Raw genomic sequence first — 72,089 nt, 5'->3', positions numbered from 1 at the left:
CGATATGGGCTATAGCCCACGGTCCAAAATGATGAGAAACGAGGCTAAATTATTTTTTCAAAATTTCAAAAAACATGGGCTATAACCCATCGTTTTTGTCATTTCGTCATTTTTTTCAAATCTTCAAAAATGATGAAAAACGGCGCGCTATAGTATGCCGTACGATATGGGCTATAGCCCACGGTCCAAAATGATGAGAAACGAGGCTAAATTATTTTTTCAAAATTTCAAAAAACATGGGCTATAACCCATCGTTTTTGTCATTTCGTCATTTTTTTCAAATCTTCAAAAATGATGAAAAACGGCGCGCTATAGTATGCCGTACGATATGGGCTATAGCCCACGGTCCAAAATGATGAGAAACGAGGCTAAATTATTTTTTCAAAATTTCAAAAAACATGGGCTATAACCCATCGTTTTTGTCATTTCGTCATTTTTTTCAAATCTTCAAAAATGATGAAAAACGGCGCGCTATAGTATGCCGTACGATATGGGCTATAGCCCACGGTCCAAAATGATGAGAAACGAGGCTAAATTATTTTTTCAAAATTTCAAAAAACATGGGCTATAACCCATCGTTTTTGTCATTTCGTCATTTTTTTCAAATCTTCAAAAATGATGAAAAACGGCGCGCTATAGTATGCCGTACGATATGGGCTATAGCCCACGGTCCAAAATGATGAGAAACGAGGCTAAATTATTTTTTCAAAATTTCAAAAAACATGGGCTATAACCCATCGTTTTTGTCATTTCGTCATTTTTTTTAAATCTTCAAAAATGATGAAAAACGGCGCGCTATAGTATTTCGTACGATATGGGCTATAGCCCACGGTCCAAAATGATGAGAAACGAGGCTAAATTATTTTTTCAAAATTTCAAAAAACATGGGCTATAACCCATCGTTTTTGTCATTTCGTCATTTTTTTCAAATCTTCAAAAATGATGAAAAACGGCGCGCTATAGTATGCCGTACGATATGGGCTATAGCCCACGGTCCAAAATGATGAGAAACGAGGCTAAATTATTTTTTCAAAATTTCAAAAAACATGGGCTATAACCCATCGTTTTTGTCATTTCGTCATTTTTTTCAAATCTTCAAAAATGATGAAAAACGGCACGCTATAGTATGCCGTACGATATGGGCGCCCACGGTCCAAAATGATGAGAAACGAGGCTAAATTATTTTTTCAAAATTTCAAAAAACATGGGCTATAACCCATCGTTTTTGTCATTTCGTCATTTTTTTCAAATCTTCAAAAATGATGAAAAACGGCGCGCTATAGTATGCCGTACGATATGGGCTATAGCCCACGGTCCAAAATGATAAGAAACGAGGCTAAATTATTTTTTCAAAATTTCAAAAAACATGGGCTATAACCCATCGTTTTTGTCATTTCGTCATTTTTTTCAAATCTTCAAAAATGATGAAAAACGGCGCGCTATAGTATGCCGTACGATATGGGCTATAGCCCACGGTCCAAAATGATGAGAAACGAGGCTAAATTATTTTTTCAAAATTTCAAAAAACATGGGCTATAACCCATCGTTTTTGTCATTTCGTCGTTTTTTTCAAATCTTCAAAAATGATGAAAAACGGCGCGCTATAGTATGCCGTACGATATGGGCTATAGCCCACGGTCCAAAATGATGAGAAACGAGGCTAAATTATTTTTTCAAAATTTCAAAAAACATGGGCTATAACCCATCGTTTTTGTCATTTCGTCATTTTTTTCAAATCTTCAAAAATGATGAAAAACGGCGCGCTATAGTATGGCGTACGATATGGGCTATAGCCCACGGTCCAAAATGATGAGAAACGAGGCTAAATTATTTTTTCAAAATTTCAAAAAACATGGGCTATAACCCATCGTTTTTGTCATTTTGTCATTTTTTTCAAATCTTCAAAAATGATGAAAAACGGCGCGCTATAGTATGCCGTACGATATGGGCTATAGCCCACGGTCCAAAATGATGAGAAACGAGGCTAAATTATTTTTTCAAAATTTCAAAAAACATGGGCTATAACCCATCGTTTTTGTCATTTCGTCATTTTTTTCAAATCTTCAAAAATGATGAAAAACGGCGCGCTATAGTATGCCGTACGATATGGGCTATAGCCCACGGTCCAAAATGATGAGAAACGAGGCTAAATTATTTTTTCAAAATTTCAAAAAACATGGGCTATAACCCATCGTTTTTGTCATTTCGTCATTTTTTTCAAATCTTCAAAAATGATGAAAAACGGCGCGCTATAGTATGCCGTACGATATGGGCTATAGCCCACGGTCCAAAATGATGAGAAACGAGGCTAAATTATTTTTTCAAAATTTCAAAAAACATGGGCTATAACCCATCGTTTTTGTCATTTTGTCATTTTTTTCAAATCTTCAAAAATGATGAAAAACGGCGCGCTATAGTATGCCGTACGATATGGGCTATAGCCCACGGTCCAAAATGATGAGAAACGAGGCTAAATTATTTTTTCAAAATTTCAAAAAACATGGGCTATAACCCATCGTTTTTGTCATTTCGTCATTTTTTTCAAATCTTCAAAAATGATGAAAAACGGCGCGCTATAGTATGCCGTACGATATGGGCTATAGCCCACGGTCCAAAATGATGAGAAACGAGGCTAAATTATTTTTTCAAAATTTCAAAAAACATGGGCTATAACCCATCGTTTTTGTCATTTCGTCATTTTTTTCAAATCTTCAAAAATGATGAAAAACGGCGCGCTATAGTATGCCGTACGATATGGGCTATAGCCCACGGTCCAAAATGATGAGAAACGAGGCTAAATTATTTTTTCAAAATTTCAAAAAACATGGGCTATAACCCATCGTTTTTGTCATTTCGTCATTTTTTTCAAATCTTCAAAAATGATGAAAAACGGCGCGCTATAGTATGCCGTACGATATGGGCTATAGCCCACGGTCCAAAATGATGAGAAACGAGGCTAAATTATTTTTTCAAAATTTCAAAAAACATGGGCTATAACCCATCGTTTTTGTCATTTCGTCATTTTTTTCAAATCTTCAAAAATGATGAAAAACGGCGCGCTATAGTATGCCGTACGATATGCGCTATAGCCCACGGTCCAAAATGATGAGAAACGAGGCTAAATTATTTTTTCAAAATTTCAAAAAACATGGGCTATAACCCATCGTTTTTGTCATTTCGTCATTTTTTTTAAATCTTCAAAAATGATGAAAAACGGCGCGCTATAGTATGCCGTACGATATGGGCTATAGCCCACGGTCCAAAATGATGAGAAACGAGGCTAAATTATTTTTTCAAAATTTCAAAAAACATGGGCTATAACCCATCGTTTTTGTCATTTCGTCATTTTTTTCAAATCTTCAAAAATGATGAAAAACGGCGCGCTATAGTATGCCGTACGATATGGGCTATAGCCCACGGTCCAAAATGATGAGAAACGAGGCTAAATTATTTTTTCAAAATTTCAAAAAACATGGGCTATAACCCATCGTTTTTGTCATTTCGTCATTTTTTTCAAATCTTCAAAAATGATGAAAAACGGCGCGCTATAGTATGCCGTACGATATGGGCTATAGCCCACGGTCCAAAATGATGAGAAACGAGGCTAAATTATTTTTTCAAAATTTCAAAAAACATGGGCTATAACCCATCGTTTTTGTCATTTCGTCATTTTTTTCAAATCTTCAAAAATGATGAAAAACGGCGCGCTATAGTATGCCGTACGATATGGGCTATAGCCCACGGTCCAAAATGATGAGAAACGAGGCTAAATTATTTTTTCAAAATTTCAAAAAACATGGGCTATAACCCATCGTTTTTGTCATTTCGTCATTTTTTTCAAATCTTCAAAAATGATGAAAAACGGCGCGCTATAGTATGCCGTACGATATGGGCTATAGCCCACGGTCCAAAATGATGAGAAACGAGGCTAAATTATTTTTTCAAAATTTCAAAAAACATGGGCTATAACCCATCGTTTTTGTCATTTCGTCATTTTTTTCAAATCTTCAAAAATTATGAAAAACGGCGCGCTATAGTATGCCGTACGATATGCGCTATAGCCCACGGTCCAAAATGATGAGAAACGAGGCTAAATTATTTTTTCAAAATTTCAAAAAACATGGGCTATAACCCATCGTTTTTGTCATTTCGTCATTTTTTTTAAATCTTCAAAAATGATGAAAAACGGCGCGCTATAGTATGCCGTACGATATGGGCTATAGCCCACGGTCCAAAATGATGAGAAACGAGGCTAAATTATTTTTTCAAAATTTCAAAAAACATGGGCTATAACCCATCGTTTTTGTCATTTCGTCATTTTTTTCAAATCTTCAAAAATTATGAAAAACGGCGCGCTATAGTATGCCGTACGATATGGGCTATAGCCCACGGTCCAAAATTATGAGAAACGAGGCTAAATTATTTTTTCAAAATTTCAAAAAACATGGGCTATAACCCATCGTTTTTGTCATTTCGTCATTTTTTTCAAATCTTCAAAAATGATGAAAAACGGCGCGCTATAGTATGCCGTACGATATGGGCTATAGCCCACGGTCCAAAATGATGAGAAACGAGGCTAAATTATTTTTTCAAAATTTCAAAAAACATGGGCTATAACCCATCGTTTTTGTCATTTCGTCATTTTTTTCAAATCTTCAAAAATGATGAAAAACGGCGCGCTATAGTATGCCGTACGATATGGGCTATAGCCCACGGTCCAAAATGATGAGAAACGAGGCTAAATTATTTTTTCAAAATTTCAAAAAACATGGGCTATAACCCATCGTTTTTGTCATTTCGTCATTTTTTTCAAATCTTCAAAAATGATGAAAAACGGCGCGCTATAGTATGCCGTACGATATGGGCTATAGCCCACGGTCCAAAATGATGAGAAACGAGGCTAAATTATTTTTTCAAAATTTCAAAAAACATGGGCTATAACCCATCGTTTTTGTCATTTCGTCATTTTTTTCAAATCTTCAAAAATGATGAAAAACGGCGCGCTATAGTATGCCGTACGATATGGGCTATAGCCCACGGTCCAAAATGATGAGAAACGAGGCTAAATTATTTTTTCAAAATTTCAAAAAACATGGGCTATAACCCATCGTTTTTGTCATTTCGTCATTTTTTTCAAATCTTCAAAAATGATGAAAAACGGCGCGCTATAGTATGCCGTACGATATGGGCTATAGCCCACGGTCCAAAATGATGAGAAACGAGGCTAAATTATTTTTTCAAAATTTCAAAAAACATGGGCTATAACCCATCGTTTTTGTCATTTTGTCATTTTTTTCAAATCTTCAAAAATGATGAAAAACGGCGCGCTATAGTATGCCGTACGATATGGGCTATAGCCCACGGTCCAAAATGATGAGAAACGAGGCTAAATTATTTTTTCAAAATTTCAAAAAACATGGGCTATAACCCATCGTTTTTGTCATTTCGTCATTTTTTTCAAATCTTCAAAAATGATGAAAAACGGCGCGCTATAGTATGCCGTACGATATGGGCTATAGCCCACGGTCCAAAATGATGAGAAACGAGGCTAAATTATTTTTTCAAAATTTCAAAAAACATGGGCTATAACCCATCGTTTTTGTCATTTCGTCATTTTTTTCAAATCTTCAAAAATGATGAAAAACGGCGCGCTATAGTATGCCGTACGATATGGGCTATAGCCCACGGTCCAAAATGATGAGAAACGAGGCTAAATTATTTTTTCAAAATTTAAAAAAACATGGGCTATAACCCATCGTTTTTGTCATTTCGTCATTTTTTTCAAATCTTCAAAAATGATGAAAAACGGCGCGCTATAGTATGCCGTACGATATGGGCTATAGCCCACGGTCCAAAATGATGAGAAACGAGGCTAAATTATTTTTTCAAAATTTCAAAAAACATGGGCTATAACCCATCGTTTTTGTCATTTCGTCATTTTTTTCAAATCTTCAAAAATGATGAAAAACGGCGCTATAGTATGCCGTACGATATGCGCTATAGCCCACGGTCCAAAATGGTGAGAAACGAGGCTAAATTATTTTTTCAAAATTTCAAAAAACATGGGCTATAACCCATCGTTTTTGTCATTTCGTCATTTTTTTCAAATCTTCAAAAATGATGAAAAACGGCGCGCTATAGTATGCCGTACGATATGGGCTATAGCCCACGGTCCAAAATGATGAGAAACGAGGCTAAATTATTTTTTCAAAATTTCAAAAAACATGGGCTATAACCCATCGTTTTTGTCATTTCGTCATTTTTTTCAAATCTTCAAAAATGATGAAAAACGGCGCGCTATAGTATGCCGTACGATATGGGCTATAGCCCACGGTCCAAAATGATGAGAAACGAGGCTAAATTATTTTTTCAAAATTTCAAAAAACATGGGCTATAACCCATCGTTTTTGTCATTTCGTCATTTTTTTCAAATCTTCAAAAATGATGAAAAACGGCGCGCTATAGTATGCCGTACGATATGGGCTATAGCCCACGGTCCAAAATGATGAGAAACGAGGCTAAATTATTTTTTCAAAATTTCAAAAAACATGGGCTATAACCCATCGTTTTTGTCATTTCGTCATTTTTTTCAAATCTTCAAAAATGATGAAAAACGGCGCGCTATAGTATGCCGTACGATATGGGCTATAGCCCACGGTCCAAAATGATGAGAAACGAGGCTAAATTATTTTTTCAAAATTTCAAAAAACATGGGCTATAACCCATCGTTTTTGTCATTTTGTCATTTTTTTCAAATCTTCAAAAATGATGAAAAACGGCGCGCTATAGTATGCCGTACGATATGGGCTATAGCCCACGGTCCAAAATGATGAGAAACGAGGCTAACTTTTTATTTCAAAATTTCAAAAAACATGGGCTATAACCCATCGTTTTTGTCATTTCGTCATTTTTTTCAAATAATTTTGGATTTATTTCAAATGTATTAACTTTATGCCAAAAGTGTCAAATAATGTTTTAGGAGCTGTTTCTCAACAACCAAAAGTGTCAAATAATGGTTAGAAGCTGTTTTTCAACAGCCAAGAGTGTCAAATAATGTTTTAGGAGCTGTTTCTCAACAACCAAAAGTGTAAAATAATGTTTTATGAGCTGTTTCTCAACAACCAAAGTGTCAAATAATGGTTAGAAGCTGTTTTTCAACAACCAAAAGTGTCAAATAATGTTTTAGGAGCTGTTTCTCAACAACCAAAAGTGTAAAATAATGTTTTAGGAGCCGTTTCTCAACAACCAAAGTGTCAAATAATGGTTAGAAGCTGTTTTTCAACAACCAAAAGTGTCAAATAATGTTTTAGGAGCTGTTTCTCAACAACCAAAAGTGTAAAATAATGTTTTAGGAGCTGTTTCTCAACAACCAAAGTGTCAAATAATGGTCTAACCATTATTTGACACTTTGGTTGTTGAGAAACAGCTCCTAAAACATTATTTTACACTTTTGGTTATTGAGAAACAGCTCATAAAACATTATTTGACACTTTTGGTTGTTGAAAAACAGCTTCTAACCATTATTTGACACTTTGGTTGTTGAGAAACAGCTCCTAAAACATTATTTTACACTTTTGGTTATTGAGAAACAGCTCCTAAAACATTATTTGACACTTTTGGTTGTTGAAAAACAGCTTCTAACCATTATTTGACACTTTTGGTTGTTGAAAAACAGCTTCTAACCATTATTTGACACTTTGGTTGTTGAGAAACAGCTCCTAAAACATTATTTTACACTTTTGGTTATTGAGAAACAGCTCCTAAAACATTATTTGACACTTTTGGTTGTTGAAAAACAGCTTCTAACCATTATTTGACACTTTGGTTGTTGAGAAACAGCTCATAAAACATTATTTTACACTTTTGGTTGTTGAGAAACAGCTCCTAAAACATTATTTGACACTTTTGGTTGTTGAAAAACAGCTTCTAACCATTATTTGACACTTTGGTTGTTGAGAAACAGCTCCTAAAACATTATTTTACACTTTTGGTTATTGAGAAACAGCTCATAAAACATTATTTGACACTTTTGGTTGTTGAAAAACAGCTTCTAACCATTATTTGACACTTTGGTTGTTGAGAAACAGCTCCCAAAACATTATTTTACACTTTTGGTTATTGAGAAACAGCTCCTAAAACATTATTTGACACTTTTGGTTGTTGAAAAACAGCTTCTAACCATTATTTGACACTTTGGTTGTTGAGAAACAGCTCATAAAACATTATTTTACACTTTTGGTTGTTGAGAAACAGCTCCTAAAACATTATTTGACACTTTTGGTTGTTGAAAAACAGCTTCTAACCATTATTTGACACTTTGGTTGTTGAGAAACAGCTCCTAAAACATTATTTTACACTTTTGGTTGTTGAGAAACAGCTCCTAAAACATTATTTGACACTTTTGGTTGTTGAAAAACAGCTTCTAACCATTATTTGACACTTTGGTTGTTGAGAAACAGCTCCTAAAACATTATTTTACACTTTTGGTTGTTGAGAAACAGCTCCTAAAACATTATTTGACACTTTTGGTTGTTGAAAAACAGCTTCTAACCATTATTTGACACTTTGGTTGTTGAGAAACAGCTCCTAAAACATTATTTTACACTTTTGGTTGTTGAGAAACAGCTCCTAAAACATTATTTGACACTTTTGGTTGTTGAAAAACAGCTTCTAACCATTATTTGACACTTTGGTTGTTGAGAAACAGCTCCTAAAACATTATTTTACACTTTTGGTTGTTGAGAAACAGCTCCTAAAACATTATTTGACACTTTTGGTTGTTGAAAAACAGCTTCTAACCATTATTTGACACTTTGGTTGTTGAGAAACAGCTCCTAAAACATTATTTTACACTTTTGGTTGTTGAGAAACAGCTCCTAAAACATTATTTGACACTTTTGGTTGTTGAAAAACAGCTTCTAACCATTATTTGACACTTTGGTTGTTGAGAAACAGCTCCTAAAACATTATTTTACACTTTTGGTTGTTGAGAAACAGCTCCTAAAACATTATTTGACACTTTTGGTTGTTGAAAAACAGCTTCTAACCATTATTTGACACTTTGGTTGTTGAGAAACAGCTCATAAAACATTATTTTACACTTTTGGTTGTTGAGAAACAGCTCCTAAAACATTATTTGACACTCTTGGCTGTTGAAAAACAGCTTCTAACCATTATTTGACACTTTTGGTTGTTGAGAAACAGCTCCTAAAACATTATTTGACACTTTTGGCATAAAGTTAATACATTTGAAATAAATCCAAAATGTCATAATCGTACCCGAGGAACAGATTCATAGTGGTGATATGGAAACATATTGTTCGAATAGTGTGATAATTTCAAGTGAATTGAACTATGGTTAAATTAAACTACTAGTCGTTTGGCTGGGGACCTCTTGGAACACCCGTAAGGACATTTAGAGGTTCCTGGACCACACTTTGAAAACCACCAAGTCTCACCACTCTACTACTCGGGCACACGTTATCCCCCCAGCACGCACACAGAGACTAAACATATGAATGGACAGACATGATTTGCATAGATGGTGAGGATGAATAGTGAGAGAGAATATGAAAAGCTGACTAAAGCAGCCGTACCAGAAGGTAAAACTTGTGAACACATGAACATTGAATACATTTTACGATGATGACATTTTGGATTTATTTCATCTTAAACCAAAACATCTTTTCATGTCACTATACAGTGCCTATTTAAACGGGGGTCTGTACAATAACCTCTGGTGTGATTTACCTGCTTCGTGCTGCCCGTGTCTTTCTCAGCCAACTCGGTGACAATCTTCATAAGCTCCGTGTCCGATAGATCTACGGTCAACTCTGGCCGCTTGAACCTCTAAATGCATCATTCAGAACATACGGTTAACATGTAGAAATCCAACCATTTTCATAAAACGTTACAGCATATGAATTAGAACGTTTTCATCACTCACCACCACGTAGTTTGATCGGTGTTGGGTGCCAAACCTGTGGTGCTTGCTTCCTGCCTCGATCTCGCACAGCTGACAATAGAAGATTGAGATCCTTTTCTTGTACATGACGCACACCAGGAGGTCCACAAGCAAGCACACAGTGTTCTGATTAGTGTAATGCAGTGGTTTTCAACCTTTTTCATATCAAGTTCCATTATTCATTTGGCATTTGAGGCACGGATCACCTTTTGATAAGATTTACCATAATCAGACCCAAAACTAAATAATATTTTCTTGTTGTTGGATAAGATTTTGTCTACAATTCCAAATTCCATGCTGTATTGGTTTCATTTTACACTCTCAAAAGTTAAAGATCTATAAGGGTCCATATGGTTACAGTGTTGTTTTAGGCAGCAAATTTCTATTTTAGTTTAGTCATAGTCTTTGGACTGAAACTTCATTTAGTTTTAGTCACATTTTAGTCACCTGGAAATGTCTTCGTGTTAGTCTAGTTTTAGTCGACTAAATGTCATAAGATTTTAGTTGACTAAATCTACAGGTGATTTAGTCGACTGAAATGTGTTTTGGTGGGCCTTGATGCCGTCGTAATGAGTGTTTTTACACTTGCTGAAAATAGCCGATCTACAAGCTCACAACGCATCGCAACGTGACGCGTTGTGAGCTTGTAGATCAGCTATTTTCAGCATGCAACCAAGAGTAAAATGACTTATAGAGGATCTCAGGGCTGATCCCACACGTAGATGCAGGAGACACGGCTGCGGCCAGTGTCAGAAGCAGCAGAAGTAGTATCATCATTATTTGACCTCGCATAGGTCTGTATATGGTCACTCTTGGAGATATCTTTGGTAGTTTGACAGGTAGTCAAGGTCGAGTGGATTTTGGTGGCAGTCAGATGTCTCCGTATAGGTTTGAGGTTGGTGGTTTCGAACGTTTTGGAGGCGACTTCATTTTTGGGGGCAGCTGCATCACAGGCAGGGGGAAGCCTTACCTGAAGCGCTCAGATTTAAAAGCAGTAGGATTTGGGACCACAACTGGGCATAGCTCCGCCCTAATGAAATAGCTCCGCCCCCTAATTGCTACTCCAGAGGCAAATATTATGCTTTTACTCCACTACATTTATTATTATTTTTAAATCTCTGAAATTACAAATAAAAATAAACTAATAAGACCATTGCTGCGTCTAAAACAACCAACTATACCAAAGATTATCAAACATTAGCCAAATTGGTAATTACATCAGAAAGGCAAAGATTTTGTAAATAGCCGATCTACAAACTCACAACAGCTCGCAGTGCAAGGTATTGCCACTGCCACTTTAATATTATTTACTATAGTCCTACTAGACCCCAGGAAATTACATCTGGCCACAGAAGATCACAGGATCAACTGAATGTGAAGGAGGATACTGGGGGGATGTCAGTTTGTCACATTCAACAGATCCCGTGATCTTTTGTGGCCAGATGTAGTCTAAAATTGCTAAAACGAAAGAAAGCAGCAAATAAAAGAAAATGTACGCTCATCTTTTACTTTCTCTAATAACCTAAAACATGAACCTTGGTTGGAAAAAATCGGATAAGCGGTTGAAGATGGATGGATGTATTCTGCAGAATGTCCCTTTACAAGTTTTCAAATGTGAGCTTGTAGATCTGCTATTTTTGAAATGGTTGAAATGTATACAGGGCTGAAGTGGTTAACCCATTCAGGACCGGAACCCCTTTTGATGTTTTAAGCATTATGTTACACTTTAGCTATTGAAAAATAGCAGATCTACAAGCTCATAGCGCGGCACCGATCTGCTATTTTTCAATAGCAGGTGGGGGGGATTGTCACTGGAAAGAAAATTCAGATGGGGGTTGGCGGCCAATTACATATAATTTTGGGGGTCCTTGAGATGAAAATGTTTGAGAACAACTGACATAGAAACATGAGGTTTTCAGAAAACTGTCTAAAGGATTTCGAAGGCATTTGTAGAATCGTCCTCAGGTCTAAATGGTTAATGTATGTTTTGTAATAAATGTAAAAATTATCTGCAAAGTAACTAGAAACTAATGTTTTCAAATAAGTGTAGTGGAGGTCTGAGATGTAGTGGTTAGTAGAAGTTAAAAATATTGGGGAAAAACTAGTGCAAATGCCTCAAAATTTAAAGGGATGACCGAAAGTACTCAAATTCCCTCGAAAACGTTTTTTAACATTGCAATAACATTGTAACACTGTAATAACATCATTGAAACGCTGTAATAACCTCATTGTAACATCATTGTAACACTGTAATAAATTGTAACATTGTAACAACACACTCACCAGTCTGCCGGGTCCACATGCCGGGGAGAGGCAGGGAGCCAAATCTGTACCTCTCCCCCAAGCTGTTCTGAGGAGGGTTCCAGACAAGAGCACCAGGCATCGTTCTCCTTTAAAAACAAACAAGAAAAGTATAAGAAAAGAAAAAAATCAGACCTGTCTGCACTGTACTGGCCCTCCTCCCTGGCCTGTGTGTCTGTGTATTGACTGTATGCAACAGTGACACTTGACGTAGCGTGGTGAACAAACGCTATAACGCTATTTCCGTGCTCGGACGGACCCTGGGGAACAGCTACACACAGCCGTCTATAGGAGTGGTTGCACCACTCAAAAGTCACACCCGTTTGAAGTGAGAGGCGCTAATCATCCTCATCGTACATCATTATGGGAATTGTAGTCCAGGAAGGAAGTGAGCGCAGTGTCGATGACAGAGGCTCACGGCTAAAATCTAACACCACATAAACACAAGGACCCCCAGGAAAGTGTTCTAAATCTTCTAATCGTCATTAACATATATCCATGTTAATATTCACCAAAACCAGAGCAGAATTCCCACCACGGGACTCAGGCAATCAATCAATACAGTTGCAACCACTATATTAATGTAAAGTATTTCATACAACTTAAGTTAAAACAAATTGTGAACTATCCCTTCAAGACAAATCCCTGATTAAAACACCTTAGACATGTTATTTATTATGAGCTACTTTCTTTCAAGAATTTCTGTGCAGGTGATTATTTTTTACAAAGTGTTGGAAGCGCTCGTTGAAGTCACTGAACAGCCCCAGCGCACCACCCTTTTGAATTTGCACATAATGCAGGAGGCAGCAGGACGGCCAGTTAACATCGAGTGCTTCCAAACTCCAACAATTGGAAAGAAAGTGCAGTACAGTACACTACAGTACAGTACACTACAGTACAGTGATTACTGTACTGTACTGTACTGTACTGTACTGTACTGTACTGTACTGTACTGTACTGTACTGTACTGTACTGTACTGTACTGTACTGTACTGTACAAGCCCTGCTCACTGGCCTGTTTAGATTTATCATCATCGTGAGAACGATGGCTTCCATTTTCACATTGCAACTTTTCAGGACTAGAAAGCCTGCAGTTTCTATTAGCTTGTATTGCCCATCGATGATGTCACTGGAGGACAGTTTCTGAACTGCCCACAGCCCTCCTATGAGACACAGACCGAGTAGAAAAGGATTGCACCATTTTTTTCATGATTATTAGTGAGGACCTATTATATGAAGATAGGTTGAAAAGTGGTGAAGTGGTCCTTTAAGTGTTGCAAATTGTGGCTAAATGACTCTTAATCATAAAGGAATTTGTACTGTACTGTACTGTACTAGCCCTCCACCCTGGCCTGTGTGTGTGTGTGTGTGTGTGTGTGTGTGTGTGTGTGTGTGTGTGTGTGTGTGTGTGTGTGTGTGTGTGTGTGTGTGTGTGTGCGTTAGGCTGTGCAACAGTGACACCTGCTGGTGAACAAACGCTATATATTTCCGTGCTCGGACACCGGGCGACACACAAAGCTGTCTATAGGAGTGGTTGCACCAATCAAAAAGACAAAACACCATACGAACATGAACACCCCCCTATAGTGCTTTGGCACCTTCCCAATCAACACTGCAGATGAAAGGCCGGTGACACACACATCATTTAGCTTCAGCACAGTGTAAACACTGCAGATGAGAGGCTGGTGAGACACACATCATTTAGCTTCAGCACAGTGTCAACAATGCAGATGAGAGGCCGGTGACCCAGACATCATTTAGCTTCAGTACAGTGTCAACACTGCAGATGAGAGGCTGGTGACACACACATAATTTAGCTTCAGCACAGCGTCAATAAATTAACACATTGAAACCCTTTTAGTTCTTGTATTATTACTTAAACATGGTCCAGATGTTGTTCACCAGGAAACATGATGCAACATAGCCGCAATTTGCAACTCTAGATTTTTTTACAATGGGCTGAATCTAGCTCTGATCCATAGCCTTCTACTGCTTCTACGATTCTGCCCTGCAGTAAGGCTATGGGACTTTCAGTTTTAAATCTCAAATCGAAATCAGACCAGCCTCTCCTCTTTGGCGTAAATAAAAAGAACGTTTTTGCTACTCACCAAAACAAAGGCGGGTTGTGTCAATAGAAAGACTACTTTCCTTAGTGGAAGCACTCCGAGCCCCCCACCACACTTAAAAACATTACTTTTTGGCCAAAAAGGGATTTTTTTTCACCGGAGGAAAAATATTCTCTATGAGGCAGTTCTCTGGGCAATATCAGTAGAGGGCGCAGCGGAGTAACTAAAAATGTTTTTAGCAGCTGCAGTCCAAGCTTGAATTATCCTCTTTCAATCTGCCGAGCTTGTTTTTCATAAAAATCCCCCGTAGACATGTTATGAGCTACTTTCTGTCCAAAATATTCCAAGAGTCAAATTCCGAGCCGCCATTTTGTAATTTTGCAACGTGCCGTAAAACAAGACGTGAGGGGGAGCGCTTGTTTAATACACTGACACGAAACAAGACAGGAACGCCCCAAAACGTCACATCCGGGACATTTACCCTGGGCAGAATTTTCTATGGCTGCCAATGCAACTTTTTCCAATCCTTAATCACATACGAAGACAAACATCTATGCCGATAAATAATATCTAACCTGCGGAGGTAACGTGCCTTGTCTACGGGCATCAGATCTTTCAACCTATGTCATTGCAAATATGTTTGATAATCGCTACTCCTGCACAATATTGTTTTGGAAATGTATAGAAATAGCACATCTACAAGCTCACCAGACAAAAACACACACACACACACACACACACACACACACACACACACACACACACACACACTAAAGTAAACCAAAAATAGCCTCTGAGATAGAGTAGAAAAGTAAAATGTATTGAATTCTGAAATACTCCAGTATAAATAAAAGCTTCATATCACATCACACAAAACAACAATGCTTCTATAACTCAGTGGTTCCCAAAGTGGGGTGCGGGGACCCCCAGGGGTCCTCGAGGCAGTTCCAGGGGGTCCCCAGCTAAATTATCGTTTGGAACCAAATGGACCCTAATGTATACATTTATACTCTCAGAATTAAATAAACATTGATTTAAAAATATAAATTGGGGGTATCAGAAATAGAAATGCCATTAAATGGGGGTCCGTAGACTAATGCATGTCAAACTGGGGGTCCTTGAAATTATAAACGGGTTGAGAATCACTGCTAGAGCTGTACAAATCTTCTCTTATGGGGGTCCCTGGCATATCTCTTCAAATGGGGGTCCGCGGGGCTGATTAGTGTCAATTTGTGGGTCATGACAAAGTTTGGGAACCACTTAACTAACTATTTGCTGCTACATCAAAGTGAAATTATCAACTCCTTTAATGGTAATTAAGCAGCTAAAATAAGCCAGCCCACCAGTGGTCCTTGAGGGTGGTTCCAGGTGGTCCGCATGCAGATATGAGTTTAACCAAATGGACCCTTATTAGATCTGTAACTCAACAGATCTAACGCTAAATGTCATCAAACGGTGGTCCGTGGCTCAAATGGGTCCGAGAGGCTAAATATCATCAAATGGTGGTCCGTGGCTCAAATGCCCAATAAATAAATAAATGGGCCTAGGCTAGATATTAAAAAGGTTGAAAACCACTGAGCTGAGCTGAGCTGAGCTACACTTGCAAACACTCACGTGAGTTTGATGAGGTCTACTTCCGTTTGATCAGCTTGTTGTAGAAGCTGTTTTTCGTTTAGTTTTTCACAGCCTGGTAAAAAACACTGTCGACTCTCATTAACTCCATGTTCATGTCAACGAAAGTTACATTCTGAGGTGTTTAATATTAAAACAAACGGCTTGTTTAGTTGTTGTAACAAACACTAGCAGCGTGTGTGTCAGTGACTGTGTGTGGTGGTGGTGTGACTAAGAGGTGGCGCGCACGACCTGATGACTTAAATACATGCACGTGCGTTATTTTGGATCCCACCGCAGCTCAACCCCAGATCCCCCCCCCACTGCTCCAAGCCCCAATGCAAAGGCACGCACGCACGCACACACACACACACACACACACACACACACACACACACACACACACACACAAACACACACAGTCTATTTCAAATTTATTATTTTTTGTATTGACTGACTGTTATCTGGCTGCATTGAAGTATAGGCCTATATGACTCAACTTTTAAACGTTTGATATTGTTTATAATAGTTTTAAAATGTTATAGTGATATATATCTATAGGCATACATTTATGTTTGCTGGTTTCAAATTGAACCACTTGAGTCCACCACTGTTCAAAACCAACCGATAGGTCCAACAGACAGACAGATATATAGATATATATTGTATACATTATATAATTTGTGGGTCCTTGACAAGAACCCACAAATTATATAATATGAAAAGGTTTGTCAAGAACTACTGCATCCATAATAATCCTCAAACACATGCAGTGTCTGCTGGTGAACACTAGATGGGAGCAAAACGTCGGTTTCCCAGTCTGTCCATGACAAACTACTTTAAACATGTAGTTTCACCTCTCTCTCTCTCTCTCTCGAAGTGTATATTTGTATGTCTCTAAATGTTATGATGAATTGAACAAGGTAAACAAGTCTAGTGCTTTATTGGTCGTCCACTCACAGTTTGTATTGAGTTGTGCTTGAAATGTTCTGTAATTCTGCAAACTGTTAATAAATACTTCAATCAATATCAATCACAGGCCACCAACACGTACAGTATGAATGAGTACGAATGAGTCAATGAGTTGTCGTTGGATAAAGATGTTGTCTACAATTCCATGCTGTGATGATGTCTCTAAATGGGTAAATTTCATGTAAATTAAGTAATGCAGAACAATGAATTATACCTCTTGAGAGCTGTCATGAACAGACTTAACCATGACAAATATGGGAGACGACACACAGGAGTAAATGCCAAAAAACATGTATTTATTTGAAACTAATCAAACAACGTAGCAGACCTATAAGTTCAAAGTATACTTTATGGTTAAAGTGGGGTGTGTGTGCGAGTCATCAGTTGGATCAGTAGTGTAGTGCATCTGTGGATGTGTGAAAGTGTAGTGTATGTGCAAGTGCAGTAACTTAGGTCAAAACTAAGGTCGCATTCTCACCTAATACTTCGGTAGACTCGAATGCGTATGGGCGGAGAAATGGGATTCTTGCATATTTAATTGGCTACGGTTTGCCTTCACACTGTCATGATCCGCAGCAATTGGAAATGCAGCAGGGGGGACCTTTATCAATGTAAAAAAAGTTCCTACTCCCCACTAGTCCCCACACAGTGACAGCCATTGACAGACAGAATATTCTGTAGGCTATAATACTATTACACTGCACTGCAGTGTTTGTGTTTTCTTAAGCAATTGATTAATGTAGGCTACTCGTCCTCATTTCGATCAGGGCTTCAGTCTCCACTCTCCTCATTCGACCACGTCTATCCACGGTAACGGGACATCTTTGCACTGCGTAAAATATGCCTTCTCCGTCTCCAACTGTGTTCAGCTCCTCACCCGCCACATTGTTTGCTTCATTTCCTTTATTTGCTGCGGATTGCATTCACACCTGCACCGAATCGTAGTCAAGCGCGATTGGAAGCGAAGCGAAACCCCCGTTGGCCGTTTTTGCTCGGAGTAAAATGCGGTTCTTTGCTGCGCATTAGGATTCGAAAGAGCCTTCACACCTGCCAAACGAAGCGCACTTTCTGAAAATGCGCAGCAGGATTCGTTTTAATCGCAGCAAAGCTCTCTGGTGAGAATGCGACCTAACTCAAAGGAGTAAAAAACAGGCAGGAGAGAGAGAGGGGAAATGGCTTTGACCAGCCTGCTTAAATACTCCTGAGCCAAATTGGAGTCAGGTGTGCCTCCTCATCTAGGCACACACCTGCAGGCTGGTCCCCTCCTCCTGCACATGAACAGAGAACAGCATTAACACCAGACACAAACAGGATGGGTCATCACAGAGCCTAAAATGAGACCAAATGGTTACCAGCTCTCCATCCTTTAGAAGAACGTACCAAATGGAACCAAATGAACCCGTTGGGGGGGGGGGGAGGGGAGGGACCACTTGGGACCGCCTCAAGGCCCACTGGTGGTCCCTGGACCACTGGTTGAACACCACTGAGCATACATGTATACAGCCACACCTTTAAAGCAGCCCACAGGTTAACCCATATAGGCCTGACGTCAAAATAAAATAAATGTTTTGACAGTTTTCTGAAAAACCTTATGTTTCTGTATCAGTGGTGCTCAATATTTCATGTCAAGGACCCCAAAAATTATATTTAATATGCCTCCGCCCCCCCCATCTGAAAATATGTAGTTTCAGGGACCTCCCCAGAAGCAAAGATTTGAGTTAAAATGTTCACTCTGTAATAATATATATTCAAATATTTGAGGCGCATTTTCACGATTTTTCAAAAATAGCAGACCTACAAGTTCATAGTGCGGCACTCGGTGCCACGTTATGAGCTTGTAGATCTGCTAATTTTCAATAGCTAAAGTATAACATAATGCTTTAAAACACCAAAAGGGGTTCCCGCCCAAAATGGGTTTTAACATGTTATTGTATTTTGTATGTCCAATTCACGCACTGTGACCTTGTAGATCTGTTATGTTGATGTGTTTTTATACTTCAAGGGTGCAGTATTTAGTTTAGACAGTTTTTGGTTTAGACTAGTCATTGGTTAGACCAGTCCTTAGTCCTACAACTACAACCTACCTCAAACCCTCACCCTAAACCTAACCTCCCACGGGGCAGCACACCTAGACCTAACCTTAACCCATGTCTAACCAATGACTAGTCTAAACTAAGTATGCACCCCCATTTCAATGGAACATTCTGCATAACGTCGTCTACTTTTCCTTTTGGTAGACTTTAAGTAGGCCTATATTTGGGGGCACGGTGGCACATGCAGTCGGTAGTGCTGTCGCCTCACAGCTAGAACTAGAAGGTCCTTGGTTCGATTCCCGCTGGAGAAGCTGTGGGCACTGGGGGTGTGTTCTCTCCTCCGCACCGTCAGTGCCCATACCCGAGGGCAGGGTTGGCGAAAGGGCCTTTCTGTGTGGAGTTTGCATGTTCTCCCCGTGTCCCCTAGGGTAGGTACCCTCACATGTTCTCCCCATGTCCCCATTGAGCCCCATTGTAAATTTCTCGAATTTGAAAGGACTATATTTCTAAAACTATGAAACATTTCAAAGATTCCTTTTCAGGCAAACAGACCACCGTAAGATGAACCTAAATAGGTTTGAATGGGGTTTCTAGGTGTAAGTATATGTATAGGACTAGTAGCATGCCAAAGTTTGTGCTATTGCCATTGAGAATGCATTGGGCGTTTAAGTTAAATAACTAACATGTAACAGCTAACATCTATGGGGAAAAAGAGGAAGAATTGTTCACTCAAGTTCTACATGAAATTACAAATAATATTTATTGGACGAATGTTTTGACCGTATAGTCTTCATCAGGGTCTCACCAACACATTAATGCATACAAGCGAAATGGCAACAATTGTGAGGGGAAAATAACAGAAAAGCCTAATCAGAAATTGCTGTTGTTTTGTAGAAGCATAAAATGCCCACATTATCTCCAGCAACAGGGTTGTAGCTACTTTAGATTTATGAAAATAACCCTGCCTCTCAACGCAATGGCAGCTTGTAGATGTTTTCACTGAATGTTTGCCTATCACGACACTCCCAGAATGGGGCTAGTGTTCATGTGTTCAAAATAATTTAGAAAATGCACTTTATACGTCTGGCCTCAACCTATCTAGCATACCTCTATGTTATAGGCCTACAGATAATGAAAATGAGAAACACCCTTGAAGCCCAACTACCGCCCTCTTAGCTTTAGACATGTTAATAATGTCACATCTCTCTCAGATCGCTAGTACATTTTAAGAGCTACTGTCTGTAGCTGGGCACTTTTAAGAGAGGAGGTCCTGAGCAAGAAAGCTGTAATTTTAGAGCCTGCAAATACTTTGCAGGAAATGATTGTGGTAACCCAAGGAAATGACATTGACTCTCCACTGCTCTTCTAACTATATATATACATACAGTGAGAACCAAGTTCTCCTTCTTTCATCCACTTGAGGCATAGCACAGCATTGCCTTTGCAATGACCTTTCTGTTTCAATTCTCTCAACAGACTTTTTGATAGCCACTGGACAGCTCCAGTTGTATATCACTTTACATTTCCATCCCACAGCTCATTGTTTCCCATTGTGACTAGACAGCATCTCAGAGAAAACTGCTCCGGCGGGATGTGAGATAAAAAATAAAAAGTAATTCAAGCCTCAAACTTAACGTCTTTGCAGCACCATAACCATTTAAGCGTGACACCATCATATGCCAAAAATAACCAATCTACAAGCTCACAAAACCTTTTTCGCAAATGTTCAACATAACGACATGCCCAAAGTAGGGATACTACTAGTGTTATGTTGGGGTTATGGTGACACAGACAGCTGTTTGGTGAGCTGCCCTTTATTGTGACAGAGAATAAGTTTCCACTGCTTTTCTGCCCCCCAGTCAAGGACTATCTACACCAGACTGAAAAAGAGGTGCAATAGGGCCTGCGTTTGCCAAGCCTAAAATAGCTCATTGATTCATCATGCCCTCCCGAGGTCTCAAGCATCAACTCCAGCCAAGAGACATTTCTCTCACTTGTTCTGGAGCCACAAGAAGGAAACCTAAGATTGTCAGCCAGTTAGAATCTGAGAATGACATCTTTCTCATGATTTATGGCATCTATCTATCCCACAAGCCAGGGTTAAACGAGACCCCTTTTAAAAGTCATTCCATGGCAGATTCCTTTCCTCTCTCATCTCCCAGGAAAGCACCAGTTGTGGAATGCAATGGATAATAAAAAGCAGTTAAGATTGCTTGTAAGTGCCAGTCCGTGTGTTCTTTAGAGGATTTTAATGAGATTTTTGTCTCCACCAGGCCGAATGCATGGGGGGAGAGTATGTTTTTCGTCTCCACCAGGCCGAAGGCATGGGGGGAAGAGTATGTTTTGCACTCAGTCCGTGTGTCCTTCCGTCCATCCGTCCTTCCGTCCGTCCGTTACCAGCTAATCTCCGGCACCGTTGGCCCGATCCATGCCAAACTTTGCACACACACTCCCTGGATGGCAACCACAAACCTCTGCCCCAAATATTCCTCAACGGCCTGTTATAGCGCCACCATGAGGCTGATTTAGGCAAAACACATTTCTGTAGATTACTCGTACACATTTTATCCATACATCACACAATTCAGTATACACTATCTCCATAGTCATGTGATCAACACGGAGCGGCACCATTTCCCATCTTCCATCCTGATTGGCTAAGATTGGCTTCCAAAGCTCACACGATTGGTCCGTTTGAAAAAATGAGGCCGATTTCTGTAAAACACATTGCTTATGTTAGTCGCTCTGTAGTCATGTGATCAAGACGAGTCTGTTGGATTTCTCAGATTCTACACTGATTGGCTTGCACACTATCTCTATAGTCATGTGTTCAAGACGGATCTGTCCGATATATCATTTTCCATTCTAATTGGCTTTCAACATTTGCAGGATTGGCCCGTTTTGAACAAAAAGCCTCAAATCATCCAATTGCCATCTAAGGCAAGAAGAAATGGCACCCTTTTCACATTGGCCTATTATAGCACCACCAGGAGGCCACAACTTGACCTGCCCTGGTGGAGACCTGTGCCGATCTAGTTTGATTTGGAGCTGAAGGGGTGGATGCCTCTCCATGGAATGGGGCATCAGTCTTTCGTACTGTCTATCTATAGAATGGCTGCTCCACAGGGAAAGACTATATTTCTTCAGATTATAGAGAGGAGGAAGTCGTGAAACAGAAGGTGAGGGAAAAAAGCGGTTTCCTATAACTCCTCTACACAGTAAATAAAATAAAATAAACCCTCAACCGTCTTTGTTTTCTGTCATAAAAGTTGCCAAGTCGGGGTGCATACTTAGTTTAGACTAGTCATTGGTTAGACATAAGGTTGGTGAGGGGTGTGTTAAAACGACCGGATTAAGGTTGGTGAGGGGTGCGTTAAGGGTTGGGAGAGGGTTAAGGTTAGGTTTAGGTGTGCTGCCCCGTGGGAGGTTAGGGTGAGGGTTTGAGATAGGTTGTAGGACTAATAACTGGTTAAATGGTTTATCAATTTGCTACACAACGCTACAGAATGTTATTTTATGCCAATAGGGTAACTTTTAAGAAACGGTTGTCATATCAAGAGCTGGAGAACATGTGTAAAAAAGTGTTCTGTTTTCATATCAGATGTTCCAGTGGCCCAGTGAAGGGTTGTACTTTGGAACCGTTACCTTTCCACCAACCCCATTCGGTTTACAGAAAAACCCTATTAGCCTCATCTTTCATCTGCCTCTCTGATGAGGTTCACCTAACAATCGTCAGGCATGACCTAGCCTCGATACCCAGGCTTTCATTTCGTCTGCGCGGAAAATGAAAGCCTGGATTTGCGCATGGGCTGCACTGGTCTAAAAGTGGGATCGCTCCAAAAACGTGTGCCGACTCTGTGGAAATAACTTTGACAGTCTGTTAGAATAGTATACTCCAGCAACCACGTGGTTTCTGCTTCTGGTCGACACAGTAACAGTGCTGCACTGGGGGGGGGGGGGGGGGAGAGACCGAGGCTGACGGACAGATCGGTGAACCAATCAGGGTGCACGTTTTTCTGAGCCGCGGCCCTCCCATCTGTGCCAGAAATGTCTAGCGTTAGCTCAGGCTAGGCATGACCTGACCTGAAATTGAAAATTTTGAAATTATATCGATAAATGTACTTTGTGTCCATCCAGGGGTCTACTTGACAATTCCAAGGACATACTGTACCCATTCCTCTGACATCTAAAGCAGCATTCTGTGTGTTGGCACACACACACCACAGCTTGATAGCACAATAGAGTGCCGCAGTCCCGCCCCCTCTCAGAAAAACGAGTGGCCCAGGAAATGAAACCCCAATGCATTCTCCCATCGGCACTTCTAATATAATTTATTTAAAGACGGTTACGCCGCGGACAAAGCCAATTTCCTGGGCCACTCGAGGGGGCGGGACTGCGGCGCTCTATAGGCAGTTACTGTACATCAGGTCTGGTCAGTTTAAAAAGTAACCACTGTTCATTCTGTAATTCATCTTAATTTCCAGAGATTTCGGTCTTAGTTCTGGTCCAAGTTTAATTTTACTTAAAGGACAACTTCACCACTAAACGGGGGTCGCTGTTTTTCCGTTATTTGCCGATGGGATTCTCAGATTGCTTTTCAACCTACCCTATGTTCATATAATTGGTCCTCACTAATGGTCATGATAAAATAGCACAGTTTTTTTCCAACTCGTCTGTCTCTCATGGGAGGGCTGTAGGCAGTTCAGAAACCCGTCCACCAGTGACATCATTGATGGAGAATCCAAGCTAATAGAAACAGCAGGCTTTCTATTCCTGAAAAGTTGCAATGCAAAAATGGAAGCCATCATTCTCACAATAATTTAAAAAAAAAGAAAAGAATATGGCGCAACAAATCTTGCCCAACGATATTGTCACTGGTGGGCGGGTTTCTGAACTTCCCACAGGTCTCCTATGAGACACAGACCAAGAAGAAAACATTTGTATATATATATATATATATATATATATATATATATATATATATATATATATAAAGATTAAGAAGTTTAAAAGTGGTGAAGTGGTCCTTTAACTATGTACTATCCATCCAAAATGGCATCTACTTTGGTGCAAAAACACACTGCATTTAATGTGCATGTAATACACATTAATCACTTTTAGTAAAAAAGATACAATGATGTTACCTGTTGCACATTTTCTATAGTAGATTCAGATTGAGAAGGCCGTCTTGTGCACTGTAACAGTCACATAAGAGAGATCAAACAACACAGTCATATCATTAAGAACAATACTTTACTTTGTCCTTGGTGAGAACTCCCCCCCCCCCCCCCCCTAAAACAAGTAGTTGAGACTGACATCAAATGATTTACACATTGATCTACTGTCATATCCAGCAGTAGGACAACAACATTCTATGGGTGAAAATGAAAAACAGGACATCTCATAAGGTGCTTATTAATATGCAACAGGAATGTTATGAAAATATGTCCAAGTCACTCTATAGAGACGCCAATGCTGTATCTATATATATATATATTCAGACCATAATCATAGAAAACAATCTACACAAAAATAGAGCATATATTTACAGAACAGAAAGAACAAAACTATTTACAACATCGAAAACACTCACAATTAATGAAGAGCAATATATAGTTAAATGTTCACACTGGAGTCCTGGTGAAATAACCGAGCCCCAATGGTGAGTCACTAGAACAGAGATCACAAACCGGCCATTTGCAGTAGCTGTTCTTTGAACTGCTGTGAATGGTGTGAGAGATCGGTGACTCGGTCCACCATCTCTTGGACGGCAGCTGTGTTGGGGTAGTTCAAGGCGGCCGTCTTGGTTGCGCCCACCACAGTCTTTAATAAATCACAGAGAACATTGCTGGAGTTCATCACCCGGTTGGCTACCTCGGGAGCAGTCGCTTGCCTGGACAGAGTGTCACCGATGAAGACCAGTTTATGCGCACTGAGAATGACAAACTTGCTGTGAGCCACAAAGATGCGGGGAGGCTGCCCAGCGCCAACGCAGCTGAAGAATGCATCCACGGCGTTGAGGAGCGTGACAAAGTGCTGCTCGCACTGCTCGGAGTAGAAGCTCAGCAGCTGACGGTCCCGCGCACACAAGTGGGTCCCGCTGACTCCCAGGGAGGGCGGCGGTGATGAAGAAGAGTCAGAGGGTGTGGAAGAGGGTTCGGCCGAGTTGTTGTGGGAGATCCACTGTGAGATGTCATTCTCCACTGGTTTGGTCACCTCCTGCTCCAGCTGTTTGAACTGGTTGATCTGTGAAGACAAGAGACAAAGAATTAAACTTCTGTTCACATACTTCATTTTAACCCTGCTGCATAATGTATAGTTGTATTTTAATAGAAACTTGGAGGGCAACCAGTCAGTCTCAGTGACTGAGATTAACAACCACAGAATCCATATTTTGGGCACACCATAACAGGAAAACATTCAGTGAAATAGGAGACATTTGGCCACAAGAGTACATCTACAAGCTCACAACACATCGCTTTGAAACATAATTGGGAGCTTGTAGATCTGCCATTTTCACTGAAGAGTTTTGTGTAAAGGGAACAGGGGGGGGGGGGGGTATAGACTCTGTAGGGGACACCGGTCTATGAAGTACTGTATGGTATAAGTGGAAGGGATAAACAAATGCCAGTTCTGCCCATCAAAAGGAATTATGTGAAAAGGTTAATCTCCTGATTCCCATATTCCACTATGTGTATTGCCATGAGATGCCATCTGCCCTATGTGCTTGTGGAAGAGAAGGCTAGGTAGTTGATTCCTCAAAGCCTGTATCCTCTGAGTTTAGTTCTCAGAGTCCATTACCCAGATTTATTTTGTGAATTGTATACATTCATATGTCTTACTTTGGCTAATGGAAAATGATATACATAGCACAAATCCTAGGACCCATAGGGCTCAACCCCTTATCCCTAAACGTCTTTGCCTTTTTTACAATTTAAAATGGCCAGTCTACAAGCTCATGTAGATCGGCTAGTTGAACTATCCAAAAATGTTTTTCAAAATAGTAAAAAAAGACAAAGAAGTTTAGGGATAAGGGGTTTAGCGGTGATGAAAATGAAGCCAATAATCTATGATCTATTCTATAATATAGCCTAGAAGTCTAAATCAGAGAAAGGAAAGAGAAAACCTTACCTGTTCCTGGCCCAGCTGAACTTTGCTTTGCTTGATAATGTTCTCTTTCTCCAAAAGTTCCTTCTGCTGACGCTCAAAATCTTCTTTGCCCTGTGAAGGCATAAAAATAGGTTAAAATGGCACTCAAACAACATTGTATCGGATCCATGTGAGCAAGCTCAAACAAACCCTTGCTCAACCCGTTATATAATCCCCTCTACTGAGAATAAGATACATAAAGAAAAGGCCAAGCCATTGTAGGACCATGGTCACTATTTTTACAGAGTCAAAGATAAACACCAGGCCAGTATTTATAGAACAGAAACAGGCATATGAATGAAATGGTTTAATTCAGGCTATCAAGGGACATTTTAGGATTGGAAAGGATTTTGCAGAGGTGGCTCAGACAGATATTGAATAGTAATTCTTCCACCGAAATTTCACAGATATGAGCATATGACCATACCGCCCCCTCAGGACATATATTTTATAATTGTGCATAAAAACTGTTAATGCAATACTTAGAGCATGTACCAATTGCCGTTACACCCCCCCCCCCCCCCCCCCCCCCTCCCTCTCCCCACAAAATAATATCTTTCAAGCGTTAATACATCCCCATATTGCGGTAGGTAGGACTACACTACACAGATATATTACATTTTGGATATCCTAACATTAATATAGTGACACAATGCTTCTGAAGTGCATGTTGTAGCAGAGGGTTCTTAGTACAATCCATACCTGCAAATGCACATAGTCGTAGTCCTCCATCCAGCTTTTAACACACTTTTCACTGTTATTCATATTGTCTTTGTCTTGGCTGGAGGACACAGGGAAGGGCTTGGTCTGGCTCCCATAGTTGTCATTGTCTGAGGAAGGGGATGTGAGCGTGTGGATCATGCTACCATCAGGTGTGCCTCCCCTGGAGAAGGACCCATCCATAGGTACCCTTCTGAAGAGCAGTTCGGCATTACTGCCCACAGTGGAGGCCAGCTGCTTGGAGTCGTCGGGCACGGTTCTGGAAACCATGACAAAGCGGTCCAGATCGTCACTCTTAGCGTGGTGTTTGGTGGACCCACAGGAGGCCAGGGCGTTGAGGGCCCAGCCACAGTTCTCCAGGGCCTGGTACGTCTGAAGCAGGATCAGCTGGGAGTCCTCGAGCCGCGCCAGCTGCCTTCTGAGCTTACTGTGCAGGCTGGGGTCCGACAGAGCCGTGGCATTTGCCGCGGCCCCTCTGCCAAACACGAGGAAGTCCCCCAGGGCAGCGCGGACCCTGTCCAGCACCGTGCGCACATCGTTGGCATGTCGCTCCATGAAGGGAAATGTCCTCCAGTGGGGGGACGCGACCATGGTCTGGAGGGCTCCCGCTGAGGCCTCCATCGCCTGCTGCAACCGGTGAAGCCTCTGGACAGCCGAATCTAGGTCCAGGGCCAGCCGTCCCTCTGTGCTGGAGCCCGTAGAAGAGGAGGAGGTCGACATGCTACTGCGGGTGCTTCCCGTGCTGGAGATAGACAGACGGTTGACGCCGTCCGTCGCGTCTGCTATCGCCCGGGCGTCCTGGGAAGGGATCTCGTACATGCCCTTGCCTCGATCTCTGTCCACAGGGGACGATCTGTGTTGCGTGTGCTGCATGCCCCGGGGGACATCGTATAGATCTCTTTGCGATCCCGCGGCTGAGAGAAGGGTGGGAGGTGGCACATCGTAAATGCCTTCATTGTCATTAGCGGCAGGGTGGTGGTGATGATGATGATGGGCAGAGAGTTCTGAGCTTGGGGGAAGTCATAGTTTGACTCGGGGCTCTGGGTGGTCTTGGCGAGGGTAGGCGGGGGGACGTCATAGATGCCCTCTGGTTTGTGAGGCTGGGGGAAGTCGTAGTTTCCCTCCTGGAGAGCGGGGTTGCTTCGACAGGGCGGCACCGAGTACACCTGTTGAAAGAGAAACGTTAGGTTTATGCAATGCATGAAAACATATATTATGCAGTGCATGAAAACATATAAAGAAACTAGAACTGCACTCTGCCGAGTGCATACTTGCTTGTTGCACACTAGTAGGCCATAAATGGCCAGAGTACATGGTCCCAGTTCTCAACGATGACGTAATGTTGTAACTGGTCCCAGCAAACCAGGCACAGACTTACGGTTGAAAAAAACTTGGCTTCACTTTGAAGAGACCAAGCGAAATGATTACTTGCGCGCTCTGCTTGCGCAAGTAATAAAAACAGGTGAGCGTCCTCTGGAAACTGCCCTTGGTTGAGGCAGTGGCTGCTCATAAACCAACTAAATGGAAAAAAACGGCAGAGCCTTCTTCAGAGCAGACTGTCTGCTCTGAAGAAGGCTCTGCCGAAACGCGAAAGTCTTTTGGAGTGCCGCTTTTTCCATTTGCATGAAAACAGTCACAAATATAGTCTTCATCAAATAATAATAATTTTAGAAAAGTTATGTGAAGACCACACATATTTTACTGACAAACGTCTCTGCAGTAAAAAGTGGGTTATTTTTGCGATCCAAAATAAACACCTGACCTCCTGCTGTGACCCACTTATGGGTAACAGTCCACAGTTTGAAAGCCACAAGTGCTACAGTCAGTTGCACTTGAAAACAGAGGAAGTGAAAGGCCTGCTTGGTGTCAAGTAGATACCATATTTGCAAACCTCAAACGCCCCTGATTCCTTCCTTTAAATTCAGTGTTAGTCAGCCTATGGCACACAAGCACCACATACTAATAACTGTGAGGTCTTGACTATGCTGAATATGTGTTATGACGTACATGGCACAGGGCACAGAAGTCCAGTGGGATAAATAAAATGGTGGACTGCAAGTGATTTCCATCAGTCTTGAAATCCACTCTTTACAGCATGACAGGCATGCCCAGACTGTAATTACGAACTACGCAAATAACAGGTCCCAGCATATTTCAGGTTATTACAAACAAACTGATGGCCCGAAGCCTGGCTGTGTCTGGAAGTCTGGTGAAATCCTAGATCCTAGAGGTTTGGTTGGAGAGCAACCATTTATGTCCTTGACTTTCCTTTGTTGGATAGCTCTCAATGGTTAAGAGGCAGGGAACCGTACTCGGCTCTCTTGAGTTCTGGTTGAACACTACTGGCAGGCAAGGCTTTCATTTAGAGTAGCCACAAGAATGTCCTAAATATGATCATTGGACATATTATTCGTTTATTACAGCCAATTAACTCATTCAATGGATGAGTATGGACAAGTTTTTCCCAGAGGCACTCACTGTGTGTGTGTGTGTGTGTGTGTGTGTGTGTGTGTGTCTGTGTGTGTGTGGGGTGGGGGGTTCATACCATCTTGTGTAAAAACAATGGAGTCGCAGTCCCACAGGAAACGGAACCAGACGTGTTTGCAAAATCCAATTGTTTTTTCTGTGAGGCATGCTCTTTTCAGATGACGATAACTCTAGAACCCAAGCTCCAAATGGAATAATTATGTTTTTGCCCACAGCACACTGACGCCGATTGACCGGGGGAGAATGTTTTTTTTTTAAATAACCAAAAATTATAAACACAAGGTGTCTTGAAAAGGTAAGCTGCCTGGCAGAAGCTAAACGAAGCAAGAAACAAATCTGGCAGTCAATGAGTTTTAAGCGCCACCTGGTGGTCACAAGTTTTGGCTCGAAGCCCATTATAAATAAAAGAAAGAAAATGTAATTATATTGTGCATGTCATGTGCATGTCATCACCTGCACACAAGATTAGAGGAATCTTCAACAAAAAAAAAATATATATATATATATATATATATATATATATAAATCGTCTTGTCGTCCCTGGAAATCAGTGCATAATTGGATTAATCTCGTCTTGTCGTCCCTGGCATTTTTAAGAAGAACTGTATCAATAAACACATTCTAACTCTTTTCCGGACATACGTGGCTACCACTACTTCCTTAATTTCAGTTGATTTGACAGAAATAAATCCAGTGTCCTCTGGGTTGATGTGCCCCTTTCATTTGGGTGGCAGCCTTAGTCGTTTTGTGGAACAGTTCTCTTACTTCTGTAGAGGGGGGTATGTCATAAACCCCTTGTGTCCTGGGGTCCATTTGGGACGGGGGTATGTCATAGACTCCTTGACTCCGGGAACTCCCATGTTGACCAGGGTAAGGTGATGCCATCATTTTACCAGGTGGAATATCATACACCTGAAAAATGAAAAAAAAGATACAGAGAGAGAGAAAATAAAAATACTGGAAACACTGAACAATGTACTGTTCTCTGTAATTGTACAAAATTGGCACCAATACCTACCCTATATGATGACTATACACTGAGTGACATTGTATGACAAAGTGTTGTATGCAAGTTTACAGATCAGTGAAATGTCGGTGGGACAGGCTGAATCACGAAACACCTACCCCCTGCGATCTCATAGGAGGGACATCATAGAGGTCCTGTTGGTCGTGCTGGCCTGGGCTGTAGGTGTAGGACTGGCCCACTCTGGTTGGGGTCACCACCTGTCCATCCACAGCAGGGCGCAAGAGAGACAGACACACGGAGACAGCAGAGACTTAATAATGATGAGGACTGCCGTTTAAGATGGCAGCTGCTGCACGACAGTTCTGAAGACATTCACAAGTCTAACACTCAACATCACCAAGTCTAACCATTTTCCTCATGTCGTCTTTAAAAAAAAAAAGAACAAAAAAAAACCTGTGTGCCTCTTGCCTGGCATACCCAGTGTGTAGCTGCTTCCCGTTCGTTGTCCTCACGCGACCAGGCAACGGTATGTAATTACATCGGAGTTAAATCAGTTCTGACATGAACAGAGGCAGTTGCACATTGTCCCTGCAGTGCCATGTTTCAGCCTTTTTGTGACTGAGTACCCTCCAAACCGTGTGATAATCAGAGGCCAGGAGCAGGCCAATACAGGGAATGACATAAGATAACTTGTTGATAATGAAATGCTAAACTAAATACAAGGAACTACATGGATATGGTACCTCCAGAGCTGTGATGAACTGTGATGCTGACACAGGAAACCAAATTACATCAAGTCACAATCTTACATTTTATTTATTAATTTATTATTGTTTTATAATAATTAATTACAATTACATTTGCCTTTATACATATGTAATACAATGATATACATAGTGTATTGTTCTACTTTTTTTTTGAGGGAACAGAGCCTGCTCTAGATGGCTTAGCCTTCAGCTACGTCGTACATCTTTATTTTTATTTTTAAGTTGGAACAACAGCTTCGGCTGTGAATTGTTTATTCTCGTCACATTTTCCCTCTCTCTGTCCCGTCAGTGTTTATCATTCCCACCTAATCTTATGATCTCAGTCTTTCCAACCCCCCACCCCCCTTCCCCCAAAGGAAAAAAAACCCCACATAGGACCATGTAGACCTCCTTACAGCGTCAGACAGACAGAGGAATGTCCGGAATGCTCTTCCCTGAGTGCACCAGTGACCCCCCCCCCCCCCTCCCCCAACAACCCCAGTCTTCCACTTCTGCCCCAAACTCCACTAACACCACAGTGGAAGTAGCAGGGTTCATAAGCAGGGCTTGAAAATGGGAACCATATTATGCAGAGCTTCCTGGCAGAGAGAGGGGGGGGGGGGGTTGGGTGAGAGAGCGGGAGAAAGAGACTGAGACTGCAGGGAGGCAGGAGACTTAAGTTTCACTAACCCTTCTGAGTCCCTGTATAGCTGACCTAATATCCTAATACCTCCTCAGAGTCAAATGATAGGAGGTGCAACCCTGGCACGAGGCTGACCAGCTCCGAATGAGATTAATGCCTTTGTAGAGACAGGGGAGAGAGGGGTGGGATGGGTTGGTAAGGGGGGGGGGGGGGGGAGAGGGGGGGGCAAAAGATTTATGGAGAGAGTTAAGAGAGGTAAGTGAGAGGAATGGAAAATGAGGATATGAGTGTCCTAGCATGGAGAGGAATGTCATTCATCTGAGTGGAGTTATTATTGAGGAGAGTCGGACTGCCGGTAGTCCATATGGTTCTCATAAGTCTAATGGGAACATCACCTCGGTGAGTTGAGGTGTTCATTGTTGGCATTCCTGTCTGTACATACATCATCCCTCTGAGCCCACTGGGGTCAGCGTTGATACATTCACTATAGGCTTTAAATGTGTCAAGCCAGGAGCTTGAAATAAAGCAGCCAGAGTTTACTGTAGTTCCATTCTCCTCTTCTCACGTGTTTGGCGCACACACGCACGCACCCACGCACGCACGCACAGCTCCCAGAACACGTAACCAGACACACAAGCCATGGAAGAAGCCTTTTTTCAAAGCAACAAAGAAAAGGCCCAGAGATAGAAAAAGGTCACCCTAGCACTACTGCCGTGACTGTGCATTGGACATAAAATGTTTAATTAAGGATTTTTACTGTGCAGATTTAAAAGACACTCATGCGTGCACAAAAGGAGATCTATATACAGCTTTGGTCCCCACACGTCTCATATTTGCAATTGACAATGAAAGGAGAAATTAGGTCATATGTGCCTCAAATATGACGTAAATTTGTGTTAACACAAACATTAAATGCCATCGACAACGAAGGGAAAATGTACGTCATATGTAGACGAGCAAATCGGCCAACCTACGAATCACATAAATTCAGTTGTTCATGAGATGATGTATGATGGTGTATAATGATAAGAGCGCCCCTCACTTCACACAGGTGTGATTTCTTTAAAGGAAACACCACATGTACATGTCATCCTCTTGCCATCAGTGGCTCCTCTAAGCCACTGCCAGACACGCACTGCTCATTTATTTCACATCTCTGCCCTCTGTTTACCCAGCAGGCCGTGCGTCAGGGCCACTTGGCGCTCCTATAATTGCCGCTGGGTAAATATTTACCGGGCCCGCTGGGGTTGGTTCTTTTACAGACGCTTGGGGAAGGTCGATCAAAGAGAAAAAGCGGTGATGTCATCATAAAGGGCCAAGGGACTGAGCAAACACTTGTTCCCACTCAGGTGACAGGCTCTTAGCATTCCATCACGCAGGAGTCAGAAGGGGATGATGGGAGTGACTAACCAAGGATCAGATCCCACGTTTGGCCATGAGGAGTCCGAAAGGAGCATTGTTAAGTCTTCTGTTACTATACCGGGTTGAATGATTCATAGCTCTTTCAGCAAAACAATGTTTGCTTAGCATCCCGGTGGGCTCAGGTTTGGGCAGAATGGGAGTTTTCAGTGTATATAATTTAAAGACAAATAGTGACCTCACAGGCTTTATATCCTATGTTATGCAAGTATATATTCTTTCTGTCAGGCAGAAACCTTGCATCGGCATATTTCATGTCTTTCGCCTGTAAATAGGGACGGCAGGTTGAAAGTCTCTTATATTTAACCAATGACAAGAATTACATGTGTTAAGTGTTTAAGTTGAGTTTGTGACAAAATAAAATAACCACATTGGATTCATTGGAACACATGTCAATGACCTGAAAGGTAATGGTGACGAGAGCAACGTGTGTGTGTGTGTGTGTGTGTGTGTGTGTGTGTGTGTGTTTAAGCAAGAAACAACAGGATATGATCACTTCACACCTTTTCATTGGAACTATGAAGTGAACTGCAAGTGGGCTCATTGAATGACCCACTGACATACAAGTCAACAAGCCCATCGCAGAAACACCACAACAACGACATTGCTGGCAAGGTGTCAACTGAGCCCTATTGAATGCAGACTGCATTCATCTATCCATTCACCTCGTCTATCTTCTTGCACTGCCATCGCCACCGTTTCCCTATCCATCCATCCTGCAGGTGCTGACAAAGTACAAATCACCCGTTTCTCGTTACCTTCCTCCGTCGCCGTTCTGCCATTTGCCTCCGTCAGCACGGAGCTGTTGTTTTAGCATTAAGTGGCCATGGGTCACTTAAAGCAGTGCAGCAGGGAGGTCCAGTCAAGACACACCCAGGATACAGTTAAAGTGGAATGTTTGTTTTTGTTTTGTCGTTTATTGTGTTATACTGTGTGTCGATTTAGTTTATTATTATTATTGTCACTATTTTTTTTGTGTGTGTGTGTGTGTGTGTGTGTGTGTGTGTGTGTGTGTGTGTGTGTGTGTATGTGCTGGGGGATGTACCGGTTATACTGAAACTATACTATCCAAACAATCTATCACACAGACACTTAGACAGCCACTCTTCAGTGCTCCGTTCTGTTCAATAATAACCTTTTCTTTCAGGAACACCTGCACTGCTGAATCATGGTGGGAGTGATGTAGCTTGCCGTGTTCCAGGCTATTTTCTCTCACGCCTGAACCATTTCACTGGGGTGCTCCTCAGAGCCGCATTGATTATTTTTCACCGCTTGGAGCGGCGCTGGCCTATTAACGTGCCAAACTAATTAATGCAGGTAATTAAGTTTCGAATCCTATGAGGCCTCGGTCTCCATAATGCAAGCAAGTGGCCAAACCCAAACAGAGAGTGTGTGTGTGTGTGTGTGTGTGTGTGGGGGGGGTAATTTAAGCTCCGACATAAGTCACATGCCAAAAATAGAAGATCTACATGCTCACTCACAGTGCATTACATGTTGCGAGCTTGTAGATCAGCTATTTTGGCTTTGGCACAGAGGAAGGACATATTACTGATAAGGACAGTAATAAGGATCCATCATTCATTCTCGCTTTAATCCCAGGACCATACTGTTTTAATGTGATCATTGATATAGTAATAATCGTTTTTCTTTTCTTTTTATCTTCTTCTTTTTCCCCCCTAAAAACAAAACACTATTATAGAGAAATGATAATCTGAACTGTGAACTGAAAAGTAACAAAAATTGGAGACAGGAGATGAAAAATGTCTAGGAGACCCCTGCCCGCATTGATCTTAATAGGGGAAAATGTTACCTTTCAGCAAAGCATTTCCTGCCCTCTCTCCTCCCTCAACCTCTGGTATTCCTTCATAGCTGCAGCTCTGAACCACGCAGGCAGGCGGGGAGTTTCTCCCAGTGTGCAAATGGCAGAGAAGAATTCTTTTGATAGTACAATGGATTTATGACCTTGGCCCTGTGGTCAAATCTCACAGACCGGTGATTCATCACAACTGTGACAATGGAGAGCAGACAAGTGTCTGCAAGAAGTCGGCTTGCTCCAGGAAGGGATAATTAATTTATCTGGTGCTGAGATCGTTCTGCACATGATTAGGGTGAAAATAAATGTGGTTCCTGAACCAAACAAACAAGCCATTAATTACACATAAGTTTAACTTGGCAGAAGCTTATCAAGGTAGACGCCACACCCTCAGCAGTGTAGTCAATAAAACGCCTGGCCGTTTCTAAGCCCGTCCTTAAGTTTTGTGAGAGTTTATTTGTCCCTCTGTGATTGCCCTACACATCTTTACGGTGGGCAGGCCAATGAGGAGGAATGCTTGGATGTATGAAACACATGGAGGAAGTGCCCATAGAAGGAGCCAGGAAGTGAGAAATAAAAAGGCTGTCTGGTAGGAGTAGATAAGAGGCTTGACAGAGGCCTTTGAACCCTGACCCCGCCCCATCTTTAAGTACCGTGACCTCATTGCCTGACTCAGAGGGTGGGGAAATCCAGAGGCACCGCTATGCGGAGGAGTGTGAGACAAACTGATGTACCTTTTGGGGCTGTGAGGGGGGAAAAGAATCAAGGGCACTCAGATGACAAATGGACTTCTAACAACAGGGTGATCATGGCGGTACAAGGCTTCTCCTGGCCTCCATGACAGGAGACTCTTTGTGGAGCCCCATGAGGCATTGGGTGTCGCACTCTGACCTTGCTTCGGGGGCCCTGAATGGGGCCAGCTGTGAGGCTCTCTTTTAGCTCTCTCCCCTAAAGGGTCACACAAGGACAAGGCTCAGGCTGCTGCATCAAACCAAACAGCCGGAGGAGCGGAAAGAGCCAAACCTCAGTTTGCCTTCACTGAACCAAAGCCCTATGGCTATGCCACATGAATAGAAAATAACCAAGTTGCCAGGATTTGCACGGCAGAGTTGGAATGCCAACCTGACTGCACAAAGTGGAGGATGTGTACATGCAAGAATGCACAGTGGAGGACATAAAGCGATCAGTGAGAGGGGATGCGTGCCAGTGTTGCACGTCAGAAATAGCTCAAAACGAGTCACATCGCGGCATTTCCAGCATGCAACACAATGTGCAAACAACTATAAATCATAACTATAATATGAGAGAGGATAATTAGATTAAGTCTCCATAATTATTCAGGAGACAAGCATGCGTCTGCAGCATGCAATGAATGTGGACAAGGAGGAAACGCCATTCCTTTCCCTAAGCTGCACCAGCCATTACCACTCCACAGGACACCTGAACAGACTATTTAACATGCGTCAATGTGCAGAGCCTGTCATCAAGCACATCATCCATTGCATTGGAGATCAGAACATTCTCCATGATGTATACAATTTATGCATTCATGCACGCAGGCACACAAACACAGAAATGTGTAGAAAAACGTGGGCTATGTCATAACATGCACAGACACATACATATACACACACACTTTACTTTCCCCCCCCCCCCAATAGCCAGAAACTGGAATCTGCACCACTTTTGACAACCACAGATTGGAGGGTTGGCTAACTATCCTAGATTTAATATAATCTCTCAAACAACATGATTACAGACTGCAAGCACAAGAAGAATTTACATAAGAACAGTATTTAATTTTCCATGTTATCACCCTGAGCGCTTTTAATACCACTGCGTTGTTAAGCCCTATGTATGTGCAACTTGTGCAAAGGAGAGGTGTTGGTTGACCCTTCTCCTGTGTGTGTGTGTGTGTGTGCATGTGCGACGTGCGTGTGCATTTGGGGGTACAAGTGAATGCCAGGTCTCCTGTTCCCCCCCCAGCTCATGGGTTTGTCTAGCTTATCACAACCGTTCTTGTACTGTGAATCACAGTCCCTTAAGCTCCTGGCGCCTGCTCCCTATTTACCCACCAACCAGTCACCTTAGCTCATTTCTATGACAACTAATGCCATTCTGTAAGAAGAAAAAAAAACCCACCCCAGGCCCAGGATATAAAAAGCTTTTCCAGGATATAATTACCATCCCTGTGTCCTGCAGAGATGGTCTGGTGTGAGGCGCTACAGTACAGCTAGTTAATCGGGTGAATGAATAAGAGCATTGGATTCATTTGTCTCATGCATCCAAGGTTTGAACCCACCGGTGCCAACTGCCAAGTAACCATATGTCCAAATGATTTCTCTGCCGGTCGATGAAAAGTGATGGGAAAGTCTCTGGAAAATGGCGTGCTTCTTTTTCTCTGCTATTGCAGGCCATATTCTCAGTGACAGACAGACTTAGATGTATGCCTTCATTGACATAATATCCAGCTCCAGCTACAAATATAGTACATGATGGACAAGCTGCTACTGTAAATAGCCATATACTGTAATTGCCCAAGCCATGGGTTTGCAATGGGCTTGCCAGGGACCTGTGTATAGCATTTGAGTACAGGGCAACCTACATTCAGGCATTTGGACTCCACCAAAATGCTAAAAAACAGCCTTGTGTTGTTTGCTTTTCCATGAGCTTTCCCCATGTTCACCGTGGCTCAACTGGCTCTGCAACACAGAGCCTGCCAGCACACAAGCAGCTCCAAATGGGAGCCGTGCATAAAACACTACCCTGTTCTGTGGTGAGTGCCACAGCAGCACAGGCACACCCTGTCCACAGTTCACATTGCAGACCCACAATCCCTCTGGCCGTGTGATTCTATCTCCACAACAAGACTGATGCAATGGCCTCATTCACTATAACAATGCTTTGTTTAAAACCCTTTTTGGGCGGGAACCCCTTCTGGTGTTTTAAACATTATGTTATAATTTAGCCATTGAAAAATAGCAGATCTACAAGCTCATAGCGTGCCACCGAGTGGCGCGCTACGAGCTTGTAGGTCTGCTATTTTTGAAAAATCGTAAAAATGTGGCGCGAATTTTTGAATATATATTCTTTCAAAGTGAATGTTTTTAACTCAGGTCTAAATTAATGGGTTAAGTCTCATCACGTCTACAAGGCATGCATGCATTCACACATCATTTTCAATTCTCCCTCATCAAAACAATCTATCTATATGCCATGCAGTCGGTGCTGGTGCCTGGTGGTCGGGTTTCAAACGAACAATCTACATTTTCAACCTACGTCAGAAATACATTTATTTTCTCCGGTACAGGATATATTTCCCCTTTTCTCCCCCTGCTCTATAGCATTTAATTTCTCTCACCATACTGTCTTTCTCCCGCTCTCTTCTTCGCTACTATACCGCTCTCTCCATTTCCATCTTCAAGGTTCAAGAGTGTTGAGTAGACTTACACATACAATACAGCTCATCGCAGGCAGTGAAATACTTGTACTTCAAGCTTCCTCAACAGTGTGGGCAAGAAAATAGGCTGTGAATACAAAATAGCCCAGTCACATACACTGCCTACAGTGGTGGCGATAAGGTGAAATCCTAGCCATTTGTAACTCAGAAAGTGTACAAATGTAATTTGCGTGTTTTACTGTCTACTCTAAAGTCCAGTGGTTCCCAAACATTTTAGATCAAGACCCAAAAGTCAAAGAGAAATTAAATACCAGATCTACAAGCTCAGATGCGACGCGTTGTGTTGTTGTGCTTGTAGATCGGCTATTTTCAATACTTAAGACATTTGTTTTTTAATTCATGGAATTTTAGATTTTTGGCATTCATTTATGAGTTGTTGTTGTCTATTGTCTGTGTACAATGTATCTCTCACCTTGCTGGGTGCGTGATCAGCAGCAAAGTTGCTCCTCTGGGGGGGTACTTGGTACACATCCTGGCTAGGGGGCACCTGGTAAATGCTCTGCTGATCTTGCTGCTGCGGGCTCTGGAAGGATGGGGGCACCTGGTACAGACTCTGAGCTGAGCCTGCCTTCTGCTGGTAGGCAGCACTCTGACCTGGGGACGGAACAGCAGCGGCGGCAGCGGAGGAGGCGGCCGGGGACTGGGCCTCGAACATCGGCCCGATGAGCAGCTTCAAGCGGTTTCCGGGGGCAATTCCCTGGCGCCCGTGCAGAGAACAGAGCCACCAGCCCTCCAGTCCGCCCGTGTTCTGCTCGATGACGGTCAGGATGTCCCCCTTCCGGAAAGCCAGCTCCTCGGGGGACTCGGGCACATTGTCGTACAGCGCCTTGGCCATCAGGTTCTGAGCAGAGGGAGAACAGACGGACACCATGTTGGCAACATAAGCATAAGCACGTAGTCATACAAGAAAGTTTATGACGAATCAAAAACTAGCACCCTCACCTAAGGCATATTATGGGGGAAACCAACTCCGTTTCCGACCCCAAACCCCCCGTCCAGTCTATGAAGTAAGAGAAAAATGGACGCCATGTGAATATGGCCAATTATGCCGCTCTGGTGAATACAATGAGAAACTACTTGGTGCACTTGTAATTAGCATTCAAAATTGCATTACCCCTTCAGCAACCCACCAGATGTCTTTCAAAGTGATTTGAACAGGATAGGATTTTCTCAGGCCGTGCGGCGCTGCAGGGCACAGTTACCTAACAGGCTAGTAAATGGTTTGGTGTAATGACTCAAAGCCACAGATCTGGAGATAGCAAAGCCCAAAGGGAAGTCACCATTGTGTCTGAGAGCCACTTACCAACAATTACCTTGCTAAAAGCACTCATCTGATGGCCATTGTAAATAGTAAATACAGTACAAATAAAATACACTGCCACTGAAATAGTGGAGGAGCTATGCACATCTAGACACATTTTTGTATTCATAAACACAGTGAACTTCACTGGGATAAAGTGGGATGCACACGCAGATTACACACACCAAACAAACAAACAACTGTCGGACATGCGGTCGAACATGCTTGCAGTCAGTCTAATAACAGTCGGACCAATAGTATGTCTAAACTAAAGCCTGTACCCGGATAAAGTCGCACATATCAAATAAACAAAGATGATAACATTGGATACCCAAGACACACAACAGATATTTGGAGCAAAACCCTGTCTCCCCAGGACAGGGTTGAGTACAAATATTGTGTGGAGAAATGTCCAAATACAATCACATCTCTCTCCCGAGTAGTGGTGCATGTTATCGGCAGACTCTCTCCTGTACCGTGAGAATCAGGAAGACCACTTTGGGGCTGCTGTTGAGCTGAACCCTCCATGAACAGTCAGCCTTCCCTTTTCCTCCACAGTCTGATTCAGAAGGTTCATTCCCATGTGAACCTTTCTCTACCGGTAACATTGTTATCTCTTGCTAGGAGTCTGTTCTCCCTGTTCATTGTCTCAGTATGCCGTCATGACCATTATACAGAAACACCCAATGCACAATTACCCTCCACAATCACCTCGGCCGGTACCAGCTAGCTCATCTGCAGGCCTGTAACACACTTGAACCTGACCCCTGAGCAATGGGAGTGGATCCTGAACCCCTTCTTTTATACAATAAATTGACCTCGTTGGGGAATTATCTAAGATGAAACGAAATGAGGATTACTGCAAAGTTCTCATGTCCCGTCAACAGTTTAGCTTAGCTGTAAAATTAACCTTGAGAAATAAGAGTGAAACACAGTCAAGTTGATTATCCAGACTTAAAGTAGCTTCAAACTGTAATGCCTTGTCACTTCTTTTTTGGTTTCATGTTGCATCACTTGACTCTTGACAAGATTAACTTCCAAATGCTACACACTCAAAGAAAGTAGTTCAAGACCACTCCTATAAACAAAACAAGAAATAAGGACATACTGTATCATAGTTCTTTGCCTACTCCCATGTCCACTAATTATAGAAACTATAATCAAGTGCCAAAACAACAAAACCCTCTGTCTTATGACATACTGGCACGCACAAAAAGAAAACACCTCTATTTGAGTCAGCTATAAGCCCAGTGAAGTTTTGTGAAGATAAAAGCTGATATGATAGTGAGACACCTTAAAAACGCCCACGTGTCTGAATCCCCCAAAACCACATGGTCTAAGCCTCTCTGAGCATACAATAACAAAATAACAAAATGATAGATCTGAGAGAGAACATGTCATTCATTGTACTGAAACAAAACAAAAAAGCATTCTAAAGACAAAGGAAATATAAAGGAACAAGTAGGGTTGGGGGTTCAAAAAGGATTTGATCAAATCTTGAATCTAAATGTCACTCCATTTATCAATTCAGAATCATTTTGAATACCTATTTTAATATCTGGTGTGAACTGCTGCAAGAGTGAGTACAGTATTTCTCTGTTCAAAAATCAACACAGCTGTGCAATTATTATTAATACTCCCATCTAGAACAACATACATATATTACATTTTAATATCAAAACACGTTGAACAGAAACGATTCAATAAGGGATTTGTTTGACTTGGAGCTCATCGAATACAATTACTCGCCTACTCTAAAATAGTCCGTCTGTGTGGCAAGATAATTTACATGTAAGGAGTCAAGGACATTTGTGAAATATCAAAACTATCACACATCATTGCCTACAATTGTTAATTAACCACATGCAGTGATGACACATCCGACCAAATAATCATTGGCATGGTTGATGAGTGAACTACTACTTTGTGGGAGTAGCTGGACATTTCCAGAAGTCTGACATAAAGTCTGGGTGAAGCTTGTAGAAACATGTGGGTGACGTATGAACACATTTCATGTGTTGTGGTTTGTTCCTGGACAAGACAAAATGGTGGACACACTTTCACACCATCAACATCCTTCTGTCTAAAGTTTGGCTATGTGGGGTAGGGGGTTAGTCTTGTAAATATAGACAACAGATGTAAAGTTTCAATTTAACTCTAGGTATTTTTAGAGTTTCATCACCATATATTTTGATGTGGCCAAAGTAAACAATGACTTTCATATAATAGTATAATGACCAAATTACAACTAAATATTAGGATTCTCAATTTTTATGTCATGAAAGGTGCTCTATAAATGAAGTTATTATTTACAAAAGTCTATTATTTGACTGTTCAGAGACTTCCAGGACTGTCTGGGGCAAAGAAGAGGCTCCTTGGTTGGAGAGTCTTTTTAAGTGTGTCATTGCTGCTGGGAATACAAACAGGTCGTTAGCCATAATGGAGACCAGAAACATGGAAATCCCTTTCATGTGAAGCATGGGCGGGAAAAGATCCAGCACGCTTTTTTGCTTGTTTTTGTTTGCTCCTGGACATTGCACATCTGTAATTGGAGCAGGTGAAACTGACTATTAAAACAGATGTCATATCTCAGGCATAAACATTGGTTAGTCCGAACGGGGTGACTCCGATGCTCGTCACTGATCCACCTGTAAACACATGTGTTTGTCATTTGTCAAGTGGGCAGAGGGGTGGGCCCTATACTTATGCTTCACCTACACAGATGAGTGTCGTCTTCCCGGAAGTTATCTTTTACGCACTGTTAAACACACTTGTGGTAACTTGACTTCCCTTTTTGCTTCCCCTGAAAAGTGCCAATGAATTGACTTCTGCATTTGCGTGACAGTAATGGTGTTAAAACAACATACTGGGCATCCCGACAGCCTTTATACTGCATGTCACCCCCCATCTCTCTCCCCATTTCCTGTCAGTCTACTGTCTATACCTCCATAAAAATAAATAAAAACAAACATACTGCGGTCAAGGTGTGTGTGCTCCGACGGTGAACTGGCATGTTCAAAGCATTCATTAAACATTTGTTTGCGTAACTGATCCATAGCTGATAATTCTTTAGCATAAAAAAAAAAAGAAAAAGTGTTTCAACTTTGACCAAGGGCCTGAAAAGAACTGGGCGACACAGGACACACACACACGAGAATAATTAAAAAATGGTGAAACTCTTAATTCAAACACCATATTTGGTCAGTTGCTACACATTGCACTCATCTCCTGGCAGAACACAACATTTAATATAACCAAAACAGTGTACAACCCATCTCTCCATCCATCTGGCTGAAGAACAATAAAACCACAGAGCCTTTAACATACCATTTGGCCAAACACATGGCACAGATAAACACACAACAACAGCAACAACAGCATTAAGAAAATGATTTAAAAAACATGTTTTTCCGCCAAAGATTGTCATTATCAATAATCATGTCTACTACTCATGACTACAACGTTAAAGTAAGTGACATGCCGGTATACCGTTTAAGTAAAATAACCTAAATTGGATCATCATTTTAGCCATAATCATAGAGCCCCCTAATGCCTGTTGATGTGTCTCAGTCTCTCTAGTCTTAACACCTGGAAACTGATAAATACCTTGAAGATTCTCTAATAGACTTGAGTTTATGCCATTGGAAAGCAATTATATTGGAGGAAAAGCGGTACAAAGCAGAGCTATTTAGGTTCACACCTGGAGCAGCACGTGTAAAGTTCCAGACACAGCTGTGTAGCCCCACTCTCCCCATTCTTTCTTTTTTTTGGGGGGGATTTGATGACTCACACACTTCTACATCAACAGGGCATTTTCCACTGGTGTCTCGTCTAAGCACTAATAGCAGTCTGCTTTGCTCATTTGTGCGGAAGGTGTGCATACCCTGTGCTGACCACTCCAGAAATAAGAAGCCCTTACGTAACACTGCCACTGAAAGGGCTCCGCCTCTGTTTTCGGTAAAAGAGCACTCTGGGTGGGTTTGGCTCCGATTCTAGAGTACACATCAGCCTAATGAAGGTGGCTTTGGGTAAATGAGCTCACAAATACAACGCTCTAAATTCCCCCTCCACCCTCAGCCAGAATCACTACCACACCACATTGCATGAATTCTGTGTCCCCAAGGCAACGGGAGGGGTCACGCAAGACGCACATAGAAAGAGGCGTGGACGTGTTTGGTCCAAACCAGCCACCCTCCGCACACACAGCCATCCCCTGTACCCCCAAAAAGTGGTTGGATCCAACTGTGAGAACATCATGCTCTACCTATAAAACTCCATGGAGTACATCAGCAGTGGGCTGGTATAAGAATTAGGGCCATACCACTGTAACACATGCCCTGGGGTGGTGCATGGAATGGGTGAACCAGCACACTCATTTGGCCTCATTTCACATAGGTAAATATAGAAAATAATTATAGTAATGACGATAATGAGGACCTGATGACTTTCACGGGCCGTTCCTCTGAGTGTAAGGCTGCTGCGGGTGAGAGCCAGTTCAAATAAATGGGCCGTGTGAAGGGGCTCTGGGTAGAAATGGCTCATGGGAAGAAGTTCGGAGCTACATGGCAATTTCTTCATTTGAGCAGTTTTCTAGCAGGCTGACCGACTGATTACAGCCTCTATAACCTCTGCCAGTGGCCATGTAATAACATAATTACACATCAGGTTAGGTAAAAACCTCATCTCCTCTATTTCTGAAATAGTCTCAATGCCAAGAAACATATCACAACTTCAGTGTTTCCACTTTCAACTAGCATAATTCAACTTCATCACTTACCGCACAACGGCATAGTCGCATATTGACTGATGCCTCGTGTGCGCACTAAAGTCAATGGAATTACAGTAACATGAAAGCAATGGTAGCGAAATGATATCAATATAGCAAAGCCCTGCACTCATAAGAAGAATGAATAAAGCTACACCAGCTTTATTCAGAGCATGGGACCTCCGTTATGTTTTCTATGATTCAGTCATTTATGGAGAGCTGATTCACAGCTTATGAAACAGAGAAGAATTGTAATCACTAAACAGTAAACAACACTCAGTTCAGAGTTCAGACCAATGAACATGTCATCATACGATCCATTTTGTAGAAAACAGAAGTCATTGCACTGAAATATGTAAAAACTAGAGTTCTTGAATTTCATTCCAACACGTTTGCACTGCAGCATGATAAAATGTCGGGATAGAGCGTAATATCCTCAACCACATTTAGAACAGAACAAATGGCCCTATTTAGTGCATTGAGTAATAACACCCCTATGACGGATCACATCTCCCCATCCCCCCCCCCCAAAACCCATCTAATCATACTTGCTTCCCCCAAGGCAACCATCTTCAACAGGATATATGCAATACCATGTTGGGCCTAACCACAGTGCGTGCTGTGACAACCCACAGCATGCACAACCCATAACTTACCTTCCCAATTTCTGTCAAGTCTGCCAGCATCAAACAGGCTCTCTCGTCATTAACTGAATTCACCAAAATCATGTGTCAGAGTAGTGTGCCGATTTCCCAGGAAACGATAATGACTTGTTAGATTCAAATATGAAAATAGCATACATTTTTTGATTATTTTTTTTAACCTCCCCCCAGATTTCCCGCTCTGAAAGAGCCACAACCCCGGTATCTTGTAATGATTTAGATTTTTATCCGACCTTTCCACAGAGTCAGACACAGCATGCTACCATCGGTGCATTTCCACTCACATCCAAATACCCAACATATTCCTTTTGTCAAACTGCACATTGAAACCGCAATACAACAGTCAGGCAACCTTTATCAACAGCAGTAAAAGTCCACATGAAATACGTTATGGGCAGGACATACTGGTAGCTTCACAAGAAGACAAGACAGCCATTGACTACTAAATCACGGGGACTATGAGTTACTGTAACTGCTTAATAAAGCCGCTCGTCTTCCCTTAACTGCCCTCTATTCCCTCTCCATTCGTTCGAGGTGGTATTAATTTACCGTCACATTCAAAAGGTAACTTGATGTCCACCCAGCCCTCCTTAGCCTGCAGCAATTCCTATGCTCTGCACCACCTTGAGGAATTTAGAGTGGGTCACTGGGACCTTGCCTTCCTTCTCACAATATCTTCCTGACCTGCCTTGCTCTGGTCATGGAAGCACAGTTCTATGTAGCCTACAGATGAACTTACACTATTTCAAGTGTGTATCATATTCTGTGATAGGGCATACAGCAGTGTCGTATGCAGAAAATAAAATAGCTACAAAGCTCACAGCTTGTTGATTGGCTATTTACAGTCCACAACCAACTATAAATCAGGCTTTAGGCTTGCATGTTGCGTAACGGTCTCTCACGCCGGTCGTGCCAGGACAATGCAATGGTAAACCCTACGTTACGGATGGTATGCACTATGCACATACTCTGGGGCCCCCAAAAAAGAGCTCAACGAGTGAAGATGGAGGGAGGGGGATTTTTGAAAGACTGGGTGTGTAGATCAAGCCAAGTGAGGGTAGTGGTACTAGAGAGCACCATTGAAACCCATGGATAGGCTGGATAATCCCTCAAGGGGTTATTGGTTGTGAACTTGTGATGGGAGATATGTTTATGGTATCTCCACAGGCCCACATTTCATGGTTTTACATATAGGCATCACCAATGAGATGCACATTTGCCACACTGTCCCCCAGATTTCACACTCCACACATGACACAAAAAACACTGCCAAATATCTAATCCCACCACCTTCCCCCCAACATATGTGCCTTTGGGGAAAGGGTGACTAATTTGTTTACTCAATGAATTTTGGGAATGTAGAACGCAGTGCACACTCATATTACAAAATTACCCTATAATTAGGACTTGGTTTGGGGCTCATTGTTTTGTCATCTGCGAGGATTATGGACACATAGGTCATGCTAGGATCTAACCTATGGCCCAATTGAGACAATTTTTCACAACACCATAGCCAGTGAAATATGTTTTAATCAAAACCGACATGCCACTTCACTGAGTCAAACAAACCACAGGACAGAATGAAGGATGTGATAAACACAAGTCACACCAAAGCACTACAGACAGTTTGTGTCAGACCCCCATGGTCCCAGCTGTTAATTTTCCTCTTATTTGACATGAGGGCAGGCTTTCCATCCATATAACTGAAATGAGTTGACAGGGGTCTACTAGACTAGATCACTGCAAAATACTTGACATTCTTCAGGAGAAGGGGGAGTGTCAAAAATTATTTCCGCCAAAAGGTTAAACATGGAAATGACTACAAGCATTGTTCCTGATGTCGGGCAGGATAGTTCTTTCTCCTTGCTCGCCATTTTCAAATGGTAAGACTTGGCCCATGGTGCGAGGACACAGCAGGCGGTTGGGGTACCCTTATCCATTCAGAATGGGGGTAAGCTCTTCATGCTTGATTTGGAAAACGCAGTGCTGGGTTGGGTGAGGGTTGCCCAAGGGCATATCTTGGGATAAATGGTAGAAGCTTCATCTCACACACCACTGAGAAGCCAAATTAGACAAATCTAGACACATAATGCAGACCTAAAAATGTTGTCTTCTTCTTATTTTCACCAATAAAGGCAAGGAAAGAATAACGCAGGATGTGATAAATTGAATACAAGTCTAATATTAAATCCAAATAATTGTGCTACAATAAGTTAGTAAAAAACATGTGTGGGCTATAAGGCCAACCGTGAGAGAGAGAGGCCAAGTAATACAGGGGGTGGGGGGTTGAAGTTTGGTCATGAATGAACCCTGTTCTTCTCATGGAGAATAAAAATGTATCTGGAGAAGTGGTCTTTCCACACAATGGAACCCAATATCAAAAGGTACACATACACGAGCGTGTGCACACAAACGGTCTCAGGCTTCTTACACACACATCAGACGAACATGCTCTGTGCTGTCCGTGTTTCATGGCCGCCTCAATGCTTTTCCAATGGAAGTCACGTGGTTTGACCAAACAGTTGTGTGTGATGGGGGGGAGGGGCAATCAAACACAAGTGTTTGGTCAAACCACGTGACTTCCATTGGAAAAGCATTGGGGCGGCCATGAAACACAGGCAGAGCACAGTTGTTCTTTATGTGTGTACGAAGCCTCACAGAGACGAGTGTACCCCCCCCCCCAAACAAACCCTCATTAACAAGGCGCACCTTGAAACAATTATGTGCAACCCTTGGCATAGTTGCAGAGTGGTTCTCATACATTTTTGTCAAGGACCCCTAAAGTGATATGGCCATGGACCACCATTTGAAGAGAGGATTTGTTAAAGGTTTTGGAAATGAGTCTAAAAATTCTCATTTTGCTGGGGACCCATTGGAACCCCTTCAAGGACCTCTAGGTGTCCCTGGCCCCCTCTTGAACCAGTGCCCTGGAATGCATTTTATTTTTTCATTCTCACAGGTCTCCCATCCCCCCATGCATCCAACAAACCCCCCCCACCCACTAACTTCCTATTCCCTTTCATATTCTTTCCCTTTCAGTATCCGAGAGAGCCTCCTCCTCCTCTGCCCTCCATGGTCACAGACTGGGAGAGAGAACAATGTCTGCCTCGCTCGCTTCCAACTCAACTCTCTTTTTGGACTGCTGCCTGGAACCTGGGCCCAGGAAAAAAAAACATACACACACAGGCTTGGACTTTGTATAACTTTGGTTCACCTAATCACTCTTCACTCTGGTCCTGAAGCTATTTCTGCCACAGTTACGTAAGCTACAAAAGAATGACTGAAAAGGAAGAGGACTCCTAGTGTGTGTGTGTACCGTCAGAATGAAGATGGGGGAGGAACCAAACTAAGACTCATATCCTACTTTTGCTCCAGTGCTCTTAACACTATTTTATACTCTTGGCGTATGAGTCATGACGTGGCGTGACCAATACAACCTATATCGGAAATGTGTGTGAAAATTGTTCGCTTGTAAATGCCCAAAACAGGGACACCAGACCAGGTTGAAAGTGGTCAATTACCTCAGACCCTCCCTCTCTCTGCTTCCGGGTGTAAATAAATATGTCTGTGTATGGTCTCAACTTGGGGATTATATGCATTAGATGACCTATGGAGTGACAAGCAATCCCCTCACACCTGCACGCCTGTTGGGAAACTTCTGTGACGTCACAGGAAAGGTGACAGTGTCTCCCCCAAGCCGGCTGATTGGCTGACCCCTGGGTTTTCACTTTTGACGTGCCGCCACCGTACGTCAGGACATGTGAGATGCTGCCAACAAGCCACTGCACTTAGTTAAGCCTGTGTGGAAACATAACCGCCCTCCGCAAGGAATTCAGCACTTAATATAGCTGTGGATAATTCACCTCAGCTAGGAGGACAATGAGCAAATGCCAAGATCTGATAAGGGAGCATAAAAAGCCTTTTGTAAATATTTAACAAGAATTAGACTGGGTTAAGATCAGCAAGGGTGGAATCTGTGTCGAAAAAGAGGATAGGATATACTGACACGCCATGAAATGTGCATTTCAAACAGGGCAGACCTATCCCTGTTACCACATAGTACACTGGCCTCTCTCTCTTCTGTGTTGCATAATTTGGTGACTGTGCTATTTGCTATGCTTTCCATATCTCAAACATCAAACAGGCAGAGAAAGAGATAGTTGGAGAGACAGAGGTGGAGTAGTTTATGTCACAAAGAATGCATAGTTGGATAATAGTGTTATGTGTGTGTGTGCGTGTGTGTGTGTGTGTGTGTGTGTGTGTGTAATATGCTGTACAGATTGTAGTCTAGCAGACAAATAACACATGATTTACCCTTTCCGTTATGAAATATAATAATTCTGAAGGGGAGCAGGTTGGTGATGCTATATAATGAAATCCTCTGAGTGAATTTATCCATTTGTAAGTGTGTACAAATGTACACAATCTTTAGTACTGTACTTCTCCGACTAAGATTGCGTTTACTGTATATTTATTCCCAGAAGATTTGCTAAACTATTTGGTCTTCTCAACTGAATGCAAACCATCACCACCACCATTATCTCAGTCACTGCTGTGTATGTGTATGGTACACGGACCAGGGCAATGAGTCAACATGACGCAGGCACATGGCGCACACACCCACACAATCACAGAGTCCTCTGGGAGGCCGGTCTCAGGTCATTGTTGGACAGGACACAGAACCAAACCAATGACACTAACACTGTGGAATGTTTAACTCTGAATGTTTAACTCTCTCAGAGCTACAAATGAATAAACTGGGGGAATATATCATATCATATAATGATATTCTGAAATCAGACCACAGGATGAAACACATGCATCTAATGAAGTAAAGAGAAACATTACACTTGCAGAGAACAGCACTATAAAGGGCAATAAGAGGGTAACACGTGGTAGGGTACTACCGTACTGCTTATTTTAGTATGAGTGGGTGGTTTAGAAATACCATGGCACCATACTGTGTAGAGTACCTGTCCTGGACATCTCTTGCCAACTGTCCTATATTCCACACATACTGTTGAGCAGACAAAAGAATTCCATTCATGAACAGCGGGTTCAGGCATCCGTCCAAAGTCGGAAGTGAATCTTCTCATTATATCTCTGAGCTGTAGTGCTGTGCAGATCATGACTGTACTGAATGGTAGGCCTACATGTTCACAAGATGCCAAGTTTCCATGGGTGCCATTTGCCAATCCAAATGCTTCCTCTCTCTGATAAACCTCACAGCCAGCAAGTTATTACTACTCAACGGCTAACCTGTCACAAGACAGACCTTAGTGAGCAACAGTTGCATCTAAAATAAGACTAGCAATTGGACTATGTGCAGAGTGTGGTGATAAAGATTCCCTGTAGGCTAGTGGGATGTCCTGGTGCCCTGTCCTGTCAGTCACTGTGCATCATGTACCAGGCATGTGGCATGGCTCATGAGTCATGACCTATGTTGTGTGTCAGGCTGTCAGCCCAACTCTTTATCCTCCCTTTCACTGTACCATAATATACATAATCTTGACAACAAGGTTCAAAGGGCTGTATAGATTAGAATAGCAATGCAGAATTGACATAATGTGAAGCAGTGATTCACCCTGCTTACATACAGAGGTGTCAATTGACCTTAAATGAATGTCTCGTTTGTTCGTCAGCCCACACAAGGATGTAAACAAAACAATATTGTCCAAACAAAGCTGGAGGAGCCTCGCATTCAAAGGGAGCAGCAAGGGGGTCATTGAGAAGGACATAAGTAATGGCGCACGGGAATAACTGCTACCTAGTAATTTGAGTTGCAGCAGCGTTCATTCCCTCACAAATGTAGCCTACAATAACATCAGTCATTGGCAGCTGGGAAACTTAGGGGAATTATGGGCCCCAAATACTGTGAGATTTGAAGAGAAGGTAAATAAAGACAGAAAGATATGTGAAGACCTCTCTTCGGAATACCCCCCCGCCCCCCCGAAGATTTGTCCCCCTTGAATTTACCCATTTCATTCAACCTGGGTTCGATGCGCATTATATGAACTAGCACCCACCCGACCCGAGTACATCACCATCTCAACAACATCTATCCATTGAAGGTGTTACGAATCTAATCTGAACTTAATTCTTGAAATAAATGGGACTTCCCAGATTTGTCATGGACGCGACCCGGTGTGTCGGTTGAGTGTATTATATTCACGGTTCACCACAGAACTAAAAATTGCTTGGCTAAATAACAAATGCAAGACTTTACATTATAGATGGACTAACCATAGAGCGATTAGATTGGCCCAGAGGAGTACAATAATACAAGGGAAGAACCGTTAAAATTATCTCGAATAACTTATTCCGTTATGCCACGGCATGCAAAATTACTTACTTTGTATTTCATTTTGAGCGCCTGGCCGACCTCTTCTCTGAATTCCACGGGGGGGACGAAACTGTAAAATATCCGCTTGTGGAATCAAAGAGAGCACATCTGAATACGGAACTGTTTTGTTTGCAGTTAAAGAGCCATCGAGAAGCGGTAACAGAACGGGTACGAGGAACTGTGTGAATCCTCCGTCCTTGTGGCACGGCTGAAATCCACTTCTTCTATGTAATACTCCCCCCCTCCCTTACAGACAGACATTACACTTTACTATGACGGACTTTGAGCTCATTTGCATGAAGCGGTTCTTATTGGTCAAAGCAATATGTTGTCCCCTCCCCCTACTTTAAATATGATGTCATTGCCACATGCAGCAGTTCATTTTATAGATATTTACACCGTCCACAATGATTGTAATATATAAAAAATAATATATATTTCCTTTTTTATATGCCTAGTTCTTTACATAACCTATATTCTAGGTTATGGGTTTAGTGATTAGGACTACATGTTTCAGTCTAGAAAGGCTACAAAGGAAGCACTATAGTCTACCAGTAGTGACTTCTTTCCGTATGTTTGCAATCTCCCACTCACATTTAGCAAGCATGATGGCCCATTTACTTCATTTATTAGGATTGTGGTATGGAAGTATAATCAATTAAAATGCAGGGAAAACTAGGCAGAAAATTAAGGCCCGGCCCCACTTGGGCCCTCATCAAACCCTGTATTATACCACATGCGCAAGTAAGTAGAAATAGCATTTAATAAAGAACATTATTTCTAATGAAGTGTAGTAACATCATGGAACATGACTGGAATTCTCTCACGGGAAAATTGACGTATCTATCTATAGAAGTTGGGGTTCTGTAAATTTACAGTACAGAAGATGTTAAATTAGATATAATGTCCTTGCTAGTAAACGGACATAACATGAGATAAAAGCATAATAAAGAACATATTTGTTAGGTCTTTTGTGATCAAGTTTATATTTTATTTTGTTTGTTTGTTAGGTCTTATGCAATTTCTTATAAGACCATAATGTAGGGATAATCATAATTGTGTACATAATTAGGGTATAACTTCTGTCTAATAACAAACACATTATTTCTAATTACGCCTTATTAATTAGGTGTAAAGTAAATTGTACTGCGACACTGAATTGTAAGTTTAGCTTAGTTTTAGTCTTAATCTTAAATAGCTAAATTGTGCATACATCAAAACTATGTTCCTGTTGTCAGTAACATAGCTTAATACCGGTACTTACCAAAATAAATTCTGCCTTTCAAAAACAACACGCTTTGAACACTTAACCTTCCAAAGTAGTCTAGTGGTTTCAGTAATGGCACAATTATCCTCTATTTAAGCATGAAGTCAACCTGTAGTACAGTTGTGAACCTTACCATGATATTTTTAGATAGCTAGAAGCTGTGTTTTATAAAGACAGAAGGAAACTCACCCTGTCTTCTTGAGTGCAGACAATGCGGATGTAAAGATGTTGTGCAATATATGTAAAGGTGAGAAATTACACCCCTTTGTAGCATCTATGAGTTCTGAAACTGACAGGAAGGTCTTTACAGTCAGGTCGCAAATATGCTTATACGCTCATAGTAGCTACAGACAAAGCACTAGATGCAATGGTGAAGATCTGCATTTTAAAAAAAAAGTCATGGCATGGTGATCTCAGCATATTCCATGTATTGTCATAAGTTAATTTAACTCAGGGAGTGTACTGTACACATGGAGTTTGCAGTGTAACATAACTCTTACAGTTGTGTACAGTTGTGTTGTGGTTGTCGTCGCTGCCTTCACTATCACAACTTCACAAGCCGACTCCAAATACTGGGGGAAAATACCTCTAATTATCCCAGCTCCCATGCATTTCCATATGCTCCACTAATTTGTGTAAGCTCATTTATCACAATCAGAGAGACCCTAACTGCCCATTGTCCCCAGTGAAACAGTCATATCCTTAGATGAATGCCTCACTCAAAACAGTCATTTGTGTAATGCACACCATGCCCAGCTGGAGCCCATTCTTTGGTCCGCAACTAACTGGGTTACACGAGTATTCTTGTCGTGCATGGCACGTGTTTTTGTCTACGTGTGCACCTGTTTCCTATGACAAACGCACCTCATTTTCCTCCTGCTTTTGTTATCGGCAGTGAGACGAGAACAATGTAAAACAGGCCAAAACAGCCTGTTTATCTCCTCTACACACAATATTTGGCTGAATCGAGCCAGTGATCTCTGTGGACGACACAACATGCAAATCTGTCCAGTATTGGTGCATACTGTATCTACTGTTTCATTACTGTAACACAACTATCCTGGTCTTGGGTCACTGTGAGAAATATTTGCACGCCTCTTTCTTGAAGGTCCTGCATTACAAAGTAGTCTATAGTGGTTTCAGTAACGGCCCAAATCCTCTATTTGAAATGTCTGTGGAGAAGTCAAACAATAGCGGTGAATGAAAGATTTGTGTTCGTGGCCATTTAGGCTCACAGCCTTCTGAATGCCATGTCACCATGACAACTGTCAGCATGGCCATAATGTCTGTGGTCTCACATCAACTGTAGTACCAAATTTCAACCTGGTGTCTTTTCCCATAGGTCGGGGAAAAACACATTGAAAGATTTTCAATTCGATTTTTTTGAGTGGTGCAACCACTCCAAGGAACAGCAATGTCCGTGTTCACCTATGCCTGTGTTCACCTATGTGTGTCTGTGTTGGTTAATGAGCACCAGTATATGACTATGAGTACCAGTAGGGGTGCTGTTGTGCCAGAAACAGAGAGAGGGATAGTGCTGCAATGTTGCCTGCTAATGAGAGAGAGAGAGAGAGAGAGGTGGGGGGGGGGGTTGCACCACTCAGTTCGACGGGTGTGATTTTTTTAAATAGCTGATCATAGCTGAGGCTCACAATGCATTTTTCTATATCCACATGCACACATATGAACCTGAAAATGGCATATGTACAGTATGCCGCATAGGCTATATTATGCATATACTGCCATATATTGGCATCATATGTCAATATATTTAATATAAAACCATAGCACCGCCATTAGCCTTTTAACCACCATTAACCCCCTAGAAGGCACTTGCGCACCACAAGGGGTGCACGCACCACAGTTTGGGAACCACTGATATAGAGGATAATGTGGCAGAATGTTTAGACAGTCTGCAGATGGGGGACTCTCCCTCTCGCTATTAGCCCACACATTTCAGCACGAAAATAACTGGTAATGGTCCGAGTGAAAAATGAGTAGCCTGCCTTTCATGTTTCATCTCTGCCAGGTGTGTGTGATATTCGGGTTACATAAGCGCTCCTACAGAACTGAACCGTTTCTTAACAAGACAGGCCATACGTCTTCCATAAGGAGACACTCACAGGGGTCTGTGAATCCAGGCTCGAATTGGGGATCCCAAGCCATACACACACAGCAAAAATTAGTGTTAGCTTAACTGTGCAACGTAAAAATGGACCCATAAGGGCCCATTTTTATACTTTCATAGGACTGACCAGTCCTGACAGAGAGGAGCATCACAACAGCTCCTCTGTGCAAGGCCAAGAGGCTAGACATGGCCCTTCAGCGACTCCTGGCCCCTGTGAATGAGTGTCCCCTCACACTCTTGCAAACGCTCAGGCAGATTTATGGCTCACCCCCACCCTCCCCAACACACACACTAACCCACCCCATCGCTGCCTTCCTCCATGGCGGGGGCTTTTAGACAGGCTAGCCCCCTATTCCTCTGTAATGTTTTTGTCTTTGTGCCCATGCAGTGACCTTCCATGGCCTTGTGGCTTGGCAGTGGAAGAACAAAACGCACGAACGCACCCACCGAACGCGCGCACGCGCGCACACACACACACACACACACACACACACACACACACACACACACACACACACACACACACACACACACACACACACACACACACACACACACACACACACACACACACACACACAAGGTCAGACAAGTGAGAAGTTATGAGTCCGGCACACAATCGGGGTCACTATGTTTCGGTGGCAATCTAGGATGCCTATGAGTTGCATCAAGCTGTGAATAGCAACGATGGCGTCAGAGAGAGGTTTTGTAGAATATAGAGAGGCCAGACGTGCGGTATACAGCATATGTACATGTCTAGTCTATGTGCTGAGACAGAGCAGAACAGACAACATGTGGTTTGTAATTACACAACTGGGACCAGTCTGATCCTCTCTCAGCCTCAGAGTTGTTTACTTTTTCTTCGCTTTTTAAAATCGGGGTATTTCTTACTCTCACCGTTGCTCTATAAACTGCAGGCTCCTAGTCGCAGCCATTTTTCTTTTCTTATCTCATTGCATAGCAGAGGGTCAGTGTTGGTAGTGTCAAGGAATTCTGGATAAATCAGGATGTTGAGGTAAACGGAGTCGGAGACACTTTGTGCATCCATTAATGGTATATTTTCTTTATTGCTTTTGGAATAATGATCCTACATTACCATTAGCATTTTCAATTCATTGCATTTCGAAGTACCTCCATTGAAAACTCCACTCATTGAGCCTAATGTGGTATGCTTAATTTTCTTTGTCACCGTTCTCACAAGGAAAATATCCTCGATCAATGAAATGGATTGCCTTCTGCATCATTTACCAAATTAGTGTCAGATCAGAGAAAAATAGGGACGTCTGTGGGGCTCTGTGGCCTTAGTTTGACACTAACTAAGGCCAAACTCACTAATGCGAAGGATTTTCATTTAGGGTTGGATTATCACGGCTGTAATTCAATGCATTGAATGGTGCCTTGTCCTGGGCTAAAGGCTTTCCTTTATTTGGCCTTCAACTTGGCGGTGGTATAAATGATACATGGCCGCCCAAAACAAGGCAATAAAAGTCTACATTAGAGTTTGATTGTGCTGCACAGCACACGTAAACATTCACGCTGAATGTAAATTATGCTAACTGGATTCCAGGGCCATTCTGTTTTAAAGGTAGCATTCAATGTTCACCCTGTTTTTACCTCCCCACTCCCTCCCCCCCTTGTTCATTCATTGTACACTGCAACTGCACACCTTCCCTTGTGGGTTACTCACTTCTGGATTGGTCTTGCTTTGTGGTGCAGAGCCAACTGTTCATCATTCTGTCACCGGCTTCTGCAGGATAATACTTCAGCGTCAAGTATAGAGTTTTAAAATTCCGGCGACATAGAGACCCGCATAAGGCCGAGCTTTGTATACGGAACGAGAACGGATCATTCTTTTATTGTTCATTTATACATTTTTACCTCTGAGAGTATACAAATGTAACAAAATCGACCCGTAATCGGACGTACACCCTCAGAATGTATTCCTCAGTGTTCATTTAACATTATACATGCCCTAGCCTCGACGACCTTGCAAAGGTAGAATGTTATGTAGACAGATGCCAGGTCATTATTGATTGGGCATTCTATAGCATTCTATAAAGTATTTATAGTTTCAGTGTACGTGTATCGTACTGTTAGACGGATGATAGGTTCTTAGTTTACTTACCTAGAGATCTATGCATTTGATGTATTACCTTGTGTAGTTCTTGCTTATTGTAAATCTGGCTCTGGATTAAGAGCATCTGCTAAAAGCTTAAATTGTAATAGATACAGAAGGCCTACATCTCGCCCCAATCATTAATTCCATCAAACACAGAGTCAGTATATACCATTCAATCTTCATAATGAATAGCATTGAGTCTGTTTAACACTAGATAGGTATCACTCAAATCCCATCACTGAGTCATTTCATCAAAGCATCCTTCTTGCGCTCTCTCTCAGATAAAAGTGTTAAGGATATCGAGCACGGTTGTATTAAATTCACAGGTGATGTCTGATGCAATCTGTGAATCCCATCGTCAAATATTCGGGAAAACGGCGTATGTCTGATGTGACAGACCCGTCTGCTGATGGAAGGTCCCTATGCAGTTGACAGCCTGCCTGGCCCCTATACTCTGATAAGCTCTTTGGTTGGCAAGGTGACAGACTGTGTCCTCACCCCCTCCATCCCTGTGTCTGATTGGAAGGTGCGTATGCATGCTGTATACGTATGTTTGTGTGTGTGTGTGTGTGTGTGTGTGTGTGTGTGTGTGTGTGTGTGTGTGTATGCGTGTGCGTGTGCGTGCATGCATGCGTGCGTGTAAGAGAGAGAGAGAGTGAGAGCGAGAGAGTACACAGTCTAATGAGGCCACTAATCCCCATGTGCATTGAGCCAGTGTCATTGTCAGAGCAACACTGTGAGTGAAATGAGACACTTTAAGCTGATCTGGAGACTATGAGGGGGTGGTGTGTGTGTGTGTGTGTGTGTGTGTGTGTGTGCGCGCGCGCGGGAAAAGTGCTACATATTTTTACTTTAGTAAAAGTATCAATATCACAATGTAGAAACTAGAAATACCCTGGCCAGGTGTTCAAAGTATTGGCATCAAAATACTACTAGTACCACAAGTTTAAGTACTCATTATGCTGAATGTTATCACATTATGTATAAAAAATAGAAAATAGCAGTAACAATAATTATAATCTACAAAGTATTCAGTAACTAAACTTTACAATACTTGTAGTTGAGTAAAAGTACAAAATTTGCCTCTGAGATGTACTCTAGTGAAGTAGAAGTAAAAGTATTGGAAATAGGAAATAAGTGAAAATACCTCAAATTGTACTTAAGTACAGTACTTGAGTACATGTTAGTTTCCACCAGTGTGTGTGTGTGTGTGTGTGTGTGTGTGTGTGTGTGTGTGTGTTTTGGTCTCAAAATTATTTGATGATGTTTCCGTATGAGCCACACTGCCTGAATTCAGGGGCTGTGTGAGATAATCAGACTAATTTCTTTAAACTTTTTCCTAAATACACAATGGCATACAGTAGATGTCAACATGTTTTGACACCACATTGGTCCCACAGAGCAGCTCGTCTCTTCTTCGCAGAGTTCCGTTCTTTTGTTTTTGGCACCCCTTATTTAAATGTATACCAGAGAATCATCTGCATGGGTGACAGAGCCAGAGCGTTTGGACAGCTACGTTTGGAGAGGGGCCGTTCAGAGCTCGGAAACAAAGCGAAGAGAGAAAAACATAGCGGTTTTTGGCTAAGCTCTGTTGGTTATTTATGGAGAGGATCCATCCATCCTTTGTGCTCTGTGGGCAGAGTCAACGCGGGTGGGAATTCTACGAACTGGCGGCTATAAATGAGGCACCCAGGCACCCCCCCCCCCCCCCCCCAACTGCGAAGCTAGCTGGTGCAGACAGAATAGACAGAAAGTGCCTCTGGTCTTTGAACATACTGTAGGCCTACTACAGTGGTTCGCAAACATTTTCATGTGGAGAATTGGACCCGAATTTCCAAATTCCTGAATTGGACCCCCATTTGAAAATACTTTGTGCCAGGAATGCAAATAGCTGAGCTAAAAGCTCACAAGCTTGTAGATCGGCTAAAAATAGGGCTTAAGTGGTTAAACTCTTCCACATTTTGCTAGGGACCCCCTGGAACCCCCTCCCCAAGGACCCCTGCTGGGCTTTGACACACAGATATGAGCACACATACAGTACAGGCACACACACATGCTCACACAGACATGCATGCATAGTTGCACACACGTGCGTGCAGATGCAGCAGAAAAACAAGGGAAGAAAACTGTAAGGTCCATCTCTCCCCGTCTCTCAACTCCAGTCCTGTACTCACTATGTTCCTGTGAGATGAACAGCCTAATGCCAAGTGACCTACATTTTGCTTGTTTTGACTACACTGTGCACGTTAACCTTCCCATTTTCTCCATTTATTTATAAAGCCCTCTCATGTTCCATCTAATGCATGCACAGCTTTTTCCCCCATGTGTTTATACCTGTATGCTTCCTTAATGTTACCAAAAGGCACAGGACAAAACAACTGCAAAAAAAATCACACGTGTGTGAACTGAGCGGTGCAACTATACATATATTGATATAGTTACTGTACTGTACTGTACTGTACTGTACTGTACTGTACTGTACTGTACTGTACTGTACTGTACTGTGCTCTGTACTGTATTGTAGTGCACTGTGCTATGTACTGTACTTTGATTATATTTCGAAAAAGTCTTTGAGAAATGACACAGAAATGAGCTACCGTGTGTGTATTCCCGGAACATCCAGCCCCCCCAGGAACGCACCCAGGGGGCCGGCCCCGTTCTGGCGAGCCTTCCCACGTCCAAAATGGTCGAGACATTACAGAGTTATTGCGTGGGGGTCCCCGGGGGGGCCCCGGAACATCCAGACCCCCAGGAACACACCCAGGGGGCCTGCCCTGTTTCGGCGAGTCTTCCCATGTCCGAAACGGAGAAATTACAGAGTTATTGTGTTGCAGCTTTCCGGGCTCGGACAGACACAGGGACACGCATACATACTTAGGGACTCACATAGCTGTGTAATGGAGCGGAGGCACTGCTCAAAAAGGGCTTGGACAAAAATCTGAGCATGTTCAGAAGGAAAGCAATGAAACAATGCAAGCCATCCGTGCTGGGTTCATTGTGTGGGTCTGCCTCCACGGGTATGGCTGGCGGTCCACAGTGGAAACAGGGCTATGGTTTCCTGCATACCCTGGTGATGGAGATGAATGGGTGTAGTGTGGCTAGGCTCTTAATGAACTCATAGCAGGGTGTTGTCTGGACTGGAGGAGTAGAGAGAGAGAGAGAGAGAGAGAGAGACTATTGCACAAGACCAAGTCTGGAGCGAAACACTACAAATCTAATTGTGGCTCTTGAGGAACGGTCTGACTGTTTTGATTGTCTTGAGGTCGTGGTCGTCGTTGTTGGGACACGCAGTCCTCTGCCTGGTCGCTGAGGGGATGAATCGGATGAGTAGTTGGCTCACCCCATCACTGGTGATGATGGTGGGTGGAGCATTTTCATGGTGAAATGTGGAACATCCCTGGTATGACTGATGCAAAGTTGTATCACTGTGAATCTGAGAACAAATAGATGACATAAACCTCTCTGTAGGAGTATTTACGCTTGCCAGAAACTACGCACGCATGCACGCACGCACATATGCACGCACACATGCACGCATGCACGCACGCACATAACCACGCAGCCGCGCAAGCAAGCACATACACACGGCCAGCCAACTTGTGGTGAGCATTTTAATTCACTTACTACCCCCAGCCATCCGGAGTGGTTTCTGCTTCAGTCAGTGCCATGTTCCAATGCAGTCAGAGTCAATCACTAAACACTGCAGGCTACGCTTTACACATATAGATCCACAGAGGCCAGTGGGATATTTATAGCATATAGTGTAGATAATTACTACTAGATTCTCTTTATGCCTGTTGGCAATGTATGAAACTCTTCCTTTGCCACATTTTTCTGCTGGTTGCCAGTGGAGACAGCTAAATGTAAATGGACAGCAGCATGGCAACCGACAACATAGATATTTGAGGTTGGAGGTTTGGTGCACCAAAAATCTAAAAGTCTGTGGTGTGGGAGGAGTACAGTATGTACCCCACTACTTATTCCTGTTCTGTTTTCTTTCTTTGTTTAGACCCATCTCTCAGTGTGCATCGATACCAAGACACATTTCCCAACAGAATTTACTTATTTATTTAAAAATACCATGCCCAACTGGAAATTGAAGTTCTGCTTAGTTCTGTTACATTTAGATACTTCTATTTGTATACTTGAATACCGTTAAGCTCTCTATTTTGACCGTAAATAACCACTATCGAGCTATACCCTTTGGCACACGGCACATAGCAATTTTGTATCTTATTCAGTGAAAATATTGATGCAATGTTTGGTCAACAACTGGGCTGGAAAGACATACAAGGTGATAGAATCAAAAGTGTAGTGGAATCAAACCCACACTGTAAAACCCTGAGTCTTTATTGACTAAGCAACCACGGACCCAAATATACCCAAAGGGTCCCATAAGGGTAAAATTGACACTCAGGATATTACTGTGCATCAGACTTGACTTCAAAACATGGAAAAGCTAATAACGCCATATCTGAGTGCTGGCCAAAAAAATTATAATAATACTGTATAAGCCAGTAACACCAGTGGCATAGAGAAAAATCGTGGGGTTCCAATGCACGAAGGGGAGTGTGGGCCCTTTCACAAATGCAATGGAGATGGTGCTAGTGCTCCTGTCACGAATCAATGCACTCCCCAGTTTATTACATGCGCAAACAGAGTGCGCAAGTAATGTGGTTTGTCCGGCTGTGTACGGCTGTAATGCAGGTAATGAGAACCGTTTGCCCCATCGACTTCAAATTCGACACACTCGTTCCACACGCCCACAGGGAGTGCAGTGCTCGGTGTCTAGTCCGTCGGACCCACGGTTGTCCAGAACCGCCACAAAAGGCCTCTGCCCGGGCTCTGGACAGGGCCCCTGCCCAGGGTCCATATAGAGCTGGCCTGTTCTGACATCACAACACTCCATATTTGGGCATGCCTGACACAGAACTCCATATATAGTAATAAAGGGACGCAGAGAGACAGATACAGAAATCTCCATATATGGGCATAAAAAGGACACACACAGATGGGTGGAACGGGTACTCTGACACGGGTACAACGGGTATTGCATAGCCGAGTGGGGCATGGATCTCCAACTTCCATCGTTACAGACTCTGTTCTCTACAGCCGGGCAACAGTCTAGTATTTCAAAAAGTAACATATGTGAAAGACATAGAGTAGTACTTATTGTATGTACTGGCAGTGTGCACAAGACATTTGACACTGAATGATAAGTGCAGTGGTTTGCGAGATTGGCCGCACGTGCACACACACACACAAACACACACACACACACACACACACACACACACACACACACACACACACACACACACACACACACACACACACACACACACAGTTAGTCTCTTGCAGAGCCACAGCAGAAGAAAAATCCAAAAATGCTAATCAGATTTTTGCTGACACCGTTTTTTTGGTACACCATTTATCAGGTGTGTTTATGCAATGGTCTTTAATCTATCCTAATAGTATTCCCTCGTGGTAGAGCAAATGGCTTTTTTTATACCACAAAATATGATTAACATAACTGGACCAAAGATGGATCTATTGGAATTCTTAAGTAACAACTGTGGCCGCATTCCTTTCATTTATTGCTCTATGATATTTGAAACCCTTCATTTACTATACTAATCCCCATCAAGTTTCTATGTCTTGACATCACAGTCACATTTCCAGAAGCCTTTGCTGGACCTCAGGCAAATACTTTGTTGAGATAATTCCAAGTAACAGAAGCAGTAAAATAGACAAAAACGTTTACAGCACATGAAAAAGCCATTGGTAAAGGAATTAATATCAGACTGAGTGCCTGACTTAACCAAGCATTTGTTTTTGCCATTGAATATATATGGACACAGAGAACTTTATACAATGTTTATACTTGCCTTTGTCTGGCTCAAAGGATCAGCTTTGTATTTCTCATCAGAAAACATTTCTTGCCCAAATCATAGGGAACACAACCAACTTGAATATTATGCTAATATGTGGTATCCCGCCATTAAATGATGCTTAGCAGCAATAGAATATTAGGAAATGTTCTTCACCGCTCACAGTTCTCCTCCTAAAGCGGTGAAATGTATAACCCAATATTTTGTTATACTGAATGTTAATTTATTAGACCACGGCCTCAGAGAATATAAGATTCCAATTGGCCATGGGAATGCATTATTCCTTTTAAGATAACCACACATCTTTGACGTAATGGCCTTTTCATTCTAGAATTATTGGGCCAAACACAACGTTTCTATTTAGAAGACCATCACTACATTAAGACATGCACACAAGCAGCCAGCCTGTATTTAGCTTCACCACGACTGAACACCTAAAGATCGGATCACAACATTATTAGACCGTCTACAAAATGTGCAATCTAATTATTTGGCAGCGGCCATAATGTAGGTGTATCAGTAACTGAGGGAAAAAGAAAATGGAAACAATGCATGGAGCCAACGATAGGTTTCGTACCTCAAGGTTGAGAAAATATAGAATATCACTGAACAACAACATTTAGGCAAAAATACTATGGACCCATCGTGTGCAACCTGGGGCAAAATCAAATGTACTGTACAGCAGTTGCTGATGAGCAGGGCAGGGTACCAGTTGTAAGTGCCCTGGGCATCCAGCTCCCGTCCTGACCTGCTGTAAACCTGCCCGCCTCCTCCTACCTACAGTAACTACCCCCCAGTGACACCGCAGCTTCTCCATGTTGGCTGCTGAACTCTGCCTGCCAGCTATGTCATGCCTCCCCCTTATACCTACTTGCTGCTCTGACTACACTTTGTTTCATTACAAGAAAACAACACTGCGTTGAAGCCAGAAGACAGACATGCAACGTTGTGAGCCAACAGAGAAAGGGGAAAATGGGTCTTTATTTGTGAATACTCGAGTGAAAATAGCCTCAAGGGTATGCTGCTGCTGCTGCTGTTGTTGCAATCTCTGGAGAGCTATTTGAAGTTTGGATTCAAGAATCTAGTTAGTTGTCGAGGTACAGTATTTATATGCCAAATCTGTTAGGAGACTCACAAAACCTGAAACCAGAAGAGTAAATACTGAGAGTGGTCTATATAGTTTTTGAGGAGCGCTAGCTAGCATCCAGCTTTTAGTTAACGTCCACAAACTTTGTCTTAACCCATTTAGACCTGACGTTGAAATAAAAAAAGTCTTCTAAATCATGACAGTTTTCTGAAATACTTCAATATTTCATGTCAAGGACCCCAAACATGATATGTTATAGGCTGCCGACCCCCATCTGAAAATATGTTGTTCCAGGGACCCCCCCAGGAGCAAAGATTTGAGTAAAAAACGTTCGCTCTGAGTCTGAAAGAAGGCACTTTTTTTCAAAAATAGCAGATCTACAAGCTCGTAGCGCAGCACTCGGTGCCGTGCTATGTAGATCTGCTATTTTTCAATAGCTAAAATATAATATGCTTAAAACACCAAGAGGGGTTCCCGCCCACAAACATTAAATTCCCATTGACAATGTATAGAGAATTTTACTTCCTATAGTGTCTGAGCAAATAGGCAGTGTCTATTTTACGTCATGATGATATACGATGATAAGAGTGCCCCTTACTTCACACTGGTGTGATTTTATTATTTACTAGACCGGTTCCCGGCTGTAGCACTGAGTCAGTAAAGATGGAAGTTGGAGATTCATGCCCCACCTGGCTATGCAATACCGTACCCGTGTCAGAGTACCTGTTCCACTTATCTGTCTGTGTCCCTTTTATGCCCATATATGGAGTTTCTGTATCTGTCCCTCTGTGTCCCTTTATGGAGTTCAGTGGCAGGCATGGCCAAATATGGAGTATTGTGAGGTCAGTACAGGCCAGCTCCATATATGGAGCCTGGGCAGGGGCGCTGTCCAGAGCCTGGGCAGAGGCCTTTTGTGGTGGTTCTGGACAACTGTGGGTCCGACGGACACTGCACTCAGCAGATATTTCCCATACACATATTATGTGGGGATGTGCCAGCCAAGTAAAGCCACAAATGGCCAATGTTCTTTTATAATGCCAAACTTTGCAAACCATGCTCTCACATATCAATGGTGTTCTGTTCTGCCAGGCTGTTTGCAGGGCCATATATATCAATGTCATGCTGAGACTGGATTCTATCTATTCTGGATTCTATCTTCTGATTGTGAAATGACCCGATTTTGTTCAAAGCTATGAATATGATTTTAGCCTGTTCAACCTCAGACCCCTGTTGTCTGCTGAAATAAATTGAACTGTTATTGCATTATAAAGGGTAAAAACAGTTTGCTGTGATGCACACTCTTTGCACACTCTTCCAACCTGTAGTTTACATACAATCCAGATTCATTACTCTCATTCAGACCTCTGGTTTCAAACCATGTCTCTTGTGCTGTTCTACTATCCTCTTTGTGTCGACTTTCGCAAAATGTGGAAGCTGCTGCATTTCAACCTGACAGCTCTGTCGAATTACAGTACAGTAATACCGCCACACCCAGCAGTTAGCACAAACCCTGCACAACAAAAGGCCAGCGTCAGAGGATTGCATGGTACAGGATGTAGCTGATTCAAAACAACAGGGTTAGCTTTTCACTTTCTTTGTTTACTCTGTGTACTGTGTGTCGCCCGTGAATGAACACGGAGGGGAACATGAGCTGTTTTTCTATGAATAACTACATAACTCCACCTCAGTGGTTGGCACGGCGTATCTCTGAGAGGGGATTCGGGGTGGAGGATGCCGGTTACACTGGGCCACAACATTGCACGACATCACACAGACAAAAACATCTGCTGTAAAGAAAGTCCAGCTTCTGTCCCACGTCTGTTCAGCTCATTGCGTGCGTATCACAAATTCCGGAGACGAGTGACCGTCTATGTACGTGAGGAGCAGAGAAGTGGGTCATGGCAGTCAGCTGCTTTTTTTATTTTTTATTTTTTTTAATCAGGTTTACCTCTCGCAGCAAGCCTCTTCCAGACTGCTGGAGTCCCACCGGCACAACAACCGCAGGCTATTTTCCGCCACGGTTACATTCTGGGTTATAGAGCTCTGAGGACAGGCACGCTCACTTTGAAATCCATGTTGTGCCTTGTCACAGAAACGTGGGGAAATTGATGAAATATCAGCATGTGCTTGAGCAGAGCTGTGTAGCGTGAATCCTCAGAGGTCTTGTAGTGTACGTTCCGAATCCTAACTATACAGCTGCATTCCCGCTGTTATCAGCTCAGACAGACAGTGGTACAGTATAATAATAAATAAATATTAAGGACTAAGATAAGATTAAAAACAATTAATGAATTATAATCAGTGGGTAAATAATTGGACATCAACAATCCTTAATAACTCATTACACTGACCCTACTGTAATTGTTTTTATTTTATTTTTTAAATTTTGTTATCGTTATTATTATTATTATTTCTTTGCATATTGTGTCCAATATTTGATTCATTTCTTCTATTTTTGAATATGTATATGTATATTTGTATGTGCCTTTTATTTCATTGTTAATGGTACAAGATACTGGGGTTGTGGCTCTTTCAGGGCGGGAACTCTGGGAGGTGTATAAAAAAAAGTTCAAAACATTTTGTATGCTATTTTTGACTCATATGTGACTTGAAAATGTAATAAAGAAACTTTGATAAAAATAATAATTATAATTATACACAGCTAAAAAGATACTTATAATGCACACAGGGCATTTACTGTACTGTAGTCATTGCCTTGCCATCCTAATGCTTCTGTACACAATAGTCAATAGATGGGCTACTGTATCTCATTCCCCAGTGATACAAGCTTTGGACCCACAGTTTGTGAACCAGAGTTTCAGGCAGTGGGGAATCCCTCCAGCCTGCAGGCCAATGACTGAGGTCAATGACCTTTCTTTCCGGGAAACACAGTCTGGAAACTAACTAAATCAAACCTTCTATCTACTGATAGAAGTAGCATAATACTCGACAGGTTTACACTACAGGCGTGACTTTTTTTTGTTTGTTTTTTTGTCCGTGGCCCATCATTTCATAGTTTTTTGGAGAGGAATGAGGATAGAGGTAAAGAGTAAGAGCAGGAGAGAAAATAATGACAGCATAGAAACAAGTCAAAAATAATAGTATACAGATGTGCAGTAACAGGCGATGTTTAGAACACTATCATCATAATGCAGGACTGGCAGTGGCGTGCACAGATTTTAGTGGTGCAACCACTCCAAGGAACAGCAATGTCCATGTCCGCCTATCTATGTGACGTTAACCCACCTATGTGACGTTAATGAGCACCAGTATGACTATTAGTACCAGTAGGGGCGCTGTTGGGCCAGAAACAGAGAGAGAAATAGTGCTGCACTGTTGCCTGCTAATGAGAGAGAGAGAGAGAGAGGAGGGGGGCGGGGACGAGGGGAGTTGCACCACTCAGTTCACACAGGTGTGATTTTTTTTACAGTGTACAGTATATATGTGGACCATGGTGACATTGATCAATTCTTGATAAAAAGCTTCTAATATATTATTTAGGCCCCACAATCTATAAATCTCACACTATTAAGGCAACCGGCCGGTTCCACGCGCTGCACAAGGTGCCCTTTTTTCACTTGAGCACCTGCCCCTCTAAATGTCTGTGCACGCCACTGAGGTCTGGTCTGCATGTTCTTTATACAGTAGTTAAAGGTTAAAAAACTCACCTAGCAGAGCTCACCATAGCTAGGTCGGTTTGTGAAGCAAGGAAAAATAAAATCCACATAGTTATGGTAAATCTGCGTAAGGAACCATGAAAGTATCAGTGGCATGAAGGAACCATAAGGAGACATTTTGAACATCTACCGTCCATGTGTTGGATTTTTAACTCTGGGTAATTCTTCAGTAATATAAAAACAGTACATCTGTTTTGTGGCTCTCTATGAAGTGAAAATCGATCAGTTTGTCAGCTATGCACCATGGTGGCGTGTCATGTGTCAAGGTTACAGGTGCATGCTTGCAATGCATAAGGAGTCTGTTTCTAGCCCGCCTGTGATGCCTCTTCCACCTGTGCGTGTTATTTAGGAAACACCTAGAGCTTGTTTGCATTGACAGACTGTTCAAGGGAACTGCAGGCTTACATCATGTACTGTACTGTACTGTACTGTACTGTACTGTACTGTACTGTACTGTACTGTACTGTACTGTACTGTACTGTACTGTACTGTACTGTACTGTACTGATTAATGATTTATTACGCTCCGATCATGCCTATTTCATCTCGTTTTGAGCCATAATGCCAATAAAGACGACATGTGTACATGTGGGGATTTGTTTTAAACGCTGGATTAACACCAATTAATCAAATCTCATTCTCTCCCTGTGCAAAGGTAAATTTATCTCGTTCTCTCGTTCTCAGCATTCAAGGAGTTCATAATCATTGGATTTACATGTACATTAAAGGTGCTGTGATATTGTTTTTGTTCAAATAACTATCTATATAGTAATCATATATAGCAATCATAAAGCTCTTTAGTAAACAGAATAGAAACCAAAGATATTTCCAGGTCGGTATACCAATTATATTCAATCAGGAGAGAAAGAAAAAACAAACAATCCTCTCCTTGTACAGAGAGGCTCTGGTGTCCAAACATAGCACCTTGGAGTTGCTGTGTGTGACTCTTTGTTGTCCAAGTAGTGGAATCTGACAGTGAAAACCTGGGCCTGACCCCTCTCCTCTACCGAATTTCTCCGGGATATACCAACCAGGTACAAATGATTGCGTTGTAATCGTGATTCTACATTCTACCTCAGCCATGGCCTTGTGATGTATACAGTTTCTGCGTGCAACTGCAACCAAGCACACGATATCCCCAAGGGCAACAATCTGGTTGCTGTGGTCCAAAAGACGTCACCATGCCTGCTATCTTCTTTAGGCTAAGCAAGTCAGAAGTCGACTCTGCGTCCTGTAGGCACTGGTTCTCAACATGGGGACCCCCAGGAGTGCTTGAGGTGGTTCCAGGGGTTCCGTTGTTTGGAACCAAATGTTAAATGAACACTGATGATTTTACATTGTAGATTGGAGTTCCAGGGATAAAAATGGTATCCAAACTGTGGACCCTTAAATTAAAAAAGGTTGAGATTCACAAGGCAAAGGAAAGGGGCTTCAGGGTCTCGCCTACCATCGTTTTCATAGTAGGACTGAGGGTCATTGTCTATGGACACTTGGACAGCAATAATGTGCAGAGCTTGTCAAAGTCCAGGGTTAACTTAGGTGATGTTTGTCATGTCTGGTTGCTGCTTCACCAGGCAAAACTATCATTGCTGATAGTTTAAGGTTGTGATATGCAAAAAATACAAATAAAGCATTGAAACATTGAAGAACACTGGACAGCCTTAAATAAACGTAAATCATTTGCAAATGTATAATACACCAACACCACCACCAAGACAAATTCCTTGTATGTGCAAATCCTGGTTCTGAAAACAACAGGCACATAAACCTTTTTATGATTCATTTGCCCTCAACCAAAGTTTAACTATGTGCATAACTCATAGGCCACAAGGCTCATTAAGTCCCATGCATATAATGTGAATGCACCTGCACAAAATGCCCTCGTGAGCCAACGCCAACGGTGTAGGTCAGTTAAGTGGTTCACAACCTTTTCTGGACCAGAGGCCACTTGACATCTCTAAAGCGTTCGCAGCCCATCTGTCTGACCACTTAAGCCGTGTCAAGTGGTCAGATGGGTGGTCAGTTAAGTGGTCAGATGGGTGGGCCATGTGCATTCTCAGATGGATCATCTTTATTTAATGATCAGTTAATGAATTCTGTTCCAGCTTTGAGCAATAGAACTAACATAGTATACTTTAAGTTCCTATTCATCTGTATCACGAAAACAGATTTTTCAATGTTTTGAAAAAAATGACTATGACTTTCTTTTACATATATTCTTTAGACTAATGTTATAATCATTTAACAATCATTTTTTTGTATTGTGCCAATTATTTGAGGGCCCATTGCCCTTGCAATTCCCTAATGAGCCACAAGTTGGGAATCGCTGATACAAGCACAAACAATGCTCCTACAGTCGTAGCCATGGATTTACAGTTTAACCATAGGCAGTCAGTCTTCTCCCTCACAGTGTGAGGAATGTCCTTCATTCACGGTGGGGTCTATTGTATAACAAAACCAAAGAATAAGCCTGCCGGTTTTTGTTTTCACCCCCCGTTTTGTCACCTCAGAGTGAGGCCCATAGAAAGACAGCCGCAAGCTGAATTAACAAGCTCATTTCCCACGTACTCCTCTTTCCTCCCAGACGCTCTTTAGCAGAGACAGGCAGCACTTAGAGAAGGTACTGAGGAATCATTACATTTAGTCCCTGTTGGAATACCATTCTTTAAGGTTCAGCTACTTTTAGGCATGAAGCTTCTAGAAGGACAAATGTCACAGAGGGCAAGCACGGTTAGGTTATACACATAAAAATCCTTTGTACACTCCGATAGTGTACAAGTTGAAACCAAATGATCCGTGGTGGTCCATTTGGTTCATTTGTACACACTGAGTTACAAATTGATATATTCAATTCAACACTCAGGATTTGACTGAGTGGCAGATTGTGTAAATAAAGTGGTCAGGAGGTGCACGCACATGATCCCGGGCTAATTCAACGGGTGCTCGAACAAAAAGAACAGACTGTAAAAAATATATATATATATATGTCTGCGCACTGTTTTGAAAGCTCCCCAAAAACGTTATTTACCAAGGCGGGGTAAAACACAATGTTTCGGCCTCTGTGGCCTTCGTCAGGTATAGATTGTGTAAATAATCATTATATCAAATTGACCAGGAGCTTGTACCACCACCTGACATGAACATTTAACCAGACACCAAACTTCTCTGCTCTGCTGCATGTAAGGCACTGTGTGCCAAGGTTATTAAAACCTTTCACTGAAGTCACAAGCTCAGACCCGCTCACAGTAACTCACGCAAAAGTCAACACACACCGATAGACAGAACACCCAGTCAGTCACTCAGTCAGGTTAAATCACATTATGGCGTGAGAAATCCTGTTGATGAGTATTTTCTGATTTGACCTCTTGTGAAGGTATTTCTTCATGTCAGTGACACTCAGACACAGACACACGCACTCATACACCCAAACAAGTCGACACGACATACAGCACCTAGTAGGCCTCTCTGTTTCCGCTGACGGACGTAATGCACTGAGTAACCCAGACTTCCTGACACATACATACATTGCAAAACCACAATACAGGTCATTGGGTGTTTATCCCGCCTCTACGAATGGCCGTTGAAACTCCCCCACACAAGGTACTGCACACAATTCCACTCAAACCTCAGGAACTCCATATGCAATTCTGTGTTAACACTTTCAGTTTTCTGACTGCACCTAAGTACTATAGTAATCCTCCACCGATCGCACTGCTGGACCATCTCCTGCAGCTGCAGGTTGCTAGGCCTGCATGCTTGCTGTCAGTTTACATATTCAGTTACGTATGTAGTGTAATATGTACTGTGTTGTCCTGCACAGTCCCACTGGACTGAATGTAATATACTTGTACAGTATATATTCCTGAACTAGGAGTACACTTGTATCCCATTCCCACAAATCACGTTCAACCCAGATTTGGCAAGAACAAGGGTTTAAATTAATTCTCCTGCTATGCCACAAAAATGTGGAATGCCTTACCGACAGTATTAAAGAAGTATGAATCCCTAATATGTTTCAAAACCGCTCTAAAAGAGCACTTACAGTACAGGTGGCTGCATCAACTATCTTAATTGATTTTGTCTGGTAACAATGTCGCCAGGAGAATTTACTGTTCCACTATTGTACTATGCGTTCAGACTGTGAAATTGAAACTATTTAAGTTTTTTGTTATAGCAGAGGTAAGAATTTGCATTGCTATTCCAGGCCCAGTTTTCCCACCGGAATGGTTCCGCTCATTCAGATCAGAGGGGGGGAAAAAGACTGCTGTTACCGGTGCTGGTTTCTCTCACCCATTTGTCTGTGGAAACTGGTTGTCCCGTCCAAGTAGGCAACAGTTGACTCAGAAGTCTCTGTGGAGGGAGCTGGGACCCAGATTTTCAGAGTGGATGGAATGTTGAGGGAGAACCAGCCGTGTTGGGGTTCAGACTAAAATATCTGATGGGGAAACCACCTGTCGACTGGTCTGAGCAGAACTGAGCTGAAGAGCAGCTGTAAGACCA

At 42.2% G+C, this 72,089-nt stretch overlaps 1 protein-coding gene across 1 annotated transcript; it reads right to left on the bottom strand.

Moving 5' to 3' along the window:
* Positions 1 to 24,009: 24,009 nt before the first annotated feature.
* On the bottom strand, positions 24,010 to 51,628 carry nedd9 (neural precursor cell expressed, developmentally down-regulated 9). Its single transcript, XM_080788281.1, is given in 8 exon segments — positions 24,010 to 25,193; positions 26,079 to 26,168; positions 26,799 to 27,809; positions 27,812 to 27,982; positions 30,069 to 30,215; positions 30,429 to 30,527; positions 38,764 to 39,192; positions 51,431 to 51,628. Coding segments are annotated over 8 exon segments (2,523 nt in total). The 5' UTR covers positions 51,443 to 51,628; the 3' UTR covers positions 24,010 to 24,629.
* Positions 51,629 to 72,089: the final 20,461 nt, after the last annotated feature.

The sequence above is a fragment of the Protomyctophum bolini genome (genome assembly GCF_963924005.1).
Source record: "Protomyctophum bolini genome assembly, chromosome: 17".
NCBI classification, from domain to species: Eukaryota; Metazoa; Chordata; class Actinopteri; order Myctophiformes; family Myctophidae; genus Protomyctophum; species Protomyctophum bolini.
This window is presented reverse-complemented; position numbering and strand designations above follow the sequence as displayed.